This window comes from Podarcis bocagei (assembly GCF_964188305.1).
Source record: "Podarcis bocagei genome assembly, chromosome: 6".
Taxonomy (NCBI): Eukaryota; Metazoa; Chordata; class Lepidosauria; order Squamata; family Lacertidae; genus Podarcis; species Podarcis bocagei.
Genome location: NC_138130.1, coordinates 37951596 through 38023684, shown reverse-complemented (window position 1 = coordinate 38023684; position 72089 = coordinate 37951596). Strand labels below are relative to the sequence as shown.

At 41.8% G+C, this 72089-nt stretch overlaps 2 long non-coding RNA genes across 2 annotated transcripts; one reads left to right on the top strand and one right to left on the bottom strand.

Annotated features, from left to right (window-relative positions):
* Nucleotides 1-15534: 15534 nt before the first annotated feature.
* On the bottom strand, nt 15535-23093 carry LOC308588645. The gene is made up of 3 exons (XR_014008857.1): nt 22877-23093; nt 19198-19296; nt 15535-15633 (listed from the first exon to the last, which is right to left on the bottom strand). It is a non-coding gene; the product is annotated as an uncharacterized lncRNA (long non-coding RNA).
* LOC308588639 lies at nt 15543-27934 on the top strand. The gene is made up of 3 exons (XR_014008850.1): nt 15543-15650; nt 17278-17384; nt 27503-27934. It is a non-coding gene; the product is annotated as an uncharacterized lncRNA (long non-coding RNA).
* The last annotated feature ends 44155 nt before the right edge of the window (nt 27935-72089 follow it).

Sequence of the window (72089 nt, the reverse complement as noted above, 5' to 3'; positions counted from 1 at the left end):
CCTGCTTTCACAGATTATACTTCATAATTACCTTTGTCTTGACTTTTGCTGGGCTCAGCATTTTGACTCATCTTGGCTTCTTGCTGATTTTACAAAAGTGGAGCCTCAGCACCTCCTGGGTAGATTTAAGTACCATTGAGTTAGCTGTCTTCTCTTAGCAAATATTAATTTATCTCCAAAATGGAGGTGAACTTTTCGAGCTGCTCAAATACAGTATGTTTCAAAGGAATAATGACTAATATGTAATATATTGTGTAATACTCTTTAAACATTGTGTGTGTGTGTGTGTGTTGGGGACGTGGGTGGCACTGTAATCTAAACCACTGAGCCTTGGGCTTGCCGATCGAAAGGTTGGTGGTTCGAATCCTCGTGACGGGGTGAGCTCCCGTTGCTCGGTCCCTGCTCCTGCCAACCTAGCAGTTCGAAAGCACGTCAAAGTGCAAGTAGATAAATAGGTACTGCTCTGGCAGGAAGGTAAACAGCATTTCTGTGCACTGCTCTGGTTCGCCAGAAGCGGCTTAGTGATGCTGGCCACATGACCTGGAAGCTGTACACCGGCTCCCTTGGCCAATAAAGCGAGATGAGTGCTGCAACCCCAGAGTTGTTCGTGACTGGATTTAACTGTCAGGGGTCCTTTACCATACACACACACACACACACACACACACACACACACACACACACCTTCAGTGTCCCCCCTTGCCACCCCCTTTCCTCTTAGCACCACCCCCACCCAAAGTAATCCCACTGCCCCCCGGAGGTTCGCCAGAAGCGGCTTAGTCATGCTGGCCACATGACCCGGAAGCTATACGCCGGCTCCCTTGGCCAATAAAGCGAGATGAGTGCTGCAACCCCAGAGGTTGTTCGTGACTGGACTTAATGGTCAGGGGTCCTTTACCACACACACACACACACACACACACACACACACACACACACCCCTTCAGTGTCCCCCCTGCCACCCCCTTTCCTCTTAGCACCACCCCCACCCAAGGTAATCCTACTGCCCCCGGAGGTACTTTGGGAGCAACTGCTCTAGATTGCTTTTAAATATTGGGTGAAAACAGCAGAGTTTCCTTATCCCACCCCTCCCCTCTTCAGCCTGACATATCAGATTTTTGTGAAATATACCATATGGACTATTACGCTTCTTTTCAACATGCCAGAAATCACCAGAGAGGAACCTCTGGTATTCATGGCAGGAAAGTCATCTAGGCAGCAGTGCTTGTTAGCCAGCGCTGTGTCTACTGCTCCCCTGCACCACCACAACGTGGGTGTTCTACTCATCAAACCCTAGATGTTCATTCTATTGGTTTGATTCATCATCCAGCTTTTCTTTTTCTTTTTGGAAGTGTTGGTGGTGTTCAGCATATTAGTCCTTTATAGATTCTGGGTTGGGGAAATTTGCTCAAGGAGTCACAAGTCAATTTTGTTACTACTAGTGGGATTTTCCAAGAAACTGTCTTCAGATCTGAAAATGAGAAGAAATTTTGCAAAAAATATAGCCTCAGTGAATGATAAAACCATTCTGCTTTGGTTTACAAAGTCATCATAAGATGGTACATCTGTTAAATATCATGAAGATATTTAAGACGGAGAGTATGGTTATTTCCAAGCTAATTTTCCATAAAGGCTTTTTCATTTGTTTTTATTGTTACTCAGACATGGACTTTCTGTAAATAACAGAAGCTTTATAGATTTTGTGTTTGTTTGCCTATGGCTACAAGAACTGAAAAGTGCTTCTATTTACTTGCTACTATAAATCAGGCAAGAAGCTTTCTACCAGAGCAATTCTAAGGATGTTGAGAAACACCAGTGGAAGAGCAACAAGCATCCTAAGTCCTGCTGAGCTGCTGCCAGGCAGCACAGGATGTATTCTGTATGGGATTCTGCCCCCCTTCCTATCCAGCAACCTTTTAAACTTTCCCCTCCTTCTATTGGTTTTAATGGGGGGGGGAGGGGAAGTATGCCATCACCAAAGCTATTTGTCTTTCTTGTTGTGGGTGTTAGTGAAATCCAGGCCCTTCACATGCCCATGGCAGGTCCCTTTTCAGCTTCGACTGCAGTCACACAATGGCAGAGTGACAGTAATAAAACGACTTGGAGATCTGGAGATCTCCTTTCCTGACTGTGGACCTCACCATCTGTTCATGAAGAGGGAGGTACGCAAGATCCAGTTGTCCCTCAGTCCTTCCTGGGAGCATAGTATTGCTTCCTAAGGCCAGCATAGCCTTTACTTAGTAATATGGAAGTGATAGTGCCTGTTCCAAAATATGGCATCTCCAAACCCTCCAACAGTTTCATTCCCAAAATTGGACATCAGCACTGGCATGCTTTCTAGTCTGGTGCTCGGGTGAATGTCAGGATGGTTGCTTCAAAGTGCTTTCTAATCCAGCACTTTGATAATGAATATCGCCAGAGTACCGGACCAAAAACCAGGACATTCCAGGATCCAAACAGAAGGTGCAATTGGCTTTTGCAATCCAAAATGTCCTGCTTAAACTGGGGCACTTTGAAGGTATGGAATCTCTAAGGGCTCTTCCCAATGGTCTATTTATTGAGCATTCATCCTCATTTGCTTGCACAAGGCTTACCTGGAGCTTAGGTAGTTTCTGGTTATTGTGCTGGTTTACTTTCAGTGTATTTATGCATCCTTTTCACACATTTCAAAGCTTTTTCCAATCGCCTTCCTAATCACAAAAACTCAATTTCTTTTTAAAAGTGGATTTTTGTGTGTGTTAACACAACAGAGGGCTCTAACCGACTTTAATGATGCAACCCTAAATTTCCCTATATGCGTTCGGGTCCTTCCTGCAAAGTACTGACAGTCTGAAGGCACCCCAAGTCAGCAGTCTTTTAAAAAAACTTAATTAAAATAAGATTTTAAGGCCGTGTGCTGTGCTAAAATTGGAAAAATAAAATAATCCCATCAACAAAAGAAAATAGAAAAGCATTAATAGGAGCAGACAAAACTAGGTAGCTGAATTAAGAGCCACTCGGAAGGGATGGATTTTGAATCTCCTTTGGACAATCTGTAAAAAGGAGAGCTGCAGATTTCAGAGCTGGGGAAAGTTTATTAAATAGCCTAGGAACAAATGATGTAAAGGCCTGATACTCTTCATTTCACACAAGGATGGCACCTGCATATACGCCTGCACAGAAGATCAAAAGTGTCTGAGCAACAAGATAAATAGAGGAACTCTCGAAGCTAAAGAAAAACTTGGCTACTGTTGGTCCTGAGGTGGACTAGTTTATGTTTATGCCAGGGCATTCTGACATCCTAGTCTGGATCATGTAATCCACACTTACCTGAGAAAAAGTTCCATTGAATTCAATGGGGTCTGCTTTTGAGTAGATGTGAGTGGTCAGTCATTAAAAGAATTGAATTGTTAAATAGGAGAACATATTTGCCCATTTGGGTCCTGAAACCTAATTAAAGAAATTTTGTGCCTGCCTTATTTCTGAAACCAGTCTTCTCTTCTGATCTCCATTGCTGTGCCGATGCTCTGACAAGCAAAGCACCATCATGAATAGCGGTTAGTAGATACGCAATAGGTTTCCCCACCTAGCTGCTGTTGGACTCCAACTACAAGAACAGCATGGCCAAAGGTCAGGAATGATGGGATTTGGAGTCCAACATCTTCCAGAGGCCACCAGGTTGGAAAAGGCCGTACCAGAGCAGCCATCATAGTTGATAAAATTGAAAAGGTGAGCGAAGGCAAGTTGAAGAAGGCAAAAGCCACATGATTTTATGTACATAAACCAGTTATGTCATCCCGGAACAATTTGTTCCCAGCCGTGAAGCAAAATCACTGTAAGCAGCCAAAGCTCATCAGACCAGGTTTAAGTGTGGGAGTGGTGGGAGTTTGGACACAATCCCCAAATGATGCAGAGGAGGTGGAAAGAGAGGCAGAAAATGCGGAGAAAAATCACAACTTCCAAGCCACGGGTAGACAAAGAATATATTTCCCAAATGGCCACTTTGTTGTCAGTGTGAGATTAACATCCTGTGCCAAAACCCAATTAGTTTTCCTTCCAGCCCACCAAAAGGGCTCAAACCTTCCAAAATTAGCCCTCCCACATGCCACAGGCTTATGCACCAATTGAAGCCAAAAAGGCATTTAAATTTCCTTTAATGATGCCTCCTCCTTAGCAGCTGAGTCATTAGTCTCTTGCTTTTTATTGCCCTACACTATACCATTGCCCTTTCCAATAATAATTTTAATGCTCCCAAGCCCCATCTTGCTTTTCAAAACGGGCAAGAATCAGCCTTGGACTTGTATGGTATGAAGCTGCGCCTGCAGAGGCTGCCTTTAAACTGGTGTTAGGTTTAGTATTTTGGCTATATGTGAGGCAATAGATGCCACGAAGCGTTACAGAAATATTGCATCTGATATATAATGAACTCCTGGCTTACGAGCTAAGTGCACACACCTCACAAAAAGACTTGAGTTCTCGGCTAAGGCCTCCCGAGGAAAATCACCTTAAGCCAGATTAAATGGATCTTTACCAAAACCAGAGAAATGAAACTGTTGTGTACATCAGTTAGTATGTTTTGGGGCAAACAGGCTGAAATAGCTCCTCAAACCCTTGTTCAGGGGTCCCTCGGACCTGACATTTGAGTTGTGGGGAGGCTACAGAATAACATTTGGGGGGCTGAATTAAGGGTGTTGCTCTGGCCCTGTGGAATGCCCTTCCATCAGATGTCAAGGAAATAAACAACTGACTTTTAGAAGACACCTGAAGGCAGATCTGTATAGGGAATTTTTTAATGTCTGGTGTTTTACAGTTTTTATATGTGTTGTAAGCTGCCCAGAGTGGCTGGGGAAACCCAGCCAGATGGGTGGGATATAAATAATAAAATTATTATTAGCAGTAGTATCTGTTGTGAGAATTCTTGCAGTTAGCCTTGTGCTGTGCTGTGGCATGGAGTTCCAGAGGTGAACTCTGTGCCTAAAACTCTCATTGCACCTCTTTGATTGCAGGGATCTTTTGCTGCCACACTACCCTGCAAAATTATTATTTTTCTCTGATGCACTGCTGGACGAATCACCTGGTCTGGTACCATGGCGGCAAAAAAACCCAGGTGCCTAGACATTTTATTTGGGTGCCCACAACCCAGGTCCCAGGAGCCACATGGCTCCTACCTTTCCTATCCCAGTTTCTAACGCTGCCTGGACATTCTGAGAGGGATAGTTAGTATATTCTTGTATCCAGTAGAAGAGATTGCTGTGTGAGCTTAGTTTCAGTGTGTGGTGGTGCTCATGAAAGTTCCTCTGGTTTGCAAATGTACCCAAGGGCCCAAAATAGTTGTGGAATTCTGCTGTGGAATTCTACCTTCAATTCCGAAGTCTTGGAGCAGCATGTTGCTCCTATGTGTTGTTAGAAAATTGTGAAACCTTCCGTAACAGCCATATTCTGCCCCATATACAGGCATCCTATGTAAAAAGAAGAAGTTTCATTTGGATTTTCCCCAAATTTCAGACTATTTGATAAATCAATTTGCATTACACTTATAGAACTATCACCAACTGAAGCCAAATATAGTTATATCTAAAGCAAGAAAATACTTATTTGTAAGGAAAGATTTATCTGCAAATACATGTTTCCTTTTTAAGGCAACTTAAACCTGACACGATTTTAGCAGGTTTTCCCCAAATGCTGCCTCCATAAGCCAAGGTGAATTGTAAGTCAAGTTCTGCAGAAATTGCATGGACATCTTGTAAAACTTAATCTCAGGAAAGTAGATTCTCCCGTAGAAGTTGAATTATAATTAAAATAAAATGAATTTACATTTATGCATTGAAAGCAAAGGTCGTAATAATGCTGTGCAAGTCCAATAAAAATATTGTATGGGAACAGTTCTCTGCAAAAAATCTATTTCTTTTTATAACTTATTGAAGAGGAAAGCGTGCAAATGGTTAGTCACATTATCATTGTCAGATTGCTCTTACATGAAAAGGGCTGTTAGAATTTTAGAAAACACTTTAAGAAACCACCCAAGAAATGTAACCAATGTCCTTATTAGTTCCATGTGTAACTATGAAGGAATCAATAATAAAATTGCAATCAGTTGATTTTATATGAGACCACAGATTATATGTGGGGTTTCTAGTTACTATTTTGGAAGAATCTTTATATGGTTCAACCTTGATTGCTTAATAAGCCACTAATTTTTCAGCTAACAAAAGTAAACAAGAACTATCTGAAAGAAAAACAGAGTTACAGTGTTTGGGGATGGGAATCAGATACTAGTGAAGTTTCAAAGCTCTGAAACTTGTATTTAGCACAAAAGCACCCAACCAAAGGCAAATATTCACATACGACTTTGGGATTTCAACCATATGAAGTAGTTTAATTCTGATTTCAGAACTCAAGCACATTTGTCCATTTTGAAAGCTATTTTTAAAACGCACACCACAAAGGTATGATTCAAATGTTTGGTGCAGTCCTCATGTCATCAGGCAAAGCATATATGGTATAGTCCTACATCACCCTGGAACCCATGAATTTACTTATTTGAATGAGAAAATTCCACTACATGTGGAATGCCTCAGGAAAAATACTTTCAGGCCTTATCTTCTTCCTGATATATAAACATTTGAACAGGAGAACTTTGCTATGAAGCTCCTTCAAACAACCCACCACATGTATTTTGAGATGGAGATGCCATGAAATATGTGGATTTCCCATGTGAAAATGTGAATATGGAAGTGGTCCTGGCCTATGTGAGGACATCATCCTATTAGAAACAGCACATTTTAATCTACTCTTAGGCAGAGGGTTGTATTCAATAGCTGTGAGAACCGAAGGTGCTTGCACAACCTATCTCTATCTCCCCTTCCTCTCTGCAACCCTTACAACCCCTAAAATCATCTCTGGGTGATTTTGGGGTTTCCTCTTGAACCTTGTGAGCTGTATGGACATCAGTGGAATTGTCAGAAATTGAACAGAGGAACATGATTCAAGTCCAATCTGAGGGAGGGTAGAACCATCCAGTTTTAGATAATTCCTCTTTCCCTTTGGAAAGCTGTGTACAACACAGCTCAGTCTGCTCAAAAGATACCCCCCCCCCCATTTTTCCTCCATAGAGGCTTTCTGGGGGCAAGGTTGCAAAAAGGAAGGAGGGAAAAGAAAGATATAATTATATAATAATAATTTATTATTTGTATCCCACCCATCTGGCTAGGTTTCCCCAGCCACTCCAGGCAGCTTCCAACAAAGACCATAAATACACTAAAATGTCACACATTAAAAACTTCCCAGATGTCTTCTGAATGTCAGGTAGTTGTTTATCTCTCTGACATCTGATGGGAGGGTGTTCCACAGGGCGGGCGCCACTACTGAGGAGGCCCTCTGCCTGGTTCCCTGTAACCTTGCAGGGAGGGAACCACCAGAAGGCCTCAGCGTCTGGGCAGAACGATGGAGGTGGAGATGCTCCTTCAGGTATACTGGGCCAAGGCCATTTGTGCAAGCTGCCTTCTACTTTTGCAAACCTTATTCATTGCAGGGCGATAGTTATAAAAATGCTTCAGACACCTGCCGAAACTTGAACCTTCAGAGGCCCTTAACCTTAGTAGATTTTCTGGGGGCTCATGCAAATAGGAAGCTGCCTTCATTGGCATCTGGTTGGCCACTGTGAGAACAGAACGCTGGATTCGATGGGCCATTGGCCTCATCTAGTAGGCTCTTATGTTCTTACCAAGTCAGACAACTGGTCCATCTAGTTTACAACTGGTGACATTACCTGGCAGTGGCTTTTCAAGGTCTCAGACAGTAAAGTCTTCCTCAGTCCTTCCTGGAGATGTCGCCTGGGATGCTCTACATCTAATAATGTGTTCCACCGGTGAACTGTGGCTCTTCACTTATGATTCTGCCATGATATCCTAGATCTAGTGTGGACAGCTCTGTGCTTCCCATCTTATAGGAAAGAGGAATGAAAACTGTTAAAAATTAAAAAAAGACAAATAAATGCATTCTAATTTGAAGAGCTATTTAGCCATGGAAACCAATAGTCTTGTTTGTTTCCTAATGAGATACTTTGCATTACTTGAATACCAGACGCAATACTTGGTTTGGATGCACAACATGAGAGGCCACTGCAGGGTGTGCCATGGCAGAGGAAGAGGTTCTAGGAAAGAGACACCAGCGGGTATCATTTAACTCAACTGGCAGAAAGCAGGATTCCAATGTAGACGGAAGAGACTGTCAAGCAAAACTGTGGCTCAGCTACACACTTCAGCATTCCAAAGTGATCTTCATGCTCCTTCCAGCTGTCATCATCCCAAAGACATACACTTTGTTGTGGAAGCGTGCTCTGATCCTTCTCAAAACTGCCTTTCCTTTCACAGTGCCAATATGCCAGGTATTTGTTCCCATATATTTCAAACATCTTTCAGCGGACTAAAAAAAATGTGGACATACTCAGAATATGGAAAGACTGTCAAATTATATTCATTAGTCTATGGCGAAAACAGGCAAAAACTGAGTCTGAGAAACACTTTATTAAAAAACACCACAACCCTACTGTTATATACTCAATTTCTACTTATTTTTGAAAAGTCTAGATTAATTAGAAAAAGCTGTGTTAAATACAAGTTTAAGACATTTTGTAGAACTCCTACATGCATGTTAATTGCCAATTTGACATGGTTTTTTGATCTGTTGTTTCAGTTATTTGTCATCTGATCTTTAATATGCACAATTCCGTATGTGTAACAGTTTTTATCATTGCTTTTTCTAACTTGTGGAATACTTGCAGAGTTGGACACTCCCTCCCTTCTACTTTTGCTTCTATAGCACACTTTCAAGAGCTCAGAGTATTTCTAAAAATGTAACTCAAGGGAAATACTTCCTGGAAACACTGTTCTCTCTCATTATAAAATGTGATGGAAAGATTATTCTCTCTTGGGAGTGTTTGTGAAAGTGCTACTAAGAAGAATTAAGAGAGAGACATTTTCTAATTATGTTTCTTGTGTGCATAATCCAGAGCTTGGAAAGTTCATTTTTAAAATGAATTAGATCCAGTTCAGCCCCTCCAAAAAGGAACTATTTCCACTCCAGTTCAATTCACATGGGTAGTCCAATTGCACTAGTGGGAATCCTTGAAGTGACTTCCGCATGTGCAATAACTTATTTAAATACAACCCACTGATTCAAAGTTAAACAGTATTTGAATCAGTGGGTTGTATTTAAATAAGCAGTATTATGATACAGGCACATAAATGGGATCTGGGTGGGATGTTCCTTTTTGTCCATCATTGTGGAAAGCACTATATCCCAGGGCTGGGCACCAGCCAAAAGAAATGACTTGTATATGTGTTCAGAGCTGTTCCTGGGTCTTCCCAGTTTGACTCAATAGTCAAACCTGAATTAGATCTGTTAAAACTGAAGTTCTAATACCTATCTCCATTTACTATAACAGGAAATCTAAAAACGGCTATAACACACACCCTTCCAACAGAACTGGATGCAATTTGCAGGCATAGACGTCCCTGCAGAGAGGATCAAATCAGCCAACTTGAAAGCAGACACATTTAGGGATTTTTGTGCAGTAATTTACAAGGTTTGATTTTTTTTTTTTAAAGGGAGAGCTCTATAACGTTTTCATTTTCTTCCAGAACTGGATGCAATTTGCAGGTACGGCCACCCCTCTGATGGAAAGAAGCATGCCAAATTTCAGAATGGGGTAGCTACTATAGGAAACTTAGGGGCAGGGGGTAGAAAAAAGGGCATGGGTCCCCAGAAAAAATGGGGTGGGTGAAATGTCACCACTAATAAATAACTTTTTCGCCTGGAGGGTCGTTGATGGCTTCTGCTCCCTACTGATATTGTGAGGGGATACCATCCCTTGTCTCTGTGAAAGAGAGAGGACTCTGTTGACTTGCATGGGAGAAGAGTCTGGTGGACGAAAGACCGTGGATCTCCAGAAAAGACTGAGATTGGGAAAAATGCCATCCTCTCAGAAAGGGCCCTGTTACTCCAAGGGTCATTGGTGCAGGTCGCTTCTGCCTTTCACAGATTTTTGGAATACAGTGAAGATCACTCCAGTGACTTGCACAAGGGAAGGAATTGTCAGGCTTCAAGGAATCAGCTTCCTCCCCCCTTTGGCAGTAGATAAGCAGAACAAAGGAAAAGGAGTCTTCTTACCAGAAACTTTAATGATCACAGTGAGAAAACAAAGAATCCCTTCCTAGGAATGGTGGTGCTCCCAATTAAGGGTTTCACCCACTTCCTCCCTAGTCACCCATGTCACTACCGCATCTTGCAACCAGATCTTGTAACCACTGTGCTGTCTGTGCTGCCACCTTATCAGCTCTTCTTGACCTTGGGCTGAGCAGATGGATGCTTTCCAGAGACATTTAATCTGTTAACCCTCTCTCTCCTAGTGCATCTTCTCCTAGCTGTTCCCTGTCCGGTATTTCCCCACTTCTGCCTTCTGAACTATGTCCCTCTGCAATCCACTGTTCCAAATCTATACTGTCCTCCTGCTCCTGGGAAGATTCAGGATCCTCCTCAGGAGCAGGGGGAGAGGGAGGCTCCCACCATTCCTCCTAAGTGCAGCCCTCCTCAGCACGGTCCCTGACAGGAATTGCTTTACGTGAGGGCGAGGGGACAGTTTAAAATCCTTTATTCAAATCACTCTATTGGAGTGCCCTCGGGAAATAATTCAGTGTGATACAAAGCTAGGCCTGTCCATCAAAATGAAAAATCCCCCCCTCTCCACCCATCTTAAACTTTGTGTGCTTCTCTATTCTACTTGGTCTCATTTCTTGGATTGGCTGGGAGAAATGGCTGTGTATGTTTTGGACAGCTAAGGCCACAGAAGCTCAGGGAGTCCCTGAACTACCTTGATCCATTTCGTTCATGGTATTACCCAATTTGGAAACATAAGAACCTACCCAAATCACTCTGATTCTCTTTGTAATTTGGAGCATATCCCTAGAACGTATGGATCCCTACTGTGTGTCTTCTAGTTTTCCTGATATTGGTAAACCAGAGGTAGGATGTGCTTGTGTGGTCTTATGTAAGCATTATAACCCTTGTTTGTGTCCTAGAGCTACCGTATTTTCCGCCCTATAGGACGCACTTTTCCCCCTCCAAAAATGAAGGGGAAATGTGTGTGCGTCCTATGGGGTGAATGCAGGCTTTCGCTGAAGCCTGGAGAGCGAGAGGGGTCGGTGCGCACCGACCCCTCTTGCTCTCCAGGCTTCAGGAGAGCCCCGTCACCAGCCCCGCAAACTCGGGTGACAGCGGGAGAGGTGCAGCGCGCCTTTCCCACTGTCCCCCGACTTGGCTAGAAGGCTGGCGGGGGAGAAGCCTGCTCCTCCCTGTCGCCAGCCCCGCAAACTCGGGGGACAGCGGGAGAGGTGCAGCGCGCCTTTCCCACTGTCCCCCGACTTGGCTAGAAGGCTGGCGGGGGAGAAGCCTGCTCCTCCCTGTCGCCAGCCCCGCAAACTCGGGGGACAGCGGGAGAGGCGCGGCGCACCTTTCCTGCTGTCCCCCGACTTGGCTAGAAGGCTGGCGGGGGGAGAAGCCTGCTCCTCCCCTCCTCCAGTCCCGCAAGCTCCCAGAGCGATGCCAAAGCTGCCAAAGCTCGAGCTTCCCCAGCCCCGCACCTGGGGGGGGAAAATATTTTTTCCCCTTTATTCCCCCCCACACCCAAATCTAGGTGCGTCCTATGGGCTGGTGCGTCCTATAGGGCGGAAAATACGGTAAATGCCATCTTATGAGTATGCTTAATAGACGCTATTGTACTGCAGAGCCCCATATTTTTTCTACATTGCATTATCATGTATTTTCTCAGTATGATATATATGGAATGTCTGGATGTATGAACCATCACAATAGCTAACTCACAATTATTGAGCGACAGTGATCGGAATCTTAAGGAAGCTTTCTTATTTTCTATTACAGCTCCAGTTCGGTATGTTTCTGGTTTAATTTAGTGTTTTTCTACTGAACAAATCTGTTGAGACTAATACAAATACATGTAACAGTTCAGAATTAATACTAATTATATCAAATCATTTTTTTATGAGTAAGTTTTGAAACTTGCACTCAAAAAATAAAAAATCTTATTTCATAAAGAGCCCCATGAATCAAATAATTTAAAATGATTCTCAGGTCATATTTAGTTTGAAAAATTAATGAGGAGACATTATCCACATATAAAATAGACTATGAACTGTAATTCTGACTGCAGAGAAATGGAATTCTTTGAATTTAAAGTATATGCCATTAAAAAAAATAATCAACTCACCAGATGCATTTGACTCTACATCGATATAAGTGTGTATTATTTTATCTCAGCAGGCTCAAGAAGCCCATAAAAAAGATATTAAACTTTAAAACTGTTTTTGGAGACCTGTAATTAATGACTGATTCTGAGCTGTTAGGAAGAAAATATGGTTTTGTAGACTAATTTGGATACCTGCTCCAGAAGTGAATTGCTCCATTTTATGCATTGTACAGCCCACTGTACTATTAAGCTCCCGACAAATAACAGCAACAATGGTAGTAATATCAGACCAGCTCACACTTATCAGAATATCCCCTCCATTTGTCATGGTGGTGAATGCAAATATTTAGAAGCAAGGATCATGCATATATGAAGAAACTGCATCACATGCTACATTCCAAATGTGATGGGTGCCCGCAAATGTCCACACTTTTCTGCCATGTATATGGAGGGGAGGCCCTTTTCTAGTATGTGTATGAACCATCCAACACTAGCCTATTACGCAACCTCTAGGATATTCATATATCTTGAACCAGGGAAGGGAAACGTGTAGCCTTCCAGATGTTGTTGGATTCCAGTTCCCATGACCCCCAACCAGTATGGCAAATGGTCAGGGATGACAGGGAGATGTTGTAGTCCCACAACATCTGGAGGGTCTCAGGTTCCCCATCCCCTAACACTGATAATAGATAAGTAATCAGCTATTTGATTTGTCTAATTCCAGCTTGGAGGACCTTCAGCTATTTGGGGAAAAGTCTGTTTACAAACTGAGGATTTCCTTCCCCTGCTTTAAAGAAACAGATGATGGAGCTCCTAGCTTGTCCGGAAGTTACTGCATCACAGATGTGGGTGATGCAGCCCAGATGTTGTAGCTCGGCAATGTGAGTAAAGCACACTTAATACGTTTAGGGCAACTTTCTTCTTTATTAAAAGCTCTTTATGAAATGGGTACCTGGGTTCAGTCCGGGCTCAAGTAGTCCAAGAAGCAGAGGCTACACAGCCACAAAATAAATTTACTTTTGTTCTGAGCCATGTCACTGAGTTCAACAGGATTACCCATGAAAGATCTTTACAGCTGCAGTACTTAACTTGATGCACATTGGTTTTTAGTATTACATTATGGGCCTTTGAGGAAAACACCATCAGTATCTATCAAAATCACCTAAGGTCAACAGAAACAAGTTTCACTTTGTTTTCCTTTTCATTTCCAAGGCTATTTGGAATTTGATCATGCCAGGTGAATGAATGCTACATACAGGAATGAGCAACAACAGACTGGATCCAGTGATCCTTCTGAAGTATCAGAGTTTCCCCCAGGTGCTTTTGACTCAAGTGTTTCCAACTTGGGGAGGGGGGAGAGAGAATATGGATTTAAAATGAGATTTAAGTTAATCAGTTTCAAACTGAATGGTTGCATTATTTCCAAACCAATCTGGTGGGTTGAACACAGTCCAAACCCACTTCATACAACACAGTGCCTAATATTTCTGCTGGTTGTAGGAGATAATGGTTAAAACGTCAGAAACAGATGCTAGTACTGGATCTGCTAATGTCTCCTGTGGTTCTGCCTCCATCATAGGAGCCAACTTAGGGGCTGTGGGGGCTTTTGCCCCCACAATGGAATATTTGAGGAGGCCAAGCCCCCACAAAGTCGATGGTGTGTGCGCACTGCGTCATGTGATCGATTATGTAGGGTGAGACCCCACAATATTTTATTCAAGTTGGCACGCCTGGCCTCTATTGTTAATGGAGATGGGGGAGAAATCAATAACAGACAAAAGTACAGTAGTGTGGAGCATATCCACTGAGCTCCAATGGGGTCCAAAGAATAAAGACTTATCCTCCAGTCAAGGGATGGATTGGGGAGTCTGTAAAGCAGTTGATCTTGTTGCCAGGGCCACACACCAAGATGGCGCTTTCTCCTAACATTTAAGGGTTGCCAGTTCACAATCTGGACAGCATTCCCGTCTCCATATGAACAACTGCAACAGAGGATGGGTCTGTGGAGGAAACATAGCTCAGCGGTACACCACATGTGTTACATGCAAAAAGGTCCTTTTTTAGTCCCTGGCATCTCCTTGTAGGTCTGGGAAATTCTGGAAAGCTGCTGCTGCCAGTCATTGCTGCTAATATTGGGGTACACAGACCAACTGTCTGAATCAGGGTACCTTCCCCTGTTTGTCTGCATATTGCCATTCCACTTCCCACTACTCCATTTCCACTGCCGCTGCAGCAATATCCTTCCAGTTTATAAATCATTTATTTTTTTGTGGGAAAGAATTAAAATATGGGTTCCTCACATCCTTGTTGGACTTCAAAGCTTCCTTGTTGTTGCTGGGCTTCTCCTGGATAGGAACTTAATGTTGTAAATGGGTCAATGAGATGTCCTAAATGGATTTTTGGCAACCGAGGTTTTTAAAGAAACTTGTTACATATTTTCCAGAATTTATTTTATCCAGTTTCTCATGTTACATGTATTTCCTCCACCATGCTATCAGCTAGGATTGCCATCTTACATCACAAACTTTGTGCCAAACCCTCTAAGTCTTCCATCAAAGGCAGTTAGGTCTTCTCCCCCATCTGCTTCCTTTGTGTCCTTTCATCCTCTCCTTCCCTTATCCACTGTGCAACACACCCTGCCATTATGCTATCTAGTTTTCTCTATTTTATTTTCTTCTCTATGGCCACCTCCAAACTGTTGCTATTTGAGGGCAGAATTAAATCACATTCCTGCGAATTCAGGTTGTCCTAACTCGCTTTCTCATGAGATCAGATTTTTGCTATGGCTGGTGGGGGAAATTCACTGAAAAGCCTGTTCTGATGCAGGGTTATTGAACATCCTTGCAAACAAATCATAATGAATGCTTATCAAATAGCCCATGTAGTTTTGTATCTCCCAAAACAAATTAGGATTAATGTTCAATAAACAGGTCATTTGGAAGCTCCCTATCTCTTTTTCTTTTTCTTCATGAAGGGATATTTGGGATTGGGGCAGGATTTTTCCTTGATGGGAATATGTTTGACCCTTGCATCCATAGTTGTGCTGTAATAGTGTCATAAAACCAACATGAATGCAAAAATCTACATAAAAGAGAATTAAGTATGGAAAGGGAGGCTGCTAGCTAATGAAACCTTCCACAGGAAACCTAGCCAATTCATGCAACTCTTTTTGATGTGTTAAACCTGATAGCAATTGGCTTTTTCGGTAGCTTTTGGAATGCTTTAACCAGACAAATGCTTCACCGTTTGTCCAGGTCGCAACTGCGATGTACTGAATTTGCAAATCATCCAAATGGTTCTTCTAGATGCTTGTGTGTTGTGCTGATCCTGGACCAGTTTCTCAGTCACTGAACCTTATGTGAACTGAGTGCCTCTACAGTCGCATGACATTCCTGAAAAAGAAAACAGGGTGAGTTGCTTTGATAGATGGATCCCCAAATTTCAGTGAAATGTATCTCAGCCCTTGTTTTCTTTGGTACTCTGCTGTGACAATTCTTTCCTGGTTTTTTCTCCTTCCCCACCCAATCGCTCCTTAGGATGTGTTGATCATGTTATTGCTGCTATTCATGTGCCCGCAATCTATTTTTTAAAAAAGTTGTATTATGGTAATGCATCTGCATCTGGGAAAGGGTGAGGCAAGCACAAAACCCCTTGAGCAATTATTCTGTGATGGTGCACAGAGTTTCTTTCCACTTTAATTGCATTGCTCACCGCATGTGTCTGGCTGTCTCCTTTAAACATTACTCTTTTTTTTTTTAGTTTTGCATTTTTGGACCCCAACTACTCGCCTAAGCTGAGGTTTGCCTTAGCATCAGGGGCATCAGTTCTATGTGGTGTGGATCATGTTGCACTTGGGGGGATAGAGAAATATAAAAATTAGCAACAAATCTGAAAGCACTTACTCATGATGAAAAATGTGTCTTGTATAGAAATATTTGCGGAGGGGATGTAACGCAGGGAGTGTATTAAGATTCAAAGATATCGGAGATGTGGGTTTTTATAGTTTTAATTTCATTTGCTTTTAATCTACTATCAAGTATCCTGACTGCATATTTTTATAGTGAGCAACACCAGTTTGAAGTATGCTATCTACACGGAGCAACAGAAAGGACAGATAGGGTCTGATCATGTAAAAAGACAACGCCAAGATAGAGGTATCTATTTATTGCTAAGCATTGCTGGACAGCTAGATTTGCTGGCATGCTAATCTGAAGCTGAGCACTATAGTCAACCCACAGTCTAGAGCCTGTTGCCAGAAGGCTCTCCACTCCAACCATCTCATAACCTCTAAATTCCCTCTCCTCCCTCTTGATGGCTGTTTTCTGAAGGGCTTCCTCCTGGTTTTGGCCAGCTAGATCATGTAGCATACAATGTTCCTGTTCTTGGAATAGGGAAAGGAAAGACGGCAGAGCAGTCATCTACACAATTTTTGCAACCGCCCCTGCTTCCTCTATCACGGCTGTATTGAAGTATGATATATCTGGAAACATGTGAATAATAGCAGCTAAAGACACTATTTGACAGTCTCTGTCTTTGTCTTATGCTGTGATTTCCAAGTTCATTTATCATCCCTGGGTTGTTGTTTCTGCTCCACCACTTGCTACTACCTTCATCAATTCCCTCATTTCAAATCATCAAATAAAGTTTATGAATTGAGTTGCTGGTTTGGTGATTGTGGCTCTTCCTAACAAAGTAAATTACCTAGTTAGGAGTGTGCAATGTTTAGTGTATGATCCTCTTTAAATTCATAGCCAGCATCTATGGGAAAGCATATATTAATTCCTGCTTATGAGAAAGTTTGGTACATTACATTGTTGCGATAACAGGTTACACCAAATATTTTCATGTTTTGCAATCCCGTTGAGTGCCATGGTTCACTCTAGCTCTTCTTTCTGTTTGCCATTTCTGTACTTTTTCTGTTGTGAACTGTTCTGGGATCTTCAGATGAAGGGCAGTACAGTATACAAATTTTAACACAACAACAATATTATTGGTTAGGACTTCTTTCTTCTTTCTCCTACCTCCATTACTCACAGAGTGGTCACAGCTGATCAGAGACTGTACAGTGAAAATGGTGACGCCATGGTGCTACAAGCCAGTCAGCTTTTTCATCGAGGGCAAGCGAAGTCAACTTAGAGTGAAGGTAATTTTTTTCTTCATTACTTACATGAATGATCTAAGTCAATCAGGAATCGAGAGAGATTATAGTAGTACATTCCTAACCAGATTTGGCAACCTGCTAGTACTGTTAAGGGATGGAAATTAGAGTGCAGGCACCACTTTCTGAATGGTTTGAGTTGTATTGAAATTGTAAATAATTGTTCAAGTCTGTGTGATTCTTGACCTTGGCAAAAAGGTTAATGAAAAACAGCAGATACCAATTCATGCCTAGTTGATCATCACCTTCATTTTGAAAAGCCCTTTCAAACATCAAAACTCTAAAGTCTTCTGCATACCTGCTAAGAGTGTTTTAAATCAACAATGACCATCATCTCATTATCTGAGAAGAGGCTTTTAACTCTTCCCAAACCTGATTGTAAGTACACATAATTGAAGCTTTCCCCCCTGGCTTTTATTGCAAGATAACTCTAAGCAAATATGGAAACCTTGAAGAAACAGAGATCAGAAAGGCATTTTAAGAATCAACATCCCATTATCTGGCTGGAAAGAGAGGTGTTTCAGATTCACCTACAGATCAGATTATGTATGCCCATGCTATGCAGTGTTTTCAAAAGAGTAGATGGGAAAATGCAGATATTTGGTGGGGGAGAAATCTGAAACTTCAATAGCTATTTTATCCCACTTTTAGGTTGATCTCTCTCCCACCCTCTCCTACCATCTCCCTCTTGTTTTATGATATTTTTTATTAATGGAGAATGCTCAGAAACTTTGCCAGGAGCTTGTTCCTTATAAGGGACACCAGTCCGACTATATGCCCTTTGAAGTCAATTTCCGTTTTCAATGGACTTTAATGTCAAATGATTCATTCTTGGAGTCACAGTGAACCATTCTTCTCCACTGCTTGCCAGGTTGGGGGAGGCAGTGAGTTCAGGATGAACAAGCACATCAGCAGACCCAATCTGGTGCTCCTATTGATGGACCTGTACAGCCCTGACCTAACCAATTCTCCTTCTCCTGGTGAGTGGCAGCAACACTGCTGCTGGGAGGCTATTGCTCAGCTCTGTCCTTACCTGATGTCATTAATTCCTTCACAGCTTTACAGCTAAGATCAAATGTAGAATTATCTTACCACCATTCCTCGTTGTTCTCATTCATGCCGGTCTTCATAATTTCAGAATGATAGATCTGAGGCTGATCAATGGAAACAGATGGGTCAGCAATGCAATTTCCCTATGAAGTATTCTTGTTTGAGTCCTCTGTCATTAATATCTTTTGTATATTTGGTGCTTTCCATGTGCATTTTTAAAATCAGGATACAGTAACAGCACCATCAGCTCCTAGTCTCAGTCTGTGGCTGAAAGCCATGAACACCACTATATTGAGAAAACTTTTTATTAGTTTCCATGCTTGTTTCAAAACGTTAAGGGAGCCAAATCAAACTGCTCAAGGGTGACCTCTGGTCTGGCCATTTCTGTTTAGAGGGGGATTCATGGTGTTATGGTTTAGAAATAACAACATTGTACATGATTGACCACTAAAGTATTTAAGGTGGCAGTATGGCACAAACAGAAGACAGAAATAATATGCTGTCATTTCCAAACCTTGCTAGAGCCATGCTTTTTTAATCATAAAAATGAAACAAGTGAAAGCCATGATGAAGTAAAAGGTAAGTGAGGCCTATGTGGGGAAAAGGGTTCAATCAGCTATTCCTAAAAGCATTTCAAAATGGCAGGATCAAAAAGGGTTAGCTAAGCTATTAATCTCAGTTCAAAGAGCCATCAAGTAAACTCCCCACTGTGCTCAGAACTAGATTGAATCCTTATGAACATACCAACCTGTTGGCTCTGGACCTTGTAGAGCAAGGAAAAACAATTGGGAAGTGAGGGATTTTATTGTTCTTTCGACCAAGTTCCATGCCTGCTGGCTTTATCAGTCTGTCAATAATATTTAAAAACAATTCCAGTTTACTTAGCTAAATTGTTATTCTTCTCACTGTATAGGACCCCCCCAGCCCAGAAATGTGCTTCACCAAGAAATGTGCTTGGTTGTTTGTATGTGTTCTGAATATAGTAGATATTTCAATTTACGAGGTCAACAATAATACACTTAGTGCCTTTTTCATGCGTACTCAGAATGTTCCATGTAAGTATCTCAGTAATTTTCACAACAATCTTTTGTGATAGGCCAATATTATCCATATATGAGGAGCAGAAATTTATCTAAGGCCACCCAGTGATTTTGTGGCTATGTTGTGATTTGAAGAGGGGACTTCAAGCATCTTGCTCATTCTCTTAACTGCACTGGTATTTTCTGGAAATTGAAACTAAATATAGATGGGGCAGGAAAAGAACTGAATAATACTTGGCTTCTGTGAGGACTAACTGTTGAGGAATGTGATAAGATGAGAATGGGCCATCTTTCAATTTCATGTTGTGAATGGTGATGAGAGATTTCTCCCAATCTCAATTTGGCATGGCCTTGTTCTTTCCAAACTTTTCTAGACAATTCTTCAGAAATGAATGGGTTTCCACCCCCCCTGAAATTTTGAAAGGATCTGACCCACTCCAAATGCTTCCCTGCCAGTCATTCACTTACCCTGTAGCCAGATTACAAACTCTATTTTTTGAGCTCCCATCATCCCCCTCCCTTTATCAAAAAACTTGTCTTCCAACAGCCATAATAAAAAATTAAGAATGACAACGCATGAAACAAAAGAAGGCACCAGAAAGAGTGAGTGCTTTGTTTATATAATCAGCTGATCTGAGAGAACATTATGGTCTAATCTTGTGCCATGAGAACCGATATAGTTTTATTAATATTTATGAACATTAACTCCTTAATATCACAAAATCTGTATCAGTTAACAAAAAATATTTTTTACCAAATCACACTCCTTATTTGCTTAAATTTGCAGCATCAAACTGAAAGAGTGTGGTACATTATGATCTGATTCACATGCACTGTAAATTATTTCCAAAGGCTGTTGCTTTTTCAAAGAGCAACAGTCTTTGGAAATGATTTAAGTATTGTACAAATGGTTCATAGAGAATGACAGAACAATTATTTTTATCACATGCACAAATCCATTGTGTTTTCAGAACATGTGAAGAATATGTGCTCTAACTGGATAAAAGTGGAGCATGAACACACACACACACTATTGTTCAAGGGGCAATCAATACCAACAATTCCATCAGTAATTTTGAAAACGCTCATGCAAGCAATGAGTACCAGAAATTTGATCAGACTGAATTCAAACCACTCTTAAACATTTGCCAGTAACTGAAACTGAAACCAAACAATGTGTTTTGAGGTTTATAGAAACAACAACAAAGTATTTTTTTATTAAAAAAAAATTATTTAGAAATTCTCAATTGCAGACAAAGCTGACATGTGATGGTTCAATGGAAACAGAAATAGCTATGCTAAACTATCCATGGACAAGCATATATTGGGCATAGTCCAGCCAATATTTTAGCTCTCATTGAGTTCAGTGAGAGAGCTGAAACACATGCTTAAATGTCTCCCACAATGGAAAAGAACTTAAGTTAGCTAGATTATGGTCTTCATTTTCTAGACTGGATTTCAAGTATACGTGGCCAAAGAAAATAGCTAATGTGAGTACCCCATTTTTAACCAAATCACACATCTGATCATTTGCGGAATAAAATAGGCAGATGGTCGACAGATTCATTTCTCTTGGACTGGATCTGGACCAAGTAAGCCACACGTAGGTCTTATTGAAATCAATGTGAAAAGTTAGTCATTACTCGCTGAGCTCCCATTAATCAGAATGGGACTTAAGCACGGCTACTTTGGTTTGGTTCCTACCCACTTGAGGAGCAGTTGGTGGGCAGGGATGCTGCTGCACACCTGGTCTCCTGTTATCGGCATCAATGTGCTTCCCCAGGGGGGAAGAGGCAGTAGTGAGTCTGGCACAACAGCAGAGCCAATCAGAGGCTCCCAGCACTGCACCTGCATTGCACCAAACTCCTCACCACCTTTCTCCTCTCAAAGTGATGTAGTTTATGGGAAGCCAGGTTGTGGTGCAGCTACTTCCTGCTGGCTGCCCTTCACCCACTGATTCCCCTCCCCTCATTTCTAACTGTAGCATAAAGTGTGCCAATCACCAGCTGCAATCCTGCATACAAAAATTCCTTCCAGTAGCACCTTAAAGACCAACTAAGTTAGTTCTTGGTATGAGCTTTCGTGTGCATGCACACTTCTTCAGATACACTACAGTGTAGTTGGTCTTTAAGGTGCTACTGGAAGGAATTTTTTTATTTTGACTATGGCAGACCAACACGGCTACCTATCTGTAACTGGAATCCTGCATACAGTTATACTCTTTATAGGTGACAAGTTTGCCCACCACCACTCTCTGGGCTTTGAGCTTTCTTCCCTTGGGGGCAGTAGCAGAGGAAGGGGGGGTGCAAGGGGTGCGGGCCGACCTGGGTGTCATCACTGAGGGGGGTGACAAAATGACAAAAAAATGAGTTTTTTAAAAAATTTAAAAATGGGCTCATGAAACTTTTTAGTTCAGTCAACAAACGTAATGAAACATGGCTGGCACTGGGAACCACACCGCAGGGCCTGCAGCGTGTCTGAGCCATGTGTCTCTCCTGGGAGTGACGTGATAGCTCGGGTGCCTGCAGGTTCCATGCTGCCTGAAATGGCAGTGTGGGACTTACACCTGCCCTCTGCCTCTCCCTCAGCCATCTACAGCTGAGAGGGAGGTGGTGGAGAGTCTCCATGCAGTGCCCCCTGCTCCCATGGACAGCTTGCCCTGCCCATGGCTGCAGGACGCGTGGGCCGCACCCAACACCCGAGCGGCTAGCTACGCCGCTGCTTGGGGGTTCCCCAGCTGGTTCCTCCCACCATTCCTCTGCGTCCAACCAGTCCATGACAATGCATTATTTTAAACCATTGATTCCAAGGAATTTAAAGATGGACAGCAGAAAACAATGTATTTTAGCTTACCAGAACTTAAAATGGTTCCAGAACAGCACATTGTGTTTGTGTATTGTGAACAGATGTGAAAGAAGTGAGAGCCAAAGAAAAGCATGAAATTAAACTTAAATGCAAATGCCAGTATTTGAAAACAAAAGTACATACCCACTTCTTCTTTTTCAAAAAAAAAGTTCCCTAATAGTCCTTGGTACTCACTTTAATTTTGTCTCCAGCTGCCAAGATAATATTGGACATTAAAACTGCTACCCATCCCTGTTAATCTAGAAATGAAACACCTATCACTATTGTTTCCAAATTATATTAATGGCTTCCATCTGATTTGCTTTTTTAAATCTAAATATACAATGACGTTGGCAAGTAGTTATGTTCTCCTATTCCACCCAGTGAAATGAACACATTCTTAGATTAACAGAAAAATAAACCCAAGAAGCAAGTTGCTATTCCCCCTCTAATATTTTCCCTCACCAGATTGTTGCAATTTGATATTTTCCCAAAGCAGAAAGCAATTCACAAAATAAAAAAGTGGAGACTTAATCATTTTACCTCCTCCTTGACACTTGTCACTCTGCAACTGAAGTAACGTAAAGTAGTGGCGTTTGTCCTCAGGTTTTCCTGGACATGTTTGTCACCATAGCAGCAAAACAGACCTTTTTCTTTTTTCTTTTAACAAAAGCAGATGCAAAGTCTGCAAATCCCTGGTCTCTTCAGACCACCAGAATGCTTTGAGGTATATTCATATAAGTCCCACCATTTAAAAGGAATGCAAATGAAATGCCTCTCTGATTTGGACTGTTAGGCGCATTGCATCTCTGCTCCCCCTGTACCTTAGCTTATATTTCCTTTGAGTGCCGGCAGATTACAGGTGGCTTTCTTTTTAATTTTTGTTTTATGTTTCTAGGGCAGACAATGGAGTCTTGTTATAGTTAAGTAGCTGCCAGTGAGAAAAAGGGTTCGGCTTTATGTGGAGCATTGCTGTGCTGTAATGAGACCCAAAGACAATATTGGCAAGCATCAGTAGCACGCTTCATTTTTAAATGTCTACACCCCCAGCTGGAAGTTAAATAGGAAAGTCAAAAGATTAGATATCATAGCAGGATGTGTTAGGACAGTGACTTCCAAATTTGCTACCATCACTTTCCACAGATATTTGACTCCTGAAGTTTCCTGTGAGTTGCAAAGACTAGTGGACCATGTTGCAGAGTCCTATATTAATTTCTTATTCTGGGCATGCCTCCAAAGTTGTTCTGGTTTCTCCCCACATTTTTTGTTAATTCCATTTCCCCAGTTGCCACATTCAAGGATCATTGGAAGGGGAAATAAAGGTTACTGGCCCCAGCCATAAAAGAGGATTGTGGTTCAATGGAAGAGCATGGGCTTTAGATGCAGGAAAATCCAGATTTAATCTCTGGCATCTCTAGTTATAACTTCTACTCAGAGTAGTTCCATTTAAATCAGTGGAGCTAACTTAGTCATGTTTATTAATTTCAATTTCTATAGGTCTATTCTGAGTAAAACTTACTTGGATACCATCCACTGGGAGCTTGTGCCAGTCAGTTGGTAATATCAAGTTAGATAGTCATTGGTAACCTCATTCCACAGCTATATGTTGTGTGAAGTGCTTTATTTTGTCTGTCTTCATCTGTATTCATTGAATGGCTCAAAATGAGCAAAACGAAAACTCAACAGCTCTAACCACGTGCTGAATGTTGTTTAAGTTGTCCCTTCATCTAGGCTTAGGAATCCCTATCCAAGCAAAGTCGAAGGGCAGATCTACACCATACATTTGAAGCATGCAACATCCCCCCCATCCGCCCCCCCGAACATCCTGTAGCATGTTAAGCAGATTGGGATGTGTTGTTCTGGGCAAGGGGAACCTACAATGCACAGAATCTTTTGGGGAAAGTCATGTGCTTTCAATGTGTGGGGAATTTGCTTTAAATGTACAGTGTGCACCTGGTCTAAGAGACTGTCTCATTCCTGCACCCTCCTGTTTTCAGGGGGAAGCACATTGATCCAGAACACAGGAAATTTGGTGGAAGAAATTGCCACTGATTCTGTGGAGCTTTAGGATGATTAGTTTCTGAGCAAAACACTCTTTTGAGGATATTCCTTTCTGACTTTTGTACTGCGTATAATTATTAAATTATATTGTTATTACTTTTCTCCCAAATGCATTGCTTCACTGTTGCATCTAGGAATGAGAGTAAAGGGGGGACGGATACCTATTTGTTGATTACCATGATAACTGTCTATAGAGAGAGAAACAACAGCACATTTGTTTGAGAGCTGTATAGCAACTTCCATACCTAAATGTAAATTCCATGCACTTTAGATGAGGGTTACAAAGGAATCAAATCCTTAATGGCAGGGTTAACTGCATACTAATAAAAGTCACCTAGGGGATATATTACTTAAGCTTTTTTTCCTGCAGGAAAGTACAAGTGAGTGAAGATACCACATTCAGGAAATAAGATTGTCCTCTGCATAGCAAGGGCAACTATGTTTGAAGGGTATCACTAACATCAAAAGCCCTCTCTGGGGTGAAAATGAAGCCCTCCCAATAGGTCTGACCTCGATATCCATTCCAAACAAATATAGCATTCCTTTCCAGTAGAAGTGATGGGCTTGTCAAAAGAATTCTCTGTTAGATAGATAAACAACTGGTGGCTTCTGCAGCTCCGCAGATGCATTCCGACTCCCTGCTAGTTAATGGGCCTCCACCACAAGATGATGCATGAGAAACCAGACCATGAGAACAGCTTGGGTCAACATCGTACCATTGACACTTTCGGTTTAGAATGTGGAACATGTGCTACTCTATAAAAGTTGTGCGTAGAATTCTACATGGCAACACTGCAAATGCCACCACAGGCTATGCAATGCCATCAAACTTTCCAACCTTTGAATGCTGTGGTTTCAGAAATTTACTGCATATCCCATTATTTGTCTCATATATATATTCCTTATTTCTTAGTCAACCTTCATCAGAAGATTCCAGGATGGGATACAAGAAAACTAATCACACAATTTAAGAATAAAGTATATAAACCAATAAGCCACAAGATTAAAAAGCAGTGTGAAAACATGAAATGTTCTCAGAGGAACTGAGAAGGCAATCCTAACTAAAACGTTATCTAAAATGCTGGCGCAAATAGGAAGGTCTCTGAAAATATTGTAATTAATATTGAAGCCAAACATATCTCTTTGGGGAGGGCATTCCAAAGCAGAGGTGCCACCACAGAAATCTTAGGATTTAAGCATCTATTTAAAATGCTTTCCGTAACAGAGATGCTATCTTATGTCTGTTTGTTAACTAATTAGAAAAGTGATTCCATCTTTATTCCATTCAGTTGTGCTTTCGGGCATAACATTACTCTCAGCATGTAAATTCTATACATTTTTTTGGTTTCTTCAGACATGATATAATAATTTAATCGCCTTATCTAAGCATGTCGGCAATGAGGTTAGTGACTTCAGTTCCCCCAGTGCATAAATAAAGAAAAGTCAGATTATGTTGAAAAGCTTTTCCAAGTTTAGGGCATGAGATAAACTTTGCAATGGAGAGAGAGAGAGATCTCAATTGGGATTTCTAAAACGGCATTAACCCTTACTAATAAAACACAGATAATTAGCCAAAATAATGATAAAACCCCAGCAGATTTATTTTCTCACATGCTTTCCTTTTTATTGTGAGCCTTGTGGTATTACTTGGCAACCTTCAAGAAGAGTAATGGCCACACTGTTAACACATGCCCAGTCATGCTATGCAAACCCAGAGTACATTAATCTACTGACCCATGTTCTTAGAAGTTTCTACTTCACTTAATTTATGAAAGTCTAGACCCAGAATCCTGCTATTCTGCCTTTGACTGAATACTGTACATATCACTGATCTCCATGTATGGTTTATTACATCTAAGGTATAGTAAAATCATCGATCATCTACAACCTGCTGGTCACTAGGCAGGTATTTTTGTTTTAGATTTATGAGAAAGTGTATAAAGAAAATGTCCTAAAAGAATAAAGATATCTATTAAAATCTTACAGCCGGCACCATCTGGTAAAGCCATCACTAGTGTTTTACGGCTTGCATTTGCTTGAAGTTAAAGTTTATAGCGTCCAATGTGTGGTAAAAGAATTGTGTCACTTCTCACCCAGTTGTTGTCGTACTATATATAGAGGGTGTGTTACATCCATCATCACTGTGGCGACCACTTCTCAAAATATATATCTGGGATCTGTGATTTTCCTGAAGGTACAAAGGTGCTGAAGAGTGAATGAAAACAGATACACTCTAAAATTTTACTAGCTGACTCTGCCTGAGCTCAGAAACAGGGTGTTTTCTCCTGGTCCTTTTTCTAGAGCTACATAGCCCAAAGTGCTTGGCACAAGGTTAGGAAGGACAAGGGGCGCCCCTCAGATGCAAGATATTGGGGTACCACCAAATAAAGGTTATCACAATTCAAAATTCTCAAATCAACAGTTCCTTGATTTTAAGAGCATATTGTGTGGTTGAAAACCTAGGCCCACAATCTTAATAGGACTTTATAGGGTTGTATCCAGATGTAATCATGCTTTGAGTAGACCAACTGGAAAAAAAATGCAACTTAAATTTGAAGGATTGCCATGCCCACTTGTCCGCTTTGATCTGTGGAACTGGCACTTTTATCAGTGCCATGTTCAGTTTGCACTTGCAATACTTCATTGTGGCAGCACCTCTGGAACTCCCTGCCCATTGGTATTACACAGGTACCTTGGATGAACTTTTGGTGCTTGCTGAAAACTTTTGCTTTAGGCAAGTCTAACCAGGCATGCAATCTTAATGATTTAAAGTGTACTTTTTAGCATGCTATTTTACTATGTAGAATGATTTTCAAATTGGTGATTGTATTTCTTTTTTTATTTATTTAAAAAAACCTATTTATTTGTTTTTAGTGTTTGCTTTTATGGGTATTTTTAAGGAATTCTCTAGGCCAGTGACAGCCAAACTTGGCCCTCTAACTGTTTTGGGACTACAACTCCCATCATCCCTAGCTAAGAGGACCAGTGGTCAGGGATGATGGGAATTATAGTCCCAAAACAGCTGGAGGGCCAAGTTTGGCCACCATTGCTTTAGACTGTAAACTGCCTAGAGGGGCTCTGCAAATGCTTGTTTGTTTCCTGTTATAGGTTCCTTTGGGAGGAAGAGCAGGATATCAATGGAATAACCAACCAACCAACCAATAACTAACCAGGACAACTGGTGGTAGATAGCGCTGTGGACGGAAGGAGGGGGCAGCCTAGCTAGATCAAGCCTTCAGGTGATATTTGCCTGCTTTTCTCACTGGCCCAGAACCTTGTCAGTTGATGGTGGTCAGTAAATACATAACAAGTAATCTGGATCCATCCCACAGGACAGTTAGTAATAAAAGGCCTTCTGGAAGCCAGAAGAGGGAAGTCCAACTGAAGCTGGCAAGTGGTCTTCTCCTTCACCAATCTCTTTCCCAGAATCCTCTTCAGACAATTGCTGAAAGATGACTTTGTGAAAGGGCAGGGGAGTGGGGAAGGAAAGTCCAGTGAGGCAGATTCTGAGGTGTTTCCACCCGCTTCCTGCTCTCAGGATCCTTCCCACTGGGCAGATGGTGGTAGAAATACATGATACTGTGCACTTGCATGGCACCATCAACTTGCATGTGCCAACATTACAGAGAAAGGGATTCTGAGGGCGGGAAGCACATTTTCTCCGAGACCTTTGAAAAGCAGCTTGCAAATACCAAGCTGATGATAACTAACCAAGCCAAGGGAGCTTTCGCATCACTAGCTGTCAAAGCCTGTCTGCTTCAGTGATGCTCGGAAGCAAGTGTGGGGAATCTTTGGCCCTCCAGATGTTGTTGACTGCAGTACCCATCTGGAGGGCCACTCCTGTTCTGGAGGCTTCTGGCACCAGTTCTTTACTGGGGAGCTGTTGATACCTTGTTTCCAGCTGGCTTTGCCTCTTATTTGTTGCCGTCCTTGTTAAATCTCCTCTCTCTTCCACAGTGGCTCTGGCTCTGGTCATCATCACCTCCTGCTGACCGTAAGTCACTGTGTGTCTCCACTTTCAACTGGCAAAGGTGGGAAACAGGAAAAACATACACCCTGGTCATAAATTTCTGAGCCTAGCACTTATCTCCAAATATCGGTGTATTGCTCTGCTTAAATTAAAATTACATTGCAGTGCCCCACCCTTAACAACTTTACTTGGAAGTAAATTCTATATGAATGCTTGCAATTAAGTGTGCTTACGATCATGACTGAAGTCATATTTTATGGAATAGCAATTCTGGGATCAGAATTGGCCCATGAGCCAGTGAATATAATTACTAATACAAGCACACAAGTGCTTTCCCTGTGTGTCTATAAGGTCCGGCATGTGGAACTATTTATTATCTCTCCAGCGATTTTGGAAATTATCTGGCATCACATTGGTTCCACTTGGGCTTTATGACTGCAGTTTGTCCAACTGTGTGAAAAACACATTATTTATGACAATGCAGTGTGAAGGCATGGCGTTTTAAAACAGTATCCTTGTTAGAATGCGGATGCTTGCTTCCTGCTTGCTGTTTGGAAATGTTTGCAAAATGTGGACCATTGCTCTTTTCACACTATGATATTCTGCTTTCTCCCGCCTTTAATCTGAAGCTGCTTGAAGTTTTAGATTAGGAGTGGGAGGTTTGGGGTTATTTTAAATGATGTGGGGGGAAAAATCTCATTATGCTGCCAGAGAAAAAGACTATTACTGAAAATTAATGATAATGAACCAAAAGCATTAAGCTATCAGCTGTCGGAACAGCTAAGCTACTGACACATTTTAACATCAAAGCTGAGACTAAATTATGCCTATTATTGCTAGGTAATAAAGTGATATATTCTGTACATCTGCCTTAGCTGAAGAATTATGCACCCCCAACTTTATCTGTTCTCAGCATGTCACTGGGATGTGCTAGAACAATCTGACTAGTTTAAAATTCACATAACTCTTTCCCTGCTAAATATATCAAATTTGTAAGGAAGGTGCATATATTAAATGCTCTTGCAGAAATAATTATTATCCAGATTAATCTACTTTTGTCCACAATGACAGGGCAAGGTGCCCAGACCTTTGTGTGGCTGTACACAAAAGACATTACTGCTGGCAGTGGGCCTCAAAGTCAGGGATACTGAATTTTAAAAAACCCACCCACCTCTATGCAATTGCTCTATGCATAGAAGGTCACAGAATGTTATGAAGTTAACAATGTGTGCAGAAGATATGCAGACCAGACTCTATCAGCCAAGCTGGGAGTATCAATAGAATTTTCTCTGAGGCTATAAAAGCATAACTTTAAAGATGATCTCCTTGTAGGTTGCTTATGTCTCAGCAAGTCACGTTTTGGAACATCTGACCCTTGTCTGGCAGAATTTTCTGTACGTATTAACATGAGTGTGGGGGTGAAAACACTTCTCACTCCTGGAGGACCAACAAATTCTCCTTACACCATCTGCATGACATTATGGGTGAAAGAACGCAACCAATTATCAGATGCTAAAGTACTTCGGTGCCCATCTAGCCAGAAGGGAAGCTGATAATTGATAGCATCTAGTCATACTGTGCATCCTAATCAAAAACTAGAGAAGCAGCAGAATGGCGAAATTCTCTATAAAAGACCAGGTTGTTTTTTTTCTTTGCAGATAGGCTGCAGTCAGGGCAAGAAGTGTCTGCCCCATCACTGATGGAAATATCAATATTATCTTTCCTTAGAAATTGCTATGGTCAAAAACTCTTGGCGGATTTTTTGGTACCACAAAATAACGTAAATCCACTCCACTTCCCAGTGGGGAGGAGTTGCGGTGGACCGCATGGCCACCCACTCCCCTCCAGGGGCTGGGGACGAAGTCCCGCGTCACCCGGAGGTTCCCAGCCATGTCATTGTCCAGCCAGCCAGTCTGCTGGCTGGGAGGGGAGGGGCCGGACCCCATTTAAACTGAGGTGTGAGCTGGAGAGCTTCCTCCTCAATCTCCTGGCTGCCCTCTCAATTTTCAGGTTTCCACATTTGTCTTGCTATGGACTTCGGTTGGTTGCCATTGAGGGGCTTGGTAGGAATTTTTCCACTTGGGAAATTGGCATGGGCCACTTGGTTTTTGTCTACCTTGTAGAAATTGTCGCAACTTTGTAAAGTTTAGCGGTTAGGTATTGGTTGATCTTATGATGGGGGAGGGGAGGTGTGGCCATCACCTGCCCCTCAAAGCTTAAGGGTATTCTGTTAAAGGAATCTGGGGGTGTGGATCTTGTCCGAAGCCTAGGGCCATGTCACAACCCTGTTAGCCACACCCCGCCAGGGGGAGCTCGAGTTGGTTTGCATAGACGCCCCCCCTTACTGGTGGTTGACCCTTACAGGACTCCCTGAAAGATGGGCTGGAGTCAGATATAGTTGGGTCAATTCCAATGCCTAAGCCAATACTGCTCACATTCTGTAACCAATAAAGTTGTGGCCTAAATTTGTCCAATAACCATTAACCTAATATCCGTGTCCTTGTGCCTTATTCATCAATGAGGCGGTGGCTTTTGGGTCTCGACACACAGTAAACATCTTTCCTCAGTCCTTAAGAATTTCCTGTGTTAAGCAATGTTGCTTAACGTAGGTGACATTGTCCTGTTCTGGAAAATAGTTACTTGTGAGTATGGGAATGTTTCTTTTGAACCTTTTGGAAAAGTTAAGCACAGTTCCATACTTTTATATGCAGCGGGCTGGGCTGGGGGTGGGGACATGTCGTCTATGCAATGCATGAAAGAGACAGATCTAGGTTGCATTTAGGAACTCCAGCATCAAAGACAATGTTCTTATTTTGTGCTCATATGCATCTCTTTCCTGACTTCCTGACGAATTCTATTAGTGCTGGGCATTCAGTTTTAAAGGATGCTTTAAAAGCATGGTTCCTCAGGTGAGCGAAGCCTGGATCCCAACAGAGTCACAAGGAAATTATACTGGGCCTTTTTATAACAAGAAAAGGGCATACTCATCCATGCATTAAAAGTACCTGTCATCTTGTACTATGTCTTTTTAATGTACTCTTGCTGTGATATAAAGGATCCTATTGAATTCATACTCACACACAAAGGCACACTTGTGACTCTAGCAAAATAAGCTGTTCAGTTTTCTTCCCTGACACAATATATACCAAAACATATAAGAAAATTTCTTTCACTGTGTTTAAGAGGGAAGTCAAAAACAGGCAACTCCTCCCTTACATGGGAGTTACGTTCCACATAAAGAAATCACGTAAAGTGGGGAGCACCCTCTAAACACCCTTTAAATGCCCTCTCTGCCACACTCTATTCAATCCATATCAAAAATACTATATCCAAAACTATCCACAACTACAATTGAAGCTCATGGGGGCTGAAGGAGCACGGAGGATGTGCAGGAAAGCAGGGGCTGTGCTACCCCAGATGCCAGCTGTTAGGCAGGGAGACTGAGCAGTGTAAACAAAGCCCCATTGAAAGTCTGGTCTCTTTGGGGCTTCCTCTGCCCCTCACTGACTTCCTCTTTGGGCTCTTGGGAGGGTCTCCTCATGAGTCACAAGAATTATCTAGCTCTCTTCCGCCATTTCTGAGTTTGAATTGAATTCTTTATTTCCTGGTAACATGCATGAGTCGATCACATGTAAATTGGTGTGTGTGTGTGCCTGTAATTTGCAAAGTTAACTTCACCAACTTTGCTCATTGAAAACAGAGACATTGCTTAGTTTACATTTTTATCCATATATTTTTAAAAACTGTGTGTCTGCTAGTGATTTGGAACTCTAACAGGAGATGGTGTCAGATATGTGGGCTGGGAGGACTTGGGAGGTGGCTGTACTGCACAGGTGGAAATATTTTGTATACTGAGTAGAACATAATGGAGGAAGCCGTAGGGTCTGTTTCCCCATCACTCTGCAATTTAAAAAACACAAACAATTTTGCATTGCTTTTGAACATATGTCTCAGTCAAATATGTTCTTTTTTGTTGTTGTTGCGTTTTTTAGCCTAAAGTACATTTTTAATACACATTTTTTGTACAGGTTTTGAGTCCCGAAATGTATTGCCAGAAAACTGAAGGACCATCACATTCCGCCCATATGTTAGCCTGGGAAGCTCACATTAGGTTGGCTCATTTGTGGACTGGACAAAGAAGATGAGCTTCCATAGCACAGATGCAAGCCTGAAAAAGATATGGTTTATCAACATGCGAATGAACCTTGTACCCACATGGTCCCTTTTAATCTCTTCTGCTATCACATATCCAGCTTCAGAGCTTCTCTCATGCTTGCTTAAACCAGTTCACCATGACACCCAACCCAGGAAACATGCTTTAAACACTTTAAACAATCCAGGCTCTAAAACCAAGATCAGGTTCTAGGAAAAAGATTTTATGCATTTTTTTGTAAAATGCAGATAATAAAACATTTAAACTTACTCATTCTCTGACAGTATTCTTCTTATTTCTGTTATCTTTATGTTCCCATAAAACCCTCCCACCATCCCATCGACTCTCTCACATACTCACACCTATCAAGAGTACAGTAATAACTCTCAATTCCAAGCGCCAAATGCAACACTCCAGGTCTGTCTGTCTGGCCCAGGAATCTCCTCAGGTGATGGCCCTTCCTGAGACGCACTGTTCACTGACTCTATTTGAAACCCCTGGAGGGTTTTTGCCTGGCTGGACTGTGTCCTTCAACTCTGGCCTCAAGAAAGTTGTCTGGATGGGATTGCATCTGACAAAGAGTCTTGATCTGAAGAAAGGTTCCCATCTGTTTTCAAGAAAGCTTTGGCCATCATAAATTTGTTGGTCTTTAAGGAAGAACAAGATGGCTGCTATTTTGAAAATATATGTCTACATGTATAATGAAATAGTAAGCCTTGAAGGTGTCAGGGATCTCAGTCTCTTCTCCCTGCAAGACACTAATTTAGATCCTTCTCACCCAAACCCTTATTTGCTTTTTGAAAGACTGCAGGACCTTTAACAAAGCAATAGTGGTGCTTATATATTTGTTCATGTGGATATCATCATATACTGCTGGGAGTATGGAAGGTCTGGCTGTTGTTCACCTGTGGTTCTTATAAAGTGTTATGGCCTGTGAAAGACTTGCTGTAGGGCCCGTACCTTTCATGTGTTAACAGCCAGCATGTTTTTCTGTTTGCTTAAAACTCACACACACACCATAAAATGAAACAGTGTATTAAATACAAGAGGTAAAACAAGTCCCCAATGTAGGAAATCACTTTTACATATGGCCTATAACAAACTACAGCATGTATTGGGCAGCTGAGGAGATGCAGCAAATTCTTTTAATTATTATTTTGATTTTAACATAGCAGTCGTGATGGGACAGTATCCTCCCCTGCACCTGAGAGCAGCAGGTTAGTTTAGGCCATGGGTTAAGGATAGGTTGTGTGGCACACACACAGTTCTGTTCTCCACAGAGGGTAATAGCCGGAGGCTGCCACCCCTTCCCTCAGAACCTGCTGCCTGAGGCACCTCTGTCTAATGGAAGGGCTGGCCCTGTTAGTTTAATTACCAACCTTTGATTTTAGCACGGATTTATACAAATACAAACGAACAAACCCAGGAGTTCTCTTTTCACTCCTCAGATGCCATAAACTGGGAGAGGTTTTTGTTTGCATGTTGACTTTCTGCTGCAATCTTATTTGCTTTCAAGTTGCTTTTGCAGCAGATGTTTCCTGAATTAATCATTTGTTACATGAGGGACTTTCTTCCACATAGACATCAGATAACACCCCTTCTCTAAGGCCATTAGTTTTCCTTGGCAGCCATACCTATACTGCATGCAGTGTATCATTTACTCACCATTGTGTCCGTAAATTGTAACATCAGGAACATTTTGATCCTGTGAATTTTGCTTTTATGCAGCTTTCTTTTACAATAGTTTTACAAACAGAGCAAATATTCATTCACTCATTATTCTGCTATCAGGGAAGAATGGATCCCCCTCAACAGAACATACTAGTTGTTCAAGTTCAGAAGGTTGCTCTGTCCCACTATGCATAAAAACCACAAGGAAAATGCCTTGTCCTATACAAAAGAGAATGCCTTCTAAAGTCAATCCACTAATTGCTTTCCTCAACATAGCTTTAGCTTAATCCGAAGCTTACCAAGTGTACCATGAAGGTTGCCTCATAGGGTAAGCTGAAATAAAATCTAGAGCATCGCAGTATTACTCCCATTATTTTTCTCACCACGTTACAAAACTGTGGCATGGAAGTACATTGAAAACTGGATTGCTCTTTCCAATTTGGCAGTTTATGAAGAATTTACATCTTTGAATTTTATAGGTAGCCAAAATGTGGAAATTTATAGGTAGCCAAATTTTCCATATAATTCTTCTGTGGCTACTTTTTCTTTGTCGATAACACTATACAACAAAAGTGAATTCCTGAGTTGAAGAATGCCAGTGCCTCTTCTGTGTCTCTGTTTTGCTGCATGGGTTCCATGTGAGAGAGGCAAGTAATCATTTAACAATTGGAGGTGTTTTGGTCTCGTGGTTTTTCTGTTAAAAATGGTCATATAAAACCCATCCTTAGATGCAGATCATAAAAGCACAGCCCTTACAAAGGGCTCCGAGACAAATGTGAATGTGGACCTGAGGATGACCCTGCTTGATCCCCTTCCCTTTCTTTGTCCATCTTCATTATGCCTCTATCCAGTCCTCAGGATTTCCCCCAGGCCACACTCATCACTAGCCCTGCTCTGTGGCCTTCTCAGATGCTTTTGCCTGGCTAGATTGTGTCCTTGTGAACATTCTTCCTGTTTGTTGGATGGAGAAGTGTGAGAGGGCATAGAAATGTTCAACCAGGCAGAGGGCCTTCTCAGTAGTGGCACTAACCCTGTGGAATACCCTCCCATCTCCTGTCAAGTATATTACATTCAGGAGACATCTGAAGGTAGCCCTGTACAGGGAGCCTCTTTAAGGTAAAATGTTTTACTATGTTTTTATGTATGCTGGAAGCCACCCAGAGTGGCTGGGGCAACCCAGTAAGATGGGTGGTACAAATTATTATTATTATTATTATTATTATTATTATTATTATTATTATTATTAACTTTTCTATAGCTGGAAGGTAGCCTACTGCACACGTACACCTATTGCTCTACCTAATCTTGCCTGCAGCTCTGCTCACCCCTTGGAAGTTTCCCCATGAGGCAGTGTGGGCCTTGAACTGAGGAAGGTTATCCTCAGTTTGAAACAATTCATTGATGAAAATGGATTCTGTTTTATTCAATATTTGAATGCCCCAAACAAATGAAAGCACTGGTGTGAATCAGGCAGTTCCTTGAGTCGCATAAAGATTCAGGGCATGTCCCTATTTCATTTTTTTACAAGAGTCTGGGAATCCTAGTGGGCATGCAATTGAGTAGAAGTCATTCTTGGGCAGGTGAGAACAGATGGGAAAGAGAAAGTGAACAAAGAATGGACAGAATCTGGCATTGATTAGTATTTTCTTTCATAGGTGGGATGAACAGAAAGGAATACTTATTAAATTTATAAGTTGAACAAAAACCAAGGATGGGCATCAAACACTAAAGGGCATGACCAGAATACACAATAATCGTGGACTATTGTGATGCAACAGAACAAGTCTGAGTAAGGAACAGTGAAATGACGCTCAGTGTTTTTACCCATAGTAAGGTCAAGTTGACTAGTACAGAATGATAACTAATTGGCTAGACAGGATAATAAAGATTCCATAGTGGTTTAGTAGCTGAAGTTTCCGAGAATTTTTCAAAGGAAGCATGTTGCAGTAATCTTAATGGCATGTAAGTAAGGCATGAGCAACTGTGGCCAGATCAGACATCTTCAGGAACAGGAGATCCAACTCTACCCCATATCATGGAAAGAGAAGCAGATAATTAAGGTCCATAGGCCTGGATGAAGAAGAACTTTGACTGGTGACTAAGAAACAGATAGTGATGGCACCAGACCATTAGATTATGACAGGAACTAGATTATTATTTTAGAATATTACGGTAAACCCTAAACATTAATGTGGACAGCAAAATAAATTACACTAATTTGGTATGGTGGGTGAGGGCTCAAGGTGGGCTTCTGGTGAGGAGACTGAAACCACTTTCTCTTGCTTTATCCCTCCTGCTGCACCACTGTGAGCAAAGCCATAGTTTCATCCAAACCTGGGACAAAGCCAGAGTTTGAATTGCATTGAATTGCAGTGATGTGACCAAGAAGTAAAGCAGTGAGCTGGAGAGAGAATCAGAGCAACATTTGAGAGTAATGTTTGATTTCTGTTCTAATCCAAGGCTGTGGACTTTGGGAGAAACAAGACCTTTTTGGGGTGTTAATGCTGTGAACCCCTCCCTTGTAGGCTCAGGTTGTATATATGTGTAAATAAATCATATATCATAATGACACCACAGTCTCTGTGTGACTTATTCCAAATGGAAACACGAACCCTGAGTAAGTGCCTTGGACTTCTGGAATCAAGCACCACCCAGCGATTGGAGTGGCATTCAGCAATAAGTATACAAGACAGAATTGGAACATGGAAGACATCTGAAGAGCTCTCTATGTCCAGAATGGAAATTTCACTAGCTTCGATTCCTTTAGGGAACACTTCTGTTTTCATTTTTATTCCAGGATTATTAAGTACACTGGACCTTTCTTGGTTTGATCTATGGCTCAAGTTTTCATAGTGAATGTGACTCCTTTGATGAAATTCTTCTTTGCCTTCTAAACAAAGATTATTACAGCTCGAGGTGAATTCAGGTTGCACTTCTGTTTAAAGGACTGCTGCTTCAGGGAATCATTTGGGAAGAGAATATTTTTGCAAGACATAAATCAACTCTCCTTAATTCAACTTTTAAGAAAAAAAGAAAACACAAAAAACTTTTGGACGATGGCTCCTATAAATCCAAATGTGATTTTATTCTTGCCCTTTGGCTAATATTTAATATTGAACAGATTTATCTAGGTTTCACTGCAGGTTAAGGCCACTGCAGATTAAGTTAGAGGCCCCAGGACAGTCTGGCCTTTTGAGTAATGCCATCATATTTTACTCTGTAAGGCGACATACACACATATATACAAATGAAATATGGACTGCAGAATATTCCAAGTCAACCTCAATCACGTAGTATCTCTGTATAGAGCTGCAAGCAGTTAGCATTCTTGCTTACCAATGATGCGAGTAAGCTGGATCTAAAGTGATATAGGCAGCATTCTGTTCATGCATGGGTGTGTTCCAGTTTTCCCTCCTGTGCCAACTCCAAAGTAGCACCCTATGTACAGCAAATATCTATTGCAAGAATCAAGTATTCCCCCCTCCTCCATAGACATGTGGAAGCATTTTCCACAGAGGTAGGGTTGCGAAACAGGATTGAAGCCAGTCCTAAGCCAGTAATGTTTTCTTCCATTGTGCACCAGTATGTAACCTGATCATTATTTATGAGTCACAACATTTTCTTATATTATTGTCATGAAGTGGAAGGACATTCGAAAACCTGGCAAAAGAAAACCCAGCTCCTATATTCCAGTTCAGCTGTACTGAGCATGTGAACTGCAGGGAAGGGCCATTGCTAAGTAGATAGATAGATAGATAGATAGATAGATAGATAGATAGATAGATAGATATAGATAGATAGATATAGATAGATAGATATAGATAGATGATAGATAGATAGATAGATAGATAGATGATAGATATAGATAGATATAGATAACCATTGTAGATTTCTGTATGCTTCTTGAGATGTTTGTTAGTCGAGCAAGAACTACTGCCAAGGACACATGTGGATAAATGTAACATGTAATTCAATATTTATTGACTGCCCTGACTGGTGGTTTTATATGTGGCTTTTGTTTGTGTTTGTTTTAAATACGGCATCTTTTGATTAATGGAATATTTCCTTGATTTCTAGGTAAACCACTTTGTGGCCATCTATGGTGAAAAGTGGTCTATAAATATTGAAAATAAATATCATCTTCTGCCTGCTGTGGAAAAGCATTTCCTTGCTCCCTTTTTCAGATTTTGTATATATCATCACAAAGCAGTTTGTGCCACCAACTACTGCTACTTAATGTCACTGTTACATACAATGGAAATCCCAAAGCAAAGACAAGTGCAGGGCCTTCTATGATGGAAGGCAGAGCACACAGAAACGCCATTTACCTTCCTGCTGCAGAGGTACCTATTTGTCTACTTGCACTGGTATGCTTTCGATCTGCTAGGTTGGCAGAACCACGTTGTTGTTGTTGTTGTTGTTGTTGTTGTTGTTGTTGTTGTTGTTGTTGTTGTTGTTGTTGTTGTTGTTTTTAATCTATCGGCTAATGCACCAATATCATGTTGCAGACTATTTTAGCAAAACAGCAACCTCACCCTGTCACTGAGGAAGAAATTACATTCTGTCTTGACTGAGTAAAGTTTACGCTCTCTATTTGGCAAAGCCTAATTGAAATTTCAGGCTTGTAATGAAATACACTCATGAAAGCTTTTATTGTATAACAGGAAATTCACTCACAAGTTTTGAGTGCTGTATACTTGCTTTCTCCTGAAAATGTTTAACCAAAGAGCAGAAGAGTTGACTAAGTCCTAGCTGGTCAGTTTGGCTTTTGACACTGAACATTTGCATGTAACTGGATCAGACAGAGAGACATGTTTAAAGGCAGCTGATTTCTGTCCACAAAAAAACAGCAATAGCACCTGTTGGAACAGGCATACTTCTTCTGTAAATCTGTCAGAGGTCATCATCATACAGAAGAAAATTCTAGATAAATTCCCTTTAGACACATGGAAGTTAGCATTAAGAATCATAATGGTATTTTCTTAACAAAGAAAATAAACCAGCAACTAAATTGGAACCAACCATCAGCAAAAGGCCTTGGGATCTTAAAACAGCTTCAGCCAAAGTTTCATGAATGACTGGCTGAATATTAGTAAAATAATGGTTTTTATAAGCAGACCCCATTTAGTGTCACTCATGACTGGAAAATAGCAGAAACCTAAGAGGAACATTTTAACAGCAGGAAAAGTATCAGTGTTATTTTAAAACTGGAGCTGGGGGAGTTAGGGCAAAATTCCCTGCCAAGAAAACATAATGCTTTGGAGACCTTTGTAAGTCTCAAAGGAATTGTTAAAAAATTAAAAGGGTAACAAGAGATTTTAAAAAAGAAACAATGAGAATGAGAATTTTTAAAACATGGTTTGATGTGTCCTGGATGTCAAGGTTTATTATGCTATCAAGATAAAATCATGTAGAAATCTGCAAGATAAAATGCAAATAAAAATTAGTTAAAATAGTCCCCTCCTCAGCTGAAGGATGTGTGGTTCACTTCATGAAGGACCTTCTGGCACTGCTTACCAGTTGCCTGGTGTCTTTGTGGGCTCCTCTTTTCCACTTCATACCACAGTGAATGCTTAGTGAGGGTTGCGTTGTCAAAGAAGGCATCCTATCTGTCCTCTCCTATATGAATGTTTCTGAAATTACAATTACATGCTATATGTATGACAACCATACATCAATTTGTCAATACAAGTCTGTACTTCATCTTGGCCACTCTTGCTCTTGGTTGTGTCTCCTGTTTTATTCCCCAGCTTCCTGCAATGTCCTTTTACTATATCCAGTTTGCCTCTTTTCCCTGAAGTCTGCCTTGAAATCTCCAAGCTGTCATCCTTTGCTGCCCCACTCTTCTCCTGTGATTCTGGCATGGTAGAGGTTTGAATCAGAAGATCTGTGGTGCCCCTTCCAACTCTGATACTGTATGAGACCTGTTTTTTATTCTGCATGCAAGTAGTATTCAATCATGTTTGCCTTCCATGTGAAGTGATATGGCCTAGACACAGGGCTACCATCTCATTGAAAAAACCATTTCCACTGAGCCAACCAAGGATCTATGAATGAACTCGTTTGGAACAAACAAAAGCGAAGCAAAGCAAAGCAAAGCAAAGCAAAGCAAAGCAAAGCAAAGCAAAGCAAAGCAAAGCAAAGCAAAGCAAAGCAAAGCAAAGCAAAGCAAAGCAAAGCAGGGCTGGTTCAAGACATTTTGCTACCTGATGGTGCCCTCTCCTTCCACATGCACAAGCTAAGTAGACTTGCAGTTACATCCAGTGGCGTAGCATGGGGGGTGCAGGGGGGGCCGGCCGCACCGGGCGCAACATCTGGGGGTTAGGGTTAGGGTGCGCAAATCCACGGGTTAGGGGGCACAAATCCACAGCTTAGCGGGTGCAAATTACTTGCCTTGCCCCGGGTGCTGACAACCCACGCTACGCCACTGGTTACATCAACATTGGAAATAGGACAGAATCCTCCACTCCATTTGAAGACAGCAGGCTAGTTTAGGGGAATGTTAGTCCCCAAGAATCTGTCACCTGAGGGAATTGTCTCACTCTGCCCAATGATAGGGCTGGTCCTGAAGGAAAGATATGTCTCTCTCTGTTTTGATTTCTAGCTGAAGGTAATCTGTCAATAACTCTGTTAATATTTTAAAGCCATGCACTGAATTCTCCACACACACAGGAGTTGGCAAAAGGGTGAAAGGAATTGATTTAGAGATGTGGAAAGTGCATTATTCCCTCTGACAGAATTTGTATCTAATAAAATAACAAATCCTCAAAATAAAAACATTCTCACTCTGCAAATGGTCTTGTTTTATTTCTGGTCCAGCCTCATCTGGCTTCGTTGTTCAGCCCCTCAGGAATAGCAAACCACTGAAACTGAAATATAAAAAATATATATGGGAGAGATGAATCCATTAAACAATCTAGCAATGCTGGATTTAATATATGGAACAAATGTATACAGCAAAACTGGCACCATGTGTCACACCCTTTGTGAGTTGAAAAGTTGAGCTCGTACTGTAATGCAATTTTTGCGATGACCAAATAAACAAAATGTGACAGTCAGACAAGGGTAAGCTAAAATAGAGCAGACAAGGAGGACCCTTGCACCCAGATGAAGGAGGATGGAATCTAGGACACAAACTAACCCTTCAAGAGCAAAAATCCTTCCATCTGTGCTGGCTGAGCTCTGGCTGGAGAGAATTGGAATAGGAAGGGGCTCTCTTTTCTTAACCATACCACTCCTCCTATATGCAACTTGGCAATAGAAGGCTGCAAGTGTCAAGTGTTCCTCCTAACAATCTTTCTTCCCTTCCCCTTCTCTTCAGTGTCATCTGTCCACCCTTTTAATAATATCACTACCTGATATGCTCTGGTGTCAGATATTGGTTGTGTATGCACCATAACTTCACACATTCAAAGCACAAGGTTGCTGGGAATTGTAACTCTGTGAGGCGTAAACTACAGTGCCCCGAATTCTTGGGGGTGGGGATGACGATTGTGCTTGGAATGTGCTTTTAAGGTACAGTGTGTGTGCACTAAAAAGCGTGGTTTATGGCTTCTCTGACTGCTATTGGTTTAGCCACCAGATGTACAATAGAAGCTAAACTCCCTCAGGGCGAGCCCACACAATAAGTGTTCAGGGCAGCATTCCCCAAACTAATGTTGTCACGATGCTTTGGACCTTTAACACCCATCATCCCCTGCTAGTGCTGGCTGGAGTTGATGGGAGTGGTGCTGTGTGTGTGGTCTAAACCACTGAACCTCTTGGGCTTGCTGATCAGAAGGTTGGTGGTTCGAATCCCCATGACGGGGTGAGCTCCCGTTGTTCTGTCCCAGCTCCTGCCAACCTAGCAGTTCAAAAGCACGCCAGTGCAAGTAGATAGATAGGTACCTCTGCGGCAGGAAGGTAAACAGCGTTTCTGTGCACTCTTGCTTCCGTCACAGTGTTCCATTGCACCATAGGCGGTTTAGTTCTGCTGGCCACATGACCCAGAAAGCTGTCTGTGGACAAACGCTGGCTCCCTTGGCCTGAAAGCAAGATGAGCGCCGCAACCCCATGGTCGCCTTTGACTGGACTTAACCGTCCAGGGGTCCTTTACCTTTTTTTACCTAATGGGAGTTGTAGTTCAGAAGAACTGGAGAACAGCAGGTTGTAGCAACATCCTCCAGCAACCTCTGATGAATTAAGCCTTCTTTTCTATGGCCGTACCATAGCTATGGACTTTAAAATTGCAGCTTTATGGGCTCTTGATACTATGAGCATTATTCATACAAATAATTATTAAGTGACTAGTTCCAGTTAATTAGAAGGAATACTCATGCTTGGCTACTGTGTGACCTCAGACATAAACTATGCTGGTGAGGAAGTCATCCAAAATGGGTAATGCAAAATTAAAAGGCAACAGCAACACACCTTCCAGAAGAAAAGGGCATTTATCATTTCAGATAGTGTAACACATGTCTCTGTTTAAAAAAGCAGGCCTGTTTTATTGATAGGTATTCTACTGCACACTTTTACAGACTTGAGGAGATTGTTCTCCGAATACTGGATCTGTCTACAAACGTAAGGGCCTTGTCATGGTCTGGTTTCATGTGATGAAAATTGACTTGTGTATGGAATGGAAACCAGCTGTCTTTTGACATGCCTGGATAAGAAAGGCGCATAAGCGTCAAATTCAAAAGGATGGAAAATCAGATCGGAAGCAAAGACACCCAAGAATGAAAAGCAAAAAAGAGAAACAAAGAATTCTTTCTTTCTTTCTTTCTTTCTTTCTTTCTTTCTTTCTTTCTTTCTTTCTTTCTTTCTTTCTTTTGAAGAACAGTCAATTTAAGAGACCAAACTTGGTAGAAAGATTGTATCTATTATATAACTTGAGGACCTGCACCAATCTCTCAACCAACAAGTGCAGGCAGCTGTAGCCTGCGCAGGCAGAGAGGGAAGTCCTCCTGTCCTCTGCAAAGGGCCAAACCACCCCAGAATAGCTTTATCACACAAGCTGGCATGATGGGTGACCATGTTTCCATCTGTCCTTAAAGAGGAGCAAAGGAGATGCTTGACCTGACTAGTGCCAGCCACCTCCACTGTTCAGCAGGTGGTACCTGCCAAGCTGCCAGAGCACCAGACCAAGTAGCCCACCCTCAGCCTGTTGGCAATAGGAGAAATGCCCCCCACCTCCCCGTGCCTCAGGATGCTTACCCTGAGTGCTCCAAGCCATTTACCTGTCCTCCCTAAAGGCCAATTAACTCCAAACAGTCAAACTGAAAACCCAGACCCACGGTAAGTCAATCAAAATTAAGAGCAGCATGCAGTAGGTGAAAAAGGCTGCACCAAGGACCATCCAAGTCCCAGAAAGAGATCGTCATTGTCCACAGTGCCCTAATGCTGGGAGGCTGCGATGTTGCAGGGAATTAAGAGGAAGTGTTTCAGAGCGGCATTGTCTTTTATAGCACACATCTGGAGAGACTTCCAAGAAAGAAGGATCGATTATTAAACTAATCTGGGAATTGTAGCTCTGTGAGGGGAATAGCGGTCTCCTCACAACTTTCTGCACCCTTAACCGTTCCTGGGATTCTTTGGGAGAAGCCATGTATGGACCTGCTGTAGATGTCTTGTGCAGATGAGGCTCTATGCATGATTGTCAGTGTATGCATGGTTTTCCTGCTTCCCTTTGGAAATTATTAAGGTCACCAGATTTTTTTCAATGAATCCGGGGACACTATAAATACATACATACATACATACATACATACATACATACATACTACACGTTCGGGACGTTGATGCTGCAGCGATGGTGGTGGCAGAGGGGCGGCTGCCGCCTTGACCTTAACCGCATGTTTCCCCTTCCTCCGAGGCTTCTATCTCCTTTCTCCCTGAGCCTGGGCAGCCCCTGAGTTGTTGGTTCTTCAGTGGTGGTGGTAGGGAAGCGGTGAGTGGTGGGTCAGGCATGGAAGGCGGAGAAGGAGGGCCGAGAGTGGTGGTGGTGAGGCTCGGGCAGCGCAATGCCTCCCTTCCTATTGGAGCAGCCCCAATCCCATTCCTGCTTGTGTATAAGCAGGAGGGGGGCAGGGATCCCTCAGCTGGAAAGCAAGGCTTCACGCTGCCTTTTGGAGCAGCCCCATCCCACTTGCATGCAAGCAGGAGGGGACAGGGATCTCTCAGGCAGCGCGATGCCTCCCTTCCCATTGGAGCAGCCCCAATCCCATTCCTACTTGCGTGCAAGCAGGAGAGGGCGGGGATCCCTCAGCTGGGAAGGGAGGCTTCCCATTGCCTAACTGAGAAATCCCTGCCCCCTCCGATAGGCAGCATGAAGCCTCCCTTCACAGCTTAGTTGCTGGGGTCAGGGAAGGTGGAGGCAGCCCGGAAGCTGCATCTTGCAGCCCCTGCACCACCATCATATGGGGACTTCCGAGCAGCTCCTGAAGCCAGCCAGAGCCAACTGCTCCGGGCTGCTGAGACTGCTGCTGCTGCATTTCCTGGGAACATTAGATGAAATCTGGGCACATTCCGAGACTGAATTTGTCCGGGGACTTATTCACAAATCCGGGGACTGTTCCCGGGAAACGGGGACATCTGGTAACCCTAAATTAACATCCCTCTGGTGCTGAGCAGCTCGAGATCCACACTACAAAAGACACGAAGGATGCTTCTAGACTCCAGAGCTTCAAGGAGGGGCTGCTGTCGGAGGAAGCCTTCCACAAGCTGGGAGCCTCAGTGGCACCCCCTGGAGACTTCACCCAGGACTGAGACCCCAGCTAGCCTCTGTTAGCTACAACTGTGTTGTAAGCCAAGAGGTTGATGTTTTTGGCTCCTTTGTCAAGCAGCCTGGGGTTAGAGAGACATAATCTGTGAGAAACAGCATCTTATTTTCTCCAATGTCCTTTCAGATGCTAGCTCTTCTAATTGCATGCAAATGTGCTCATTGTTCACAAGAACCCTGTAGACTCAAAAATTCATGGGGAAGCAGAGTAACTTTCTGGAATGAAAACAGCCAGTGCTTTTTTTCCTAGGGGTACGCAGGGGTATGCATACCGTTAAACATTTTGGGAATCTAAGTTTGGTCTCATTGAGGGGCAGTATTTCAATATGAGTAGGGAAATGAGAGTACCCCATAACATATATTTTTTAAAAAAGAAAAAGCACTGATGACAGCCATGATTTTGTCACTATTGACCACCATGAAGTCACCCTCTTCTTCCCAGTCTTACATGCTCAGAGATGCGAGACAGAACATCTTCTGTCTTTTTTCCAGTATTTTCTCCGAAAACAACTGGAAACTGTGGCTCTATTAAACACAGATGTCAGGGTGCCAAGGCAAGGGAGCTGTCTGAAAACTGGCTCAAACAATTTTCCTTTTTAGAGCTCATACAGTTTGAAACAATGTTCAGTACAATGCTGCTGTAATAAATCTCCGGTTGTGAAGTTTATGGCCTCTTATTTGAGTTTTAGTCATTTTCTGCTGTTTAATCTTACTCTTGTTTTGAAAAGAATTGACAGCATTGCACATCCGCCCAGAAGAAAGAGCCAAACCCCAGAGGCTCCATGCTGTTTGACTACAACAGACAAAATAATGGACTCTTGGCCACAGTGTCAACCATAATTTGTATGAAGGCTTACGTGGTTTCACACAAACAGGTAAATAGTCTGTGTTATGGATACTGTCTGTCATTTGACTGAAAATGCAATCTTTATATAGGGCAGTATTGCCAGAGGCAAAGTCTTCTATTGCAATAATCAGATAGTCTCCCCCTCATCCTTCTATGACTGAACTCTATGAAAAATGATAACTCTTTTATTGCTATGTGGCTGCACATTAAAGATTAGAATCTATAGGAGGCCTGTGCTGGTCTACAGCCAGAATATTATAAACAGAACCAAGAGAATTGTCAATATTTATTTTATATTAATTCATATTGAGAAACCAACGGGCACTGTTGGAACTTGGTGGTACTTCATAGGTTTAGTTATGACCAAGTTCCAAACCTCTAGTTGCTGAGTTCCGTCTTGAAAGATGTACAATCTGATAATTTTCTATTTGTGTTAACACCACATGTTTAAGGAATGCTGATTTTAAAATACAGCTTGCTTTTCCCATTAATAATAATAATAATGAAAATTTTAGGCTTGCTTCAGAGTGGCTACTGATGGATGCTGAGAATTGTAGTACACTACTTTATAGCGTCTACTGATCTTAATCCATAATTGTGGTGGCAGCCCTGGGTGGTAATCAACTTTTACTCAGTAGACCCATTGGAATTAATGAACATGATTAAGAGAGGCCCATTAATTTCTACTCTGAGTAAAACTTAATTGAATACCATCATCTTTGTTTATTGCAATGTATAATTTCAGGCCTTCTTTCCAGGCAGAACTCACCGGAACTCAGTTCCAGCACCTCTCAGGTGGGCTCCATTGCCATTCTAAGAGAACGAGGGAGGTCTTCATGGTGTGTTCTGGCACCTCTTTTTCTAGAAAAATAGCACTGTATAATTGTAACAGTCTGCAGCAACATATAGGGAAGCAGGAGTGCCTCAATCTACATCCTTCTCCCTCTCCACTCACGCTCAGAAAAGAGGGGGAAGGCCATGAGGTTCAATCTTTTGGAAGCTCCTAATAATAAAAGCTCAGCTCCCCTTCCTGTCTGTCAATGTGCAAAACACTTTCCTTTAAAAAAAGAAGTCTCTCTGCACTGGGTCCAGAAAAGTCTGGTTATGGCTCTGTTTCAGTTATTCCTTGAGCAGACTGGAGAGCAAGCCAGAAAAGGAACACTTTGAATGTTGTTAACTGAGAACTGACTATGTCTAACAGTTGAGGGAGAATGTGCTATGATGTTTTTGTCTGATATCAGTGTGCTGTGGTATGATGAACCATATGGTGCTCTGTAGTTCATCCTTGAAAATATCATAATTATAAACATCAGTGAAGTTCCAGTAACCCCTCCCCCAAAATGACTTTTCATACATCTATTTAGAAATGCATTCAAGTTATTCTTGCCAACATTTCCTTTAATTAAACAGAAAAAGCATGCCAAGACCACCCACGCTGATCACCTTAAGAATATAGAATTTAGCTCAAAAGCAGTCAGCTCAATCAGCAAATAAATAAATAAATAAATAAATGATTTTGATTTACAACCCCCCTTTTTGTTTATTAAGGTGCAAGTCACCTGTGTACCTAAGAGAGAGAAAGCATTTCCCATGAACGAAACTTAACGGTTGAACTTCTAGTTCAGCATAGCTGCTGAGTAGTGGGTTCTTGTTTAAAACTGGTTTGCTTCAAGCAATCGGTTTCCTTGAGTCTTTTCTTGAGTTCAGAGAACAGATTTTCTTCCGGCTAGGAGCAGGTCTAGGAGAAAACAACGTTATCTGGAACAGAACATTTTTAGCATCTCTTCTCTCAAAAGTAGAAAATCAAAGATTCTTTTTCAGTCTGTGATAGTTGCAGTAAATCACTTAATTCCACAGTGCTTAGTCCTTTGATATCTGCAGGGCATTTTTGGTGGTTTTGAATCTGTTTTCTGCAAGTCACACAGCAATTGTGCTGGTCTCTGATCAACCAAATCCCCCCACCAGTGTATGCAGATTAGGGGAATCATAGTATCAGTGCAGGTGGCACAGCCACACAAAGGAGTACAGTCATACCTCCTCTTGCAAACGCTTCACGTTGCGTTTTTTTCGGGTTAAGAATGCGGCAAACCCGGAAATGTTTAATTCTGGGTTTCACTGTGCGCGCATGCGCAGAAGCATTCTGTGCGGTTCGCACATATGCAGAAGCCTTCTGCATGCTTCATGCATATGCAGAAGTGCTCTATCGTGCTTTGCAGAAGCACCGCTCTGGTTACAGACTTTTCGGGCTGCAAATGGCACCCTGGAATGGATCGTGTCTGCAACCAGAGGTACGACTGTATTCCCGGAAATCTGAACACAACGCCTCCTGTTTTCTCTACTCTTGAACCAGACATTTCTTAATAATAATAATAATATAAAAATTTTTTATTTATACCCCGCCCTCCCCAGCCAAGGCCGGGCTCAGAGCGGCTTACAAGCAATAATAAAAACAAGATGAATGATTACAACTTAAAAACAAAAAAAAATACAACATTAAAATAATGGAACATTAAAATATTAAAATATAGCCTCATCGCAGGAGGAGAAGGAAAAGAAAAAAGAAAGAGAGGGAAGGAATCAAATTGGCTCCAAGCCAAAGGCCAGGCGGAACAACTCTGTCTTACAGGCCCTGCGGAAAGAAATCAGATCCTGCAGGGCCCTGGTCTCATGAGGCAGAGCGTTCCACCAGGCTGGAGCCAGTGTTGAGAAGGCCCTGGCTCTGGTTGAAGCTAATCTAACTTCCTTAGGGCCCAGGACCACTAGGGTGTTGTTATTTATGGACCTTGAGGCTCTCCGTGGGGCATACCAGGAGAGGCGGTCCCGTAGGTACGAGGGTCCTAGGCCGTGAAGGGCTTTAAAGGTCAAAAGCAGCACCTTAAATCTGACCCTGTACTCCACCGGGAGCCAGTGCAGCTTGAAAAGCACTGGGTGAATATGCTCCCATGGCAGAGACCCCGTGAGGAGCCTCGCTGCAGCATTCTGTACCCGCTGGAGTTTCTGGGACAGCTTCAAGGGCAGCCCCGCATAGAGCGAATTACAGTAGTCAAGCCTGGAGATGACCGTCGCATGGATCACTGTGGCCAGGTCGGGGCGGGAAAGGTAAGGGACCAACTGCTTGATGCGGTGAAGGTGGAAAAATGTTGCCTTGGCTGTTGCTGTAACTTGCGCCTCCATGGAAAGGGAGGTGTCAAGGATTACACCCAAACTCTTAATGGAAGGCAATGGCACTGATTGGACCCCCGCAAGAGAAGGGAGTTGGTCCCTCATCCCCATGCCATCCCGACCTAGCCATAGGACCTCTGTCTTCGAAGGATTTAGTTTCAATCGGCTCCCACGAAACCATCCAGCCACAGCTTCCAAGCATCTGGTCAGTGTGTTCGGGGCCGAGTCGGTGTGGCCATCCATCAGCAGATAGAGCTGAGTGTCATCAGCATATTGGTGACAGCCCAGCCCAAAGCTCTGGATAATCTGGGCAAGGGGGCGCATAAAGATGTTAAAAAGCATCGGGGAGAGAATTGTGCCCTGCGGCACTCCACACACCAAGGAGTGGCGCAGCGAAATTTCCCTCCCTAGTGCCACCCTCTGACCCCGACCAGAGATAAAAGAGCACAACCAGTTATGGGCTATGCCCTGTATCCCCACGTCTGCGAGGCGGTGGTCCAGAAGATAATAATCAACCATGTCAAAGGCTGCTGACAAATCTAAAAGGATCAGCAGTCCTGACCCGCCTCGATCCAGTTGTCTACGGAGATCATCTGTTAGGGCAACCAGAGCCGTCTCGGTCCCAAAACCAGGACGGAAACCAGACTGAAATGGATCTAATGCCGATGTTTCCTCCAGAAACCTACCAAGCTGTTCAGCAACCGCTCTCTCAATTACCTTACCCAGGTATGGGAGATTTGAAACTGGGCGGTAATTGGATAGGTCTAAGGGATCTAATGAAGTTTTCTTTAAGAGTGGACACACCACTGCTTCCTTCAGTTCCCCTGGAAATGTCCCCGTGTCAAGGGACAAATTGATAATTTCAACCAGGGGGGTCCACGCAACATCTGGACACTCCATAATCAGCCAAGACGGGCACGGATCAAGGAGGCAGGTGGTGGGCCTACCAACCTGGAGGAATCTATCCACATCAGAGGGAGTATCTGATCGAAATGGTCCAACACTGGACCTGAAGTTAGTCAAGGGGCCTCCAGTTCAGTCACTGTATCTAAATTGGCAGGGAGGTCACGGCGGAGCAACAGGACTTTCTCCGCAAAAAAGCTTGTGAATGCCTCACAGCTGTGGGTCAAATTTGTGCTTAAATTTGGTTGTCCTCCTAAGGACGTTATTGACCTAATTATTCTAAAAAGTTGTGCTGGGCGAGAGCTAGCGGATGCAATGGAAGCTGCAAAGTAAGATTTCTTAGCAGCTTTCATAGCCATCTCATAGGCTTTCATAAGCGTCCTATAAGATGTTCTTGAGGCTCCGTGACGAGTCCGTCGCCATACTCACTCTAGCCGTCTGAGATCCTGCTTCATTTTCCAGAGCTCCTCAGTAAACCAAGGGGCCTGGTTTCGACGGGGTCGCAGAGGGCGCTTAGGCGCAATCTCATCAATGGCTGCCAAGAGCCGGTTATTCCAGTCCTCAACAAGGTCATCTAATGAGTCGTCAGGAGGAGCAGGGTTCCGCAAGGCTTGTCGGAATCTATCAGGATCCATCAGTTTTCGCGGACGAGCCCAAATAGGTTCGCCACCCGAGACGGGGAGGAGCGGGAAGTCAATCTTGGCTTTCAGAGCGTAGTGATCAGACCATGGCACTTCCACATTAAGAATGAACATGTCCTACAATTGCAGTTCTGAATACTTGCTGTTATTCAGCACCACTGCTCCATTTGCTCTAAGGTGCTTTCTTTCAGTTATTGGCTATATAGGAGCAGTGCCATAGCTACGGTGTGCGTGTGGGTTAGCTAGGGGTCCCCCCCTGGGTGAAGCCTCCAGAGGGGTGCCATTGAGGCCCCCAGCCAGTGTGTGTGTGTGTGCAATTGTGCATGGGTTTTGTGTGCCAAACTGGGTCTTTGACCCGGGTGAAATGAAGCCTGGTTCTGCCCTGGGAAGAGATTACACCTCTTTCCTTCCAGATTTCAGTGATGTGTGCTTGCTGGCTTGTTGGCACAGTCTTCCAATACAGTTAATGCCATATAGTTTGTTATGTTCTTCATAGCTAGATGTCATCCATGGCTGGAAAAGGAGGGATATAAATGCAATAAATAAGTAAATTTCTCTTGCTATGTGTTGGAACATTTTTAAAGAACAAACAGATAAGCCTTTTGAACACCAAAGGGCAGTTATTATATGAGATTTTCAAGAAGTGCCTCAATACTTTGGCATATTTATCAGCACTGGATTCACCTTTTTGCTGTGGCTGTGCATATTTAAAAATTGCCTTGTAATTTGGGGTACTAGTTTCAGGGTCATACATTAAATGGAGGCCATCCTAAAGTTCTTATAATGAGGAGCACAAATAGATTTGTTTCATACATTGTCTGAGGTAAATGTAAATTGAGTATACCAATTCTATTATTTGAAGACAAAGAGGCACTGTGAAGGAGAACACTCAAATATCTCACTGCCCAGACGTAGGTGGTGCAAGCAATTAATCATGCGAATAAGGGTGGAGACATTCAAACTGGCTAAACTACAATCCAATTGTCCAAATAAGACACCAAACTGGCAATGTGTCTGCTTCTTTCATGCACGTTTGTGGTCACTGCTGATGTATTTGCTTGCAGGGAATGTCATAACTGTGCAATGAGGCACATTACCAGTTTCTATCAAAGGGAAATCAATTGATTCCAGAGGGGATCCACATAATCACTGGACAGAGCCAGAGACTCTTAAGATGTGGTTTTGTATGTTATGACAAATATTTTCCTTGATTATCATATTTAAGCTATTAGGCAAAGTCTAACATGGATGTATTTGCAATAAATTCTGGACACGGCAGGCCTGATCTCTCTCCCTTTTCTAAAGACCACCATTGTTTCAGGATTATTGCTTGATTAAAGTGTCTGCCTGATATTGAGGGTTCCAACAGATAAACGCAGGCCAAGTATTTAATCAACAAACTGCATCATATTTACATCCGTCCCATATTCTTATCTCTACTTGCTGAAAATAACAGATGCAGGCTCAGTAGGAGTCAGAAAGGAAGGAATCCACAGAGAGATACATTAGCAGAATAACTTTCTGAATGCATAATCCAACACTCAGTTATACATGCTCAGATGTTCAATTCCTTTAGCCACTGTTTTCCTAGTTCATGTTTTACTCCTTGGTGGTAACCAGTGATGTCTCCTCTGCTGTTAGTAGTTATTCATCATAGAACCATATAATTGTAGAGTTGGAAGGTATCAATAGGATCATTTAGTCCAACCCCCTGCAATGCAGGAATCTCAGCTTAAGCATCCATGAAAGGTGGCCATCCAACCTCTGCTTAAAAACCTCCAGGGAAGGAGAGCCCACTATCTCCCAAGGGAGTCAGTACCACTGTCAAACAGCTCTTCCTGTCAGAACGTTCTTCATGATCAGAGTCACCATTCTTGTAACATGAATCCCTTGATTAGAGTCCTATCCTCCAGAGCAGGGGGCGGGAGTGGCACTGTGGTCTAAACAACTAAGCCTCTTGGGCTTGCCGATCAGAAGGTCAGCGGTTTGAATCCCCATGACGGAGTGAGCTCCCGTTGTTCTGCTCCAGCTCCTGCCAACCTAGCAGTTTGAAAGCACGCCAGTGCAAATAGATAAATAGGTACCGCTGTGGCGGGAAGGTAAACAGCATTTCCGTTTGCTCTTGTTTCTGTCACAGTGTTCCGTTGCATCAGAAGCGGTTTAGTCCTGCTGGCCACATGACCTGGAAAGCTGTCTGTGGACAATGCCGGCTTCCTCGGCCGAAAGTGAGATGAGCGCCGCAACCCCATAGTCTAGTTTGACTGGACTTAACCGTCCAGGGGTCCTTTACCTTTTACCTTTACCTCCAGAGCAGGGTTTTATCCAGTACACTCTCTCCTTGCAGATCCCTATACTACTTCTCACACTTGTCTGTCTACTACACTGGAGCAGATTTTGTGTGCATGTAGGGGCTTCAGGGAGCGTTAGAAAAAAATACCCTGCCTCCCCATTCAGCTGGTGGAAGCCTCTGCTGGATCAAAGGGCCTTCCATCAGTGGAGGAAGACCACTGAATTCAAGCCACAATTTCCCCATCTGTTACATGTGTATGTTAGAATAAGGTCCCTTAATTGGCTTCATAGCATGTTTAGCATGAAGGTTAATCTAACACTGATTTCATTTGTATGCACTTGCGGGGAAAACCCAGGATTCAATGCAGAAATCATTATGACTGCTCAGCTGTGTTCAACTAAATATGAAAAAAGAGTTTGATGGCACAGAAGTCTTGATCAAAGCTACCAGCAGTCACCTGAGAGTCAAATGGTCTGTCTTCTTTATGAAATGTGATCAGATATGTGAGCTGCAGGTTTTCCAGCTTGTTGACAGATGTGTTGGACAGCTTTTGAGAACAAGCAGACAGCGAGAGTTAATTTGTAAAGAAAAGCCGTAGAAACTAAGCAACTCTAAAAACATTGAAAAGGGGGACATTATCTTCCATAGAAGAAAGTTTAAGGCTGAAAAATCTGGAAAGATATTTTTCGACAAGTTACCAAGGAAATAACAGGAGTTATAGTATAATGGGAACAGATAATAATTTTGCTGGGTTATCTAATGTTTGTAATCATTCACATACAGAGATGGTATATTATTTAATTTAGCAGGAAAATGGTCTAAAACAAAATGATGAGAGATGGAATCATTATTGCCTTCAGTTGCCATGTCTATCATAAGTATGGGAAAATTGAAAATATTGAAAATGACCTCTGTCCATTTTGAACTATGCCTTGGTCTCAAGGAATGAAATCTGACAATGCTATTTTCCCTTTCCCCCTCCTTTTCTTTTTATATTATACCTATTAAAGAATTGCAATCTACTCATTGTAATGAAATGATATTTTTGAAGAAAAAAAATAAAAATGAAAAGGGGGAACATCAGGCTAAAGAACAGGATCTGAAACAAATTTTTCAAATTTTCCAGAGTTTTCTTGCAAAATCCCACATTTGTATTTTCTCTATGACGTCTCCCCCTCCAATTATAAAATAAAATAGTGTGAAACAAAAGTTACAGGTAATATCCAATTGCAGACATGCCAGAATGGATGCAGATTAGATTTAAGTCCATTGATTTCATTGAATCTACTCAGGGTGTGACTAAGGTTAGATATTATCCAGCATGTGCGTGGAATTTGTATAACTTTTGCTGAATAGTGAGCCTGCTCTAATGAAAGTTTATGGATAATAAGAAATACCAGATATTCAGAACTATAAATGTTGGATTGTATAACCTTCCATGTATGTCTGACAGATTACCAAGCACCCATGTTCTAATGCTTCCCACATCTAATTGGAGCTAATTACTTGCACTTTAACACCTCTTTAACAGTTTAACATCTTTAACTTCTAATTAACACTTATTTACAGTCTCCAGGCTCTCTTTCCTAGGCATTTTATCCTGTAAAGTGACAGAAAGGAAAGACAAATTCATACCTAACTAAATCCGAACAAACTGCCTAGCATGTGCAGAGCAACTTGAGGAGGTGAAGTCCTACCAGTTTGGGAGTAATTTTTCTTTGATGGAGGCTCCTTTCTTTTCCAGGGGGAATCTAACTGCCAATGCATACGTTCCCAGTGGATCCCAGAAAAACTGTTTTGAGAAGGAAGAGGATCATATTATTCCTTTGATAATATGAACTGAGCACTGAAATTAAATGGCTGTACAGGCATTAGAAATGTTAAGTGCTCTGGCAGAATGGTGCCCTAAAGCACATTGGCTAAACCCAAATTTTTATATAGGTTTTTATAAAATCCCTTGCCCTTTGTTGTTTCTGCAACATGATTTATAATGGCAGTTTAATTAGAATTTAATGCTGTTGTTGTTTTTCGTTTCTAGGAAAACAGTGCAAGTGTTTAAAATGTTTTCTATTATCGCTGACTTCAAATTACATAGATAATTTCTTTGTAAAAGAGATGAATATAAATACCTTTTTATGGCATTGCAAATACAATGCCCCCCCCCCCGCTACAACCTTTTGCTTTTACGTCAGGAAATACAGGGCCAAACTAGATGAGTCTTTGGAGATCGGTAATCGGTGATCCCTGGCATACCTAGTGTAGCGATGCCAGGATTCCTTCAATGGAAAGTATGTGATCTGTCACCTTATTTTGCATAGGCTTCAAGTTAATTTAAAAATCAATTAGTCTAATTTATTATATATGACTGCATTTTCTACTTACATTTATGAAGACATTTCATATCTTACAAAAAAAAAAGAAAAGAAAAAGCTATAGGCTATTTGATACATTTACCAAAATATGGATCAGTATTAGTCAGTCAGGATATATTTCTTATATGTACAAAATACTATGAGATTTTATAATACTTTTAAATAATTCTGAATGTATCTTTTAAGGCCATTTTCCAGGGGTTAAGCATCTCTAAATAAGGCCTAGGGCTAAATTTTCTGAGTCAATACTTACTGATCCATAGTTTGGTAAATGTTTCAAATGACCTTGCCACATGTGGTGTTTGCCTTTGCTGCATCCCATCGTGGAATGGCAACATCAGGAGGCTGGAGGAGGAACATGAATTGTGTCATTTGACCCTGACAGCTCTTTGTTTTCAGGGGCTGAGGCTGAGAATTCAGAGTGGGAGGAGTTTCCCTCAGCACACAAGTTCTAAAATGTTCAGTAAAGACAAAAGAAGAAGAAGAAGAAGAAGAGTTTGGATTTGATATCCCGCTTTTCACTCCCTTTAAGGAGTCTCAAAGCGGCTAACATTCTCCTTTCCCTTCCTCCCCCACAACAAACACTCTGTGAGGTGAGTGGGGCTGAGAGACTTCAAAGAAGTGTGACTGGCCCAAGGTCACCCAGCAGCTGCATGTGGAGGAGCGGAGACGCGAACCCGGTTCCCCAGATTACGAGACTACTACTCTTAACCACTACACCACATTGGCTCTCTTTACAAAGGTCCTTTAAAGAATGTAATAATTCTAGCCTGTCTTTCAATCGAAACCTTCAGCCAGCAGATTTCCCAAGGAGAAGCATAGGGGATAGAGGGATAAGTCAATTCCTGTCCACATCTGTTTTACATGTTTATTAATAAGTCTGCTCCAGTCTGCCTCCATATTAATCTTTCCTTTAAAAAATCTACATTACAATTTTATCACAGAATACAGATCTATTTTATATCAGTCTTCTCCTTCTCCTTCTCCTTCTCCTGTTTCTTTGAGTTTCTATGTCGCCCTGTACCCAGAGGTCTCAGGAAATCTTAATCTTAAAATATGTATGTTAAGACAGTGGGATTTGTGTTTGTGCATTTCGCCGAGAGCTGCAAAATTTGGAGAAGAGTGCAACATCTGACGGATAATGATATTCCAATCGACACATTAGCCTGGGATGTGCACATCAGGTCAGTCCACAACGGAATTCACAGAAATCAAATTCCTCAATTCCTTTCTCTCTTTTTGAAAAGTCAAATAGAAGGAGCAGGTGTCAGCCTCCTAACTCGATGGACAATGAGCCTCAAATTGATACTCCCTAGATTCAATGATTTTGACTGAAATCTTTGAACAGCACTTTTCAGCAATTGATTGTTTTACGTTTCAAGCTGTAGCCTAAAAATAATATTTACTGTGTTTCTTTTGTCAGCATTTTAGTTCCAAAACAAGACTCTTGACCTTAGTGTGTTTTTTAATTTCCTGCCTTTGATCCCCAGTGCCATTGGGCTTGTGTTAGAATTAACTGCTCTGAACTCTATTTATTTGTGAAATATTTCCTCCCATCTCTCTCTAAAGCATCTTTGATTAGCTGCTTTTGGAAGCTGCCTTATATGAAGTCTGGTTTATCCATTTGGCTCAATATTGTTTACACTGATGAGCAACAGTTCACCAGGGTTTCAGAGAAAGGACATTCCCAGCTCTGCCTGGATATTTGGGGACTGAACCTGCATGCAAACTAGTGCTGTCAAAAACCTGTCTTTCAGATTCTTAAAAAAAGAGAATAAAACGTCTTTCTTTGCAGAAGGGGCTTCCATTTTTATTCTTTTTCTTAGAGTACCTGAATATTTGGAATGTTTATGGATGTAGGATTTTGAGTTCACCTTATCATGGCAAGGTGGCCAAGGTTGGCGTACTTGATTTTAAAAAAATTTAAATATATTGGTGAGAAATAATAGAACTTTTTGTAAAGAATTGGAAAAACAAAATAATAACAAGGCACTGTGGGTAAAACAACAAAACAAGAAACAGTACAATGAGAATAATCAGAAGTATATTTTATTTTTTCTGTCTTTTGTCTTTTGTTGTTTTGTTCTTTTTCTTTTGTTTTTCTTTCTTTGTAAGATATGTGTATGTAGGTTGTATATATTATATTATTGTGCATTGATGTGTTGGTTGATGTTGAGTGTTCAATAAAGTTCTATTTTAATAATAATAATAAAAAAGATTTTAAATAAATTCATTTTAATGTACACTAGGGAATTGCAAAAATCTATAAAACAGTGCAAAAAAATTAGACACCACACAAAAAGGTTTGATATAAAAGGCATTCAGCAAACTCCAAACTTAATAGCATCTTTCTGCAGCATTTACCTAAATGCTGCTGCAAACCCTCAAAATCAATATGTAAGCTTCTTGCTCAAGTACACTATGCATGTTAAATGTATTATACAAAATCTTCAAGAGTGCATGTAGAAGATGCAGCATAATTTGGGATGGAGACCATCATTACCAGTACCAACATTTTACTACATTGAAGGTTTTTTTTCAATATTTATGTTTGCAGTCAGGTAATTAAACACATCCATGCAAATGATTATTTTCTATAGAGCACAGTCAAATAATCGTTTCATTGTATAGTGGGCGATCTCACAATCTTATGAGCAGTGGCTGATGTAGGTTACTTCTCTCAGGTGTAATAAATCATTTGCAGTTTTAGTCTTTGTTTTCCCATCTGCCTATAATTAGAAAATGTACATAAAAAAGCTCCATATAGTATGGATGCAAATACATTTCTTCTACATGGAGAAAAGCTCCTGGGTTAAGATTTTGGGGAGCTGCTTTTGTGATTGAATTCTCTGCCAGTCCTATTCACCATCAATGAGATGCAGACAAATAGCCTGAATGGTCGCTGTCTCTCTTGCTCTGCTGTTATATTTCAGTGTGCTGTACACTTTTGTGTCTTCGTCGAATTTTTTAAAGAGGCAACTGCCATATAGCTATGCTCTGAGCACTACACAAGCCAACCTCGGGGGGGGGGGTGTTGGAAAGGTCATTTCCACAGCCAACTGCCTTCAGTCATGTTGCATTGGCCTATATGATAAAAAGCACAATAAATTAATCCCAGCTTTGCTAGCAGCGGTCTCTCTTTGGCTTTGGCTGCAAGACAGATGATGCAATGAGAAAATAATAATAGAACTCATTCTGAAGTTTATTGAAACCCTTTCTTGCATTGGGATTTTCCAGCAAGGTTTGGAGGAGAAGACCTCTTTTGAACTCAGTCCAGCCTATACAGATGGCCGTTAAGCTAGAAACATTAACATTTGAATGTTGGGTGGATGCACATTTTTACCATGTGCTAAGGAGTGTACACCATGTTCATGCACATAGCAGCACCAAGATTCTAAGGGGCCTCCCAAAACACAAATTACTCTCCCAGATGTAAATTCAAGCAGTAGAGGACTCACAATCCACAGCTGCGGGAAGGGGGGTGCGCTCTATGTTATGGGTCATAGGGACTGTGGAAGTGCCTTTCCTGGATTTTCCTGGACAACGTTCAAGGAGTGACTGTTTGTTGCTCAGATGTCTTATCTGATTTGGTTTTTTCTGGGGTGACTCCAGTGAGCTGGAATGGAGCAGTAGAGATCAGTGAATCAACCTCATCAGGAATAAGGAGGAAATTGTATCCCCAATGTACTGATATCCCTTATGACAAGTATTGGCAGATGCCTTCTTTTCAGATGCAGGGGTTTGAGGGAGGTCACAGCTAAGAGGCAGATGAGGGGAAAAGTTGGGAAATAATGGGAGAGGAGGAGGAGGAGGAGGAAGCACTGGGGGGGGGGGGGAGACAGGTTATGAATACAGTGTCTTTAGAATACCATGCAGTCCCTTCCTCTACAGACAGAGCTATCAAACCACTCAAGTGGTTTTGGGCTTCATGTTTGGGTTTGAGCCTTTCCTGGACAACATTGTCCAATGTGCTTCTGCAACCCCCTTAACTCTGACCCTCAGGCATGGCCAGACTTGGCCCTCTAGCTGTTTTGGGACTATAACTCCCATCATCCCTAGCTAACAGGACCAGTGGTCAGGAATGATGGGAATTGTAGTCCCAAAACAGCTTGAGGGCCATGTTTGGCTATGCCTGCTCTAATTGAACACAAGTTCATCTCTAACATTTACCTATGGCTTGGTCCTGACTTTGAGATAAGTCCTTAAATAGCACTGCTGTGTATTCTACTGATTTTCTTTGTACACACACTGTACAAAGGACAACACCCACCCTCAACTGTCCATTTTAGAAAAGGTTCTCTAGTGCTCTTTTAGCAGAAATTGATTTAAGATGAAGAACCTAATCTGAAGTTACAGCTAATGGTCTTTGGCTTGTACATTAATAAATCTGAAATATCTTTGCATCTGAACAACTGAATCATTCTTATGACTTCATAAGGGAACCCTCCCCAAATGAGATATGGAGATCTTTGCATTTACAGACGGTGATTCATCTCACAATCCTATTTGACTTCAGAGGTAAGTCCACTATAGCAGACTTCCTATGGTTTTTATTGAAGCTGATAACTGATAGCCAATGTAACTTGGAACTTCCAATTTATCCAGTGCATTCTCACCCAAGAAGACACGTTTTGAAGAGTCAGGAAACACATCTTAAAGCAACTTGAAATGTAAGCCATATTTCAGGATCTTCCAGTTTTCCATTTAGTTTGCCAAGTCTTCTGTTTCACAACTAACCAAGACAAACACTCATTCCTTCCAAATTGAGCAACTTATAGATAGAAAGGATTTCCTCCCTCATCCCATAAATAATCTGGTTCTGAAAAAAAAAAATGATGGAAGAGGAAGTCTTGACAAGTTGACATTGGTTCTGACCACAAAAAAATAATGGAAGCCAAAGCCTTGACATGATGGTGATGGTTCTGTTTTCAGTTTTTAAAAGATTTCAACATTTAGGCTTTAAAGTAAGACACATAAAGGAGATGTTGTTGTTTAGTCATTTAGTCGTGTCTGACTCTTCGTGACCCCATGGACCAGAGCACGCCAGGCACTCCTGTCTTCCACTGCCTCCCGCAGTTTGGTCAAACTCATGCCGGTAGCTTCAAGAACACTATCCAACCATCTCGTCCTCTGTCATCCCCTTCTCCTTGTGCCCTCCATCTTTCCCAACATCAGGGTCTTTTCCAGGGAGTCTTCTCTTCTCATGAGGTGGCCAAAGTATTGGAGTCTCAGCTTCAGGATCTGTCCTTCCAGCGAGCACTCAGGGCTGATTTCCTTAAGAATGGATGGGTTTGATCTTCTTGCAGTCCATGGAACTCTCAAGAGTCTCCTCCAGCACCATAATTCAAAAGCATCAATTCTTTGGTGATCAGCCTTCTTTATGGTCCAGCTCTCAGTTCCATACATCACTACTGAGAAAACCATAGCTTTAACTATACGGACCTTTGTTGGCAAGGTGATGTCTCTGCTTTTTAAGATGCTGTCTAGGTTTGTCATTGCTTTTCTCCCAAGAAGCAGGCATCTTTTAATTTCATGGCTGCTGTCAACATCTGCAGTGATCATGGAGCCCAAGAAAGTAAAATCTCTCACTGCCTCCATTTCTTCCCCTTCTATTTGCCAGGAGGTGATGGGACCAGTGGCCATGATCTTCGTGTTTTTGATGTTGAGCTTCAAACCATATTTTACGCTCTCCTCTTTCACCCTCATTAATTCCTTTAATTCCTCCTCACTTTCTACCATCAATGTTGTGTCATCTGCATATCTGAGGTTGTTGATATTTCTTCCGGCAATCTTAATTCCGGCTAGGGATTCATCCAGCCCAGCCTTTCGCATGATGAATTCTGCATATAAGTTAAATAAGCAGGGAGACAAGATACCGTATTTTTTGCCCTATAGGACGCACCGGACCATAGGACGCACCGAATTTTTTTGGGGGGGGGAATAAAGGAAAACAAATTATCCCCCCCCCCAGGCGCGGGGCTGGGGAAGCTCGGGCTTTGGCAGCTTTGGCATCGCTCTGGGAGCTTGTGGGGCTGGGGGCGGGAAAAGCGGAGCTTCCTCCTCCCCCAGCCCCCAGAACGGGACCCAGAGCGATGCCGAAGCTGCGTGCAGCTTTGGCATCGGTCTGAGAGCTTGTGGGGCTGGAGGAGGGGAAAGCTGAGCTTCCCCCTCCCCCAGCCCCCAGAACGAGACCCAGAGCCATGTGGAAGCTGCGTGCAGCTTTGGCATCGCTCTGGGAGCTTGCGGGGCTGGAGGAGGGGAAAGCCCTCCGCCAGCCTTCTAGCCAAGTCGGGGGACAGCGGGAAAGGCGCGCTGCGCCTCTCCCGCTGTACCCCGAGTTTGCGGGGCTGGCGACGGGGAGGAGCAGGCTTCTCCCCCCCACCAGCCTTCTAGCCAAGTCGGGGGACAGTGGGAAAGGCGCGCTACGCCTCTCCCGCTGTCCCCTGAGTTTGCGGGGCTGGCGACGGGGCTCTCCTGAAGCCTGGAGAGCAAGAGGGGTTGGTGCGCACCGACCCCTCTTGCTCTCCAGGCTTCAGCGAAAGCCTGCATTCACCCCATAAGACGCACACACATTTCCCCTTCATTTTTGGAGGGGGAAAAGTGCGTCCTATAGGGCGAAAAATACGGTACAGCCTAATTGTACTCCTTTCCGACAAGGCTGTATATTGTCTCCCTGCTTATAGTCTGTCTTATTATACATTTCCACTACATTTAGTGACTAGTGGCAGTTGGTGCCCTTTCAGACTGGTTGGGTGGAAGACAGGGAGGCCCAAAAGTATGAATTTATTCACAGGAATTTTTTCTGATTGGCTGCAAAATGCAGAGACTTTTGTAGAGCAGTGTGTGTACCTTTTCATATTGGCGTAAGGTATTCAGATAATTGATTTGACCTATCACACTTACACTTTAAGCTTCCTTTGACTATATTTCAATTTCCCGCAGAGAACATTATTCAGTTTGGCAGTATAGTGGACAGCAAAATTTCTGGGCTGCAAACCACCTCAGTGTTTAAATGTTGTGATTGCCATTTTCTGACTCTGCTTATAACTTATTTCTGCATTAGCCCACCATTTAAAACTCGAGTAACCAAAAGCATATGTTGGGATATTCGGTATTTTTTTTCTGGCAGCCGTTATTATAGTTACTAACCTTTGTAAAACTGCATTATATAAAGGTTAGCTTTTATGCTCTGTAGGACACTTAAAAGACAACAGATTTGCTTGGATTATGCAATTTTCCAAGCAGACAGCTTAGTTTCTGTTTTTGGTCCAAATACACACTTGGGGTGCTGCTACAAGCAGCCATTCTCAATCTGATTGATGATTTTCAGATCCTAATGAGACCTCCTGAGTGCAGTATGACCTAAAAGCTCAAGGCTAATGGAATTGTAACAGCCATGTATAAAAATAATGTTCAATCTAGTAGATGCCAGGACTTTAGTGAAACAATGCGCACTTGGAATAGAAAGTATATTGCATATATAGAGCCAAAAAAGTAAGAGCAAAAGAATCATAAAGCTACTAACAAGGAAAAGGAAAATTCTTAAAAGATGCTATGGCAGTGCCATGTGAATAATTGTCAGGCAAGAAACTTCAAGATGACAGAACTGAATGTAGCTATTCCTATGAAGTTGAAAAGCAGATGGTCACCACTTTTAAAAAATGAGCTGTTCTATTAATTTGATGTAAAGCAGACCCATTGCTAAGAGGAGACACCTTGTAAATGGCTTTGCCCCCTGATGGAATATGATACATTCCAGATTTGGCTCCGGTTTCTTAGCTTGCCTTTTTGTTTCCTGTTAGAGCTGTTTCGTGGGATCATCTTTGTGGACAGCATTTGGACACAATGTTTGACACAAGTATTCCATGCGTCATGGCCGTCCAATTATCTGTCCAAGAGCATGACACATTACATTAGAATGAACAAATGACACTGTACTTCTGATATGGAAAAAATGTAAATGTTTGGCTCTTCATATTTTATGCTGTTTTTATTTTTGTCACACTGTAACTCTGATCCATATGCTTGTGAACAGTCAAGTCTGTGTCTGTATAGCTTCAGTTAGAAAAATCAGCAATACTAATGATTTGGGAGTAGAAGGGAAATCTATACCGAGTTTTCTTTTCTTCCTGCTGAACTGCTGATTGGCACTATTACTGGTTATTTGACTGTGTTATAGAACTTGATCAGGCCATTGGGTTGAACTAAGAATCCTAGGAATACTCATGAGAGAGTCTGCTTTTGTACTTGTACGCTGGAACAGGGCAAATAGTGGCCCCATCTGGACTATATGTTTAAAGCAGTATCATACCACTTTCAACAGCCGTGGCTCCCCTCCAAGAATCCTGGGAGCTGTTGTTTAAGGGTGCTTAGACTTATTAGGAGACCCTAACATAAGCACCCTTAAGCAACAATAGGAGGTACAATTCCCAGTCTTTATTGGGAAGAGGGATTGATTTCCCCATTACTCTGGTAACTGTAACTCTGTGAGGACCAGTTTCTTATTGAAGCTTAGTTAAGGGGGTGAGGAATGAGATCTGTACAGGAACAGCAAATATGAGTTTATTGTTAGCAATTTACATTAATCTCTTTTTCTTTTCTTGTGAAATGTGTGAAAATAATATCCTGATCAGTTATCAACTATTCTTTTTGGAAAGAAAAATCAGATAGTGGCAAAGAGTATAAGCACTGAAGTCACCTTTTCAAATTTTACCTCAGCTCTAATACGGCTAGACAAATCTGACTATTTCAGTTTCTCTCAGCTTCTCATTTTCCCAATCCTAAGTCCCCTTCTGCACATTTCTGCATCAATGTGCAAATGTTTTTCAAATAAATAGTCATTAAAATTCACCAACATTTTAATGTGAATTTCTCTGAATACATAATTTTTGTATGTCATTTTGCCAAATATGCACAATTTTGCAGTCATTTCTCCTAGTATAATAGATTATCATATATTATTTTCACCAGCACATACATTTTTATGATGCTTTACTTGAATATATGAACTTCTTTTCAGTACACATTGTTTGGAGAACCATATCACAAAATTCCGAGAAGAGTGAATCCTAAAGAACAGCGTCAGTGCATATATTGTTTCAGGAAGTGTAAATCTGTAACTATAACATCTCCAGGTGCCTTTTGTGAGCCATTGTTTCCCAGCCTCTGCCAGGTATCTCCAGTTCAGGAATAATATTGACTTCATTTATAGGTGTCATTGGAATAACACATGTGAACATGAAGTACTCCAAATATTCTAAATACAGATATAAAAATGCCTAAAGATATTAAAATTGCAACAAGCAGACCTACTCAACTAGCCACCCAGCATAGTGAAATATAGCCACATATGACACCAGGTACTTTAGGCTCTCCTCATTCCTATGCAGGCAGAATTTTGAGTTTCAGGTAGGTAGCAAAAACAGAGGTTGAGCAACTGCACAGTGGATTAAATGGCAGCTGGAGTGTTGAGGCTGAAAGCTGGAAACCCTAGTTCAAATCATTGTTTAAGCCCTTTCTCAATCATTATCTTCTGCATGAACTCAGTTATGTGGAGGAAGAGAATAGTCACCCCATGAAACCATGGCTTAGGTTGTGTGTTGATGGCTTAGGTTGTGTGTTAAGATGACAAGTTTCTCTCTGCCAGTCTGCACCATAGGAGGGGAGCCACAGAGGTACTGTGCTACTGCTGTTGGCTGTGGGGCTCCTAATGGGTAGAAATCTATTGTCAGTACTTATCCCAGCACCAGCAGCAAGCGGTAAAGTGGGGTGTTTGTGGGTGGGGTGGAAGGCTGGCAGCTTCAATCTGCTGGATCCAAAGCCAAAGTCAGTGGGACTGACTATTAGGCTCCTCAGCTATGCCAGCCTGGAGTTGGCATAGCAATAAAGAAAAATACTTGTGAGTCTCACCTTTGTCCCTGGTTGGTGTAAGCTGGCAGGCAAGCAGCTGTTTATCTACCACATTGCTCCTCACTGGCCTCTCATTTAAAATGCTGTAACCCTAAAGATCTGAGCTGAGATGCTTCAAATTGCAGTGGGGTAGCTGTAAGTAAATTGCTATCTTCAGCTAGGACTACCTCAAAGTGCTGTTTCAAAGACAATATAGAAGGCATGATGAGCTGCTTGGGAGAAGGGAAAGGGAATTAATTGGATAATGCATATAATGGGCAAATTTGGGGAAAGCAGACACAAATCTCTATCAGGAATTTTTGTGTGTCCCCCCTTTTTTTAATAAAAAATATTTTCTGTTCCAACAATCAACTTCCATGAGCATTGGAGGCAATATGCCTCTAGATGCCACCTACTGGGAATCACAAGTGAGTAGAGTGCTGTTACACTATGGTCCTGCTTCCATACTTTCCATAGGCACCTGGCTTGCCACTGTGAAAATGGTCCTGGACAAGGTGGGCCATGGGTCCAATTCAGCAAGCTCTTCTTCTGTTGTTATGAGTACTGTTCTGGTCACATTACCTATTTTCCTCTTTGAGTTCACACTTCTCTTGCAGACATATTAATGGATTGATTGATTGATTGATTGATTGAGTGTCCCATGCACTGAAGACAGGATCAGTGCCAGGGTTCCATTGCCAATGTACAGTATGAAAGACACCCAAGTACTGCCCTTCATTCTAAAATCTCATGGAATTTCCATTAAACATCTGCCTACAATTATGGCCACATAGGACATATATTTTAGACAGCTTTAACCAGTAATCTTTTTAAATAGTCATTAAACCTTTCAACCTTGTTGGTTTAAAAATGGCACCATAGGTTTGGCTAGCCACTCTAGATTCTGTTCTATAGGCTACACAAACCTCAGACCATTTACTGTGAATTTGGTGGGCTAGTGGCATTGAATAACAACTATTAGTAAATGGTGCTAGAAATAAGATAGGAAAAAAGAAGTGCTTCTGTGAAATGTTTCAGAAGCTGTAAGTACTCAACAATAAGAAGCATGGATTATTATGAAAAGGGGAGAGAAAACGGTATCAGCTCATTTTGAGATTCTGGGATATTGCCAAGTTATCCAGGTCTTGAGTTAGGAACCTAAGATTCCCCATCAAGTTGCAGAAAATAATAGTTTTGCACATTCAGCTGTGAATGGCAGGCAATATTAGGTGTCTGGATTGATCAGGCCAGGTATAAATTCTAGGTCTACCTTCTGCTTACTGCACTAAAGGGCTCAGGCTCAAACCACTAAACAGGGCCAATAACTGGGCCTAAAGAATGTTGTAGGAGATACAGAGGGGATAAGCCCTTCCATCACACCTCTATGGCCACTGTTATCATCTTCCAAATGTTGGGGGCTGAACTTCTGCAGTGGGCAGTCTTCTTCCATTCTGTAGGCTCCCTGTACGGTGATCTTCCAGGTTCTAAACAACACATGAGGTCTGCACAAGTAGAAAAAGCTGTCATCTGGAGAAGTTCTTTTCCTAACACATGAAAGGCCATGAAACCACTGATGAGGACACAATGGACCGTGCAGAGTCAACAGGTTTGTCCTCACTCTCCCCCGCTTTAACACCTGAAGAAGGCTGTTATTGTGTAACCAAGTCTTATCGCCTCCATTGTGCTGTGTGACATCATAGCAGTCACTTTCATGAGTCGTAAACATATGGTCCCACAAAATGGAGAAATCCTGACTACAGAAATGATTGAGAAAACGCACAAAACAGTAGAAGGTTGGGATATTTTGCAGACTCCTTCCTCAAACCTCATGAAAATTCACTTTGGCATTAAAATATACTTAGCTGGTCTAGATTTTCGTACAATTACTCACTGCCCATCTCATGTCTGAGAGGTGTCAGGATGAACTCTTCAAAAATGTTCATAGTCAGGGGCCATATCTGCTTTTACAACTCAGTTCTTTTTCTACACTGGAAATCTGCCATTTCTAAAACTTTTCAGTTTGAAAGTATGACTGGCCACTTTCCAGGACCTGCAAATAATATTCCCTTTATAATTCTTTCAAATTAAGCAAATTAACCAGCTTTGTTTTTAAGCAATGGTTTATTCATTATTATTTTTCTTCCTGTGTCTGGCATTTCTGAAGAATAGTAGGGGGAAATTGCAAAATAGGAACAAATAATCTGGGTCAGACCATGCACTCTTCAAGCATTTTGTTTAATTAAAACAGTTAGAGGATATGTTCTATACAAATGCTGTTATTGTATGGGGGGGGGAACTAGAAGCAATAAAATCCTAGTTATATTGAAACACACTGAAAATTTGCAAATCTGTGCCAGCTGTCTACTTATGCTTTTGTAATTAGACGAATTTTATAAGATCTGGCCCAGGAACAATTCTCTGTAACCTTCTCAGATGTCTCCCAGGAAGTGTAAATGGCAACATTCAGATAATCAAAATAAGCCATTTGAAAACCACTGCATGACAGTAAAACAGTGTTGGGTAGGTGTTATTTGATAGTTATTAAACCAGGGAAAGATACTAGAAAGCTTTCCTTCCTTCCAAGGAATAAAGCTTTTGAAATGTCAGCAGAACATAAGATGTTGAATGTCAAGAAGCAATGTCAGCTTTCTTCAGATAAGGTCAGCTTGTCATTTTTTGTAGGTCTTCAGCTTGAACATGGCTCCAGCAACGGTACAAAGCTCTGTGTTTCAGACCTATGATTGCATCTTCTGTTATTCTGTTATAATATTCACAGGATTTCTCTGGTGCATATGGGATCAGTTTTGGAGATTATCATGGGGGCACATTTACTCAAAGGGCTGGATTTGGAATTGATTGATGTCATGACTAGGGACAAATCCACCCATTTCATTTGCTCTCAGTTTCTCATTTTTCCAATCTTACATTCGGGGCCTTATCCAACATTGCAGCTCCACTGGCACAAGGGATTTCCATGCATGCAACAGAACGGCCTCTCCTCCTGTTCCCTGCAGGCCCCCTGCGTACTTTCAAAATCATTTTAGGGGTTTGTGGTGGGTAGAAAAGGAAGTAGAAATCCTGTTTTGCCAGCATTCGATACTGTCTCAGTTCTTCACCTCTCTGCAACAATTTCTATGTGTCTTTAAAAAATCCTCATGCAAATTTATCAGCATTTTACTGTATTTTCCTAATGTTTGTATGCAATTTTGCCTAATATATACATTTTTTTGCAAGCATTTCCCTTTTATATACTGCATTTTTATGTTATTTTCACTAATATGTGCATTTTTATGCGCATTTCGCCACAATACAAGCATTTCTATTTATACATATTGTTTGACTGGTGAACTCCATCGCAAAATTTGGAGAAGTGTGGATTTAAAAGAATAGGTGTTTTGGTTCTCATATTGATTCAGGAAGTGCAAATTAGGTAGTGCCTCATTAAATTGCAAACAAAACTTATTTTCTCCACCATGTCTAGTTATGACTAACTTTTAAGTCCCATTGATTTTAGTGGGACTACTTTAAGCATGACTTAAGTCTGGCTCTAACTCACAGAATTTACCTCAGAATTAGAATCCACATTATTTTCTGGGGTAAGTAGGATGTGATCGAAATCTACCATTCTGTACAGCTCTGTCTCCATGTAAATTATATGGGAACACAATAGTATTTATTAGTATTAGTATTAGTATTAGTATTAGTATTAGTATTAGTATTAGTATTAGTATTAGTATTAGTAGTATTAGTATACCACCCTACATCCATAGATCTCAGGGAGTGTCACAGTATACAACATCAAGTGTCCTTTTTTGAAGAAATGTTTGATTGCCAGCTCAGAAATAAATCCTATCAAGTCATGGAACAGAGAACAGTTTTGCTTATTTTTTATGCCAAGAGTGGGTAAAATGCTTAAATCCTGTTTTCTTAGAGCTAGTCCCCTTTACTTTAGCAGTATTACTTGTTTTAAGCAACAACTGCACCTAATGGTCGGGGGTCCCTTTACCTTTACCTTTATAGAAGGAGGAGGAGAAATATATGAAGCCAGTGTTGTAGTGTGTGGGGTGTGTGTGTGCCACAGAAGTGGTTGCTTGCTGATCAGAAGGTCGGCAGTTCGAATCCCCGCAACGGAGTGAGCTCCCGTTGCTCGGTCCCAGCTCCTGCCTACGTAGCAGTTTGAAAGCACATCAAGTGCAAGTAGATAAATAGTTACCACTCCAGCGGGAAGGTAAACGGCGTTTCCATGCGCTGCTCTGGTTGGCCAGAAGCGGCTTAGTCATGCTGGCCACATGACCTGGAAGCTGTAGGCAGGCTCCCTCAGCCAATAAAGCGAGATGAGCGCTGCAACCCCAGAGTCGGTCACGACTGGACCTAACAGTCAGGGGTCCCTTTATCTTTACAAAATTTCAACATGCAGTGCTAGCTCAATATAGCTGTGTGCTGCTGTCACTGGGCTCCGTTGAAAACGGCTTCTCCATGAAAACCAGGAAGAGACCACTCCAGACAACGGAAGAATTATTTTCTTATTTCTGGGTGGCATGGAAGCTATTAGGCATTGAGTGTACATGCATGCTCTATCCGTTTCCCTCCCACTCCCACCCCTCTGTGTACTGGCAGCCCGTGCTCTGCCACTGTGTGCAGCCTTCAAGAAATGAAAGCCTGGGGGCTTATCAGGTATGCTTCCTGCAGCTTTTGCCTCACAGAAAACCACTGTGATTTGAATATGCCAAATGACCTGAGAAGGCATCCTGAAATAAATAAAATGCCATTCAAGCCAGTTCCTATATTGCATCTAGCGTTCTTGAGAACCTGAAGTGATGTTTCTGGAAAACCCACATGAAGTAGAAACAGATGAGGCTCTGCAGACTTTTTAGAGCTTCCTGCAGCAAAAGAGCTCTTTTTGTCTCCCTCATTGTTCTCCATCAAGTGTAAACAATGATCTTGTCAATCAAATATGTTTGCACCACTCAGGGCTGACACTGTATGCAGAAATACAGTGCCATTTCACATCAGAATGTCAGCTTCTTCCAACTCAAATGACTGCTGTCTGCATTGTCTCCCAGATCTCCACATGGGTGCATACGTGTGTTTGCAAAAGCTTGACCTTGCTTAGACAAATACATCACTTTTGATTCATCCTTGTAACAGTTAGTTACTTGTCCACAAAAGTCTACCCTGTCAGCACATGTCTTGGTTCGTAAACTTGGATAAGTGTTGCAAAAGACAAAGACAATTTCTGCTCAAGTATGTTTGCTTTTGGGATTTAAGGGCCTAGTTTGGTTCATTTGGGTTTAATGTTTTCAAACATACACGCACAGCCCTAAATAAACCTGTGACCTGACAGACCAGAAGAGAAAGAAAGCAAAGACAAGCCCATCACTGGCACGCTGCAGTTTTGTTTTCCAGTTCAGAAGATTTTTTTTTTAAAAAAAACCTGTTACGTGTGTCCTGTTGTGATTAGGAAAACCCTTCAAAGAAAAGGGCTTGCTATATCAACATTCATAACACAAAAGAACACATAAAACCTCACACACCTAATTCTTCGCTAACAACTAGTGTGATCTGTTCCAGGTTCAGGAGCCATTTGTTGAAAAAAGAGAGTTAATTAAAAAAAAGGGGGGGCTAAATAAAATTCTAAATCTTCCTGAGAGCTTAAAAAGGTAGCATCAACAATGCAGACAAAGAACAAAGTATTTGAAATGCTTTGTTTGATGTTTTGCCAACTGGCTTATAAGTTTAACACTTCCATTTTATGGTTGCCATTTCATTATTTGAAAAAGTTGCATGGATTTCAAGGAGCCCTGAACCCCCCCCCCCAAAAAAAAAGAATCGATTTTGATGTGGTCTGCTCAGCAAAAGACTTTTTTTCTGCAGAATGAATGGATCATTTGATTGTTTAATTCTAAACTTCATGAAATGAAATGTTTTAAGTAACAGCAAGTTAGGAAATAAGACTAATTAGATTTCCTTTTCCTTTCTTTTTGATTGTCCCTTCATAATGTGTAATCTGAAGCGTATGTGAACCATTAAGCACCCACTTTAAAAGAATAAAACTCATTTGCTCCAACCCACCCAAAAAAACATATTAACAAATAACAATTGCTTTGTGCTGTAGAAAATTGAAATGTGCCTAGTCATAATTTAACCCACTGAAAGAGTAATGTGGAGCTGAGCTAACCCAAGAGCTTGCATTTGAAAACATTTTCTCACCCCTTGAAAAGAGCCCTGTGTTTTCAACAATTCTGGAGGGAAAATGGAAAAGGCACAACAGCATTCACAGAGGGAGGAAACTCAACACTGTTGCCAAGACAACAACAGCATCTAAATATATATATATTGTCTATCCACACTGTATTGCTGGGACTTAAAGTCATAGGCTGACGTGCATCTGATATCACCAGTGCTAATTTGCCCTCACTGAAGTCACCAGACAATGAAATCTGCTTGCTTCTTCCATATTATGTTTATAAAATCATAGAATTGTCGAGTTGGAAGGGACCTTGGGGGTCATTTAGTCCAACCCCCTGCAAAGTTTACTAGGGATGCACATTGAATTAGGCCTAAGTTTAAGATTCAGACTGTCCTGGGCTTTGGCCAAACTGGGTTGAGGCAGCCCCAGATCTCCCTGGGTTAGGTAAGACCACCTGGAATAACTCAGGAGCTGTCAAAAGGTGAGGCAAGTACCTCCTTTATCCTCCCAAGTAAGCATGTGCAGTAGCAGCTGGCCGAGTGTTTATTATAATGATTTTTATTCCCTAGTTTCTGTGTTTATTGCATGGTTGAAGCTTATTCAGTATTTTGTACCCCACCCTGGTATTTTATGGATGAAGGGCAGGTACTAGATATCTTTAATAAATATAATATATGTTAAAAAAAATAGTACTCAGTTGAACTTGTGTTGCTAAAATATCTCTCCTACCCTGAAACTACTACAAAAATACTTAGGTCAAAGTAAGGGCTTCGGGATGTCTCTCTTAATCGTGCCTCAAACTGTTTCTTCAGGGGTATGGTAAATGGCTTATAACCCAAGATAAATGACTTC